Source organism: Durio zibethinus, chromosome 13 (genome assembly GCF_047325235.1).
Source record: "Durio zibethinus cultivar Kanyao isolate XHJ-2024 chromosome 13, ASM4732523v1, whole genome shotgun sequence".
NCBI classification, from domain to species: domain Eukaryota; kingdom Viridiplantae; phylum Streptophyta; class Magnoliopsida; order Malvales; family Malvaceae; genus Durio; species Durio zibethinus.
Window position 1 is genome coordinate 12,341,434 of NC_143174.1, and position 72,089 is coordinate 12,413,522.

At 31.9% G+C, this 72,089-nt stretch overlaps 2 protein-coding genes and 2 pseudogenes across 4 annotated transcripts; 3 read left to right on the plus strand and 1 right to left on the minus strand.

Annotated features, from left to right (window-relative positions):
• The first annotated feature begins 31,392 nt into the window (after positions 1-31,392).
• Positions 31,393-33,642, plus strand: LOC111302837 (serine/arginine-rich splicing factor RSZ22A-like). 2 transcript variants are annotated; one of them, XM_022898695.2, is made up of 6 exons: positions 31,393-31,549; positions 31,804-31,921; positions 32,067-32,155; positions 32,812-33,022; positions 33,110-33,223; positions 33,435-33,642. In XM_022898695.2, the coding sequence occupies exons 2-6, from the start codon at positions 31,833-31,835 to the stop codon at positions 33,469-33,471; spliced, it is 540 nt and encodes a 179-aa protein (XP_022754430.1). In that variant the 5' UTR covers positions 31,393-31,549; positions 31,804-31,832; the 3' UTR covers positions 33,472-33,642. The 2 variants fall into 2 exon arrangements, with proteins under 2 accessions (XP_022754430.1, XP_022754429.1); XM_022898694.2 differs by having other exon boundaries at positions 31,393-31,543.
• A 199-nt stretch (positions 33,643-33,841) lies between these two features.
• On the plus strand, positions 33,842-56,098 carry LOC111302838 (putative cyclic nucleotide-gated ion channel 14; annotated as a pseudogene). The gene is made up of 9 exons (XR_016326471.1): positions 33,842-33,976; positions 36,001-36,121; positions 37,184-37,268; positions 38,324-38,407; positions 38,532-38,814; positions 39,038-39,159; positions 39,707-39,893; positions 48,767-48,822; positions 54,574-56,098. The product of XR_016326471.1 is annotated as a putative cyclic nucleotide-gated ion channel 14 (transcript).
• On the plus strand, positions 41,593-44,021 carry LOC149515351 (uncharacterized). Its single transcript, XM_089741872.1, has one exon. It carries the CDS (start codon positions 42,520-42,522, stop codon positions 43,159-43,161), a length of 642 nt encoding a protein of 213 aa, XP_089597998.1. The 5' UTR covers positions 41,593-42,519; the 3' UTR covers positions 43,162-44,021.
• LOC149515352 (uncharacterized) lies at positions 52,436-54,067 on the minus strand (annotated as a pseudogene).
• Positions 56,099-72,089: the final 15,991 nt, after the last annotated feature.

Below are 72,089 nucleotides of genomic sequence, written 5' to 3' on the forward strand. Positions count from 1 at the left end.
TTCTCTTCAAAATGGGATAGAATTTAAATCCAAAATCATTACTTTCCAGCTCCTAAAAACCATCCAAAGCTAGGTGTTCCTTACTCTTTTGTGCAACAACCTGTAGCTTGTTAACTATTACTTAAATCTAGCTTATGGCTTTGGCAGCTTCTCGAGGTTCCTTAATAGCTTATTGAAGACTTGCAAGGTAGCTAATGAACTTGGACAACTTGGTAAGCAATTGGATTTTCATAACTTGGTAAGTAGCTAAATTTTTCCTTTCTTCATATAGCTTTCGGTCACTACTTGGTTTATTCATGAAGGTCACTTTTCATGCTAAGAGATAGCTTAATTACTTCTTAATAAACTTATGTCTAAGGTTGCAGGTGTAAATAATCAACTCTCAATGCAAATAGTAGCAACATGTCATAACAAAGACAACTTGTTGAAGTATCTAAGTGTTCCAATTTTGGTCCAAATGCTACCCTTGAGAACATTATATAATATAGCAATGTTTTTAAATGAAATTACTAAGAACAAACAAAATTAGACCATAAAACATTATGATAATTCTATAAAATTAAAGAATTATCACACCCCGCAAACTTGAGCTTTTCTTGTCTACAAACAAAATAAAATCATGTTAGAGTCAACACATACTTTCAATGGTAAATTCATCATAGCTTCCTCATAGATTGTCTAATGAATATAACTTAAGGACATGCATTGTATAAATTGCATTTCATGAGAACATATCCCACCACCTTTACAACAGGACATTACATTTCTTACATGCACATTCATGGGCGATTAAATTTTTATCATTTAGGGTCTTATACATATGAAAATCCATTCTCATAAACATCTTTACATTTCATGACATTCTCTTACATCATTATCATATTCATGCATTCACAAATATGTTCTATGTGTCATGCAAATTAGCATTTATTTTGTGGCATTCGTTCAAAAAAGTAATAACATAGACTTTTTGGTCTAATCTTTTCAAATAAAATATCTGTCTTAATGGGTATCAGAAGGGTGAAATAAGAGATCAATTAGAGGTAAAGATCAATGTATTAGAATTGAATCAAGAAGAATTTAGGCATGAGCTTTGAGAGAGGAAGCAACAGATCACTCAGCTGGTAGAAATGGTTAAAAGTTATGGAGGGGATAAGTTTGTTTCTCAAGGGTCTTCGTCACTTCCAAGTCAATCAAATTAAGATCAATCGATTCTTGCTAGGCTCAACATCTTTTAAAAAGATCCCAAAGCATATGGTGTTTCGAATGAAGATCAAAGTTTGGACAAAGTCATGAAAGGAATTAATAACTTGACTACACAAATGATTAAACTCAAAAATTTGATTTCCAAGACAAAGTCACTAGGTTTCATATAACCCCCACCAACTATCTTAAATCTAAACCTATACTCAAATTCTTCTTATGTCTGATTTCCACCACCTTTTTTAAGCACCTAGGATCAAATCCCCAAACTTCATGTAGTCTTAAAGAATTCCACACCTGAACTTATATCCTTTACCTCACATTCCACAATCACCTATCAGCTTATTACCTCCCAACCACCTATCAAGTGATGTCTCAAGTTTTTACTCTTGCACCTCTTGGTCAATCCCTCAAACGAAAAACAAAAAAAGATAAGACTGAATTGAACCCTATCCTTATGATATATACTAACCTATATCCTTGTTTGGCAAAAGCTCACCTTATCACCCTAATTCTTATTGAACCTTTCAAACTGCCATATCCTAAATGGTACAATCCTAATATTTGATGTGAATACTACTTCAGCAATATAGGCCATTCTTTGTAAGATTGGACAACCTTAAGTACAAGGTGCAAAGTTTGATCAATGTCGACTTGTTGAATTTTGACATTGGAATAAAACCAAATGTTTATGAAAATCCTTTATTAATCCATGCCAGGATAATGATCAGTGTTGTAAATGACAGTAAAGTTGGTCAGGGTAATGATTAAAAGGATAGAAGCCCTAAGAAAAAGGGTCATTCCTATCAGTAGCCTTAATCAGCTTCTATTAGACTTTATGGGTGAAGTGAAGAGGTAGTATGAGTAAGTTCAACACTTCTATGACCTTAGTTCTAGGATGTTAACATGATGTATAGACTTAGAATTCTTAGAATTAATGAAAATTTTTGTTGATTAATGTTATTTAGAAATGAATGCCCTCATTTATATTTTTAATAATTTGCCTAAAGGAGCTTGTGAAAAAAGAATGATGGTTATAAGTATACTTTAATCAAACTTTCAAGGTGAAAAGAATACCTTTAAAAAATTTGGCCTAAATATAGGAAGAGATTTAAGGTGTTTCTTTGTTGACAAAACAAAACTTGACATGTATAACATGCATCTTTTGTTTAAACATATTTTTTATGCCAGCTTACGACAAGGAACGGTGGTTATAAATATACTTTCATCAAACTTTTGAAGCACAAAAATATCTTTTAAAAATTTTGCCTAAATATTGAAAATTTTTTAAAGAATTATCTTTTAAGGTAAATAGTAAATTTCACATTATGTACTTCTAATTTAAGGTAAATAATAAAAGGTTCAAGGAGAGTGTGTTCAAAAAACAAAAAGACTAGTTTGTTTCTCGCACCTCAATACTCAAGCTCATTTAACAATCATGGAGAAAAAAATGCTAACTGAATTGAAAGGGTGGAAATGGCACAAAAAGAGATAAAGGGAACAGTTATAGGTATGCAGCAAAACATGGATAGGTTATTCATAGAATTGAAACGCATGTTGATAGGATTTTCAAAAAAAACAAAAAAGATTGTCAAAATACATAGGGCAAAAAAATAGCTATTGAAAAACCATTGTAACCATTAAGGTTTTCATATCCCTATGTTTAGAATCCCTACATTACACAAGCACCCTCGAAAAGTCATCAACCTTATGCTTGTACTTCTACTAAGCCATCATCGACCTAAATAAACGTCAACCTTGAATCTACTCATTTGGACCCTATCATTATGCCTAATCTAGATTATCTTAAAGAATAAAAGAAATTAAAAAAAGTGTTTGAATTAGTAAAAAATATGGAGATGAGAAATAATTATGACCTGCTAGAAGAAAGATCGAAGGCAATTAAAGGACATGATGTATATGGAAGCATTGATGCCGATGAAACAAGTCTAGTGCTTTATCTTTTCATACTGCCCACATTTAAGGTCTTAGACATCGAGCATTATGATAGAACAAAATGTCCTTTGGCACACATCACCATGTACTGTCAAAAGGTGCCAAGTCGCACTCATAATTACAAGCTTCAATTCATTATTTTTAAGATAGTTTTACAGGGTCCACAACAATGTGGTATGTTTAGTTAGATTAGAACAAAATTCATTATTGGAAAGATCTAGCTAGGGCTTCTATTACACAATATAAGCATATGATTGACTTGGTTCTTGATAAATTATCTTTACAAAACATGTAAAAGAAGGTCGATGAAAGCTTTAAAGAATATGCTCAAAGATGAAGAGATGTAACTATCCAAGTACAACCATCTAATAGAAAAAAAAGTCACCGTTCTATAGAGTAACATTGAAATTTTAAAAGCAACTCATGCAATTTCATTAGAGGAAGGAATATTTAAAAAACCATTGAACATTGAAGAACCTTGAGATATCCAAAAAGATTAACCATAGTTTGAATATTTTGTTTTGAAATTTGAACCTTTATTTTTTTTTCAAAAATTTTAAGCCTATCACAGTTAGTCTCAATATTTGTTAAAATGCCATATCAAGAAATTAAAAGAGTGCAAAAGTGGATTATGCTTTAAAAGATAACTTTTCATTTGTGAGCCTAGATAAAGAAATACTAATTTACTTTATTCTATCTAATGGTAAAATTTTTTTTGATAATTAAGACTAAGATATGTCAAACCATTTCGTTCTCTTGAATAGACCAAGTTACAATTTACTTTCATCATTTTATGCAGTAATCACCAATTTTCAAGAGATTCAATCAAATGTTTTCAAAAGAATATATATTTTTTGGATTATGGAATAGTTATGTAAGGTAATTTCTTTTGTTGTCATGATGATAAAATGACCATATTGGGACATTTGTTATGAAAACATTCATATTTGAATTAACATGAATTGTTGTGGATGAGAAATAGGTGATTTTCAGATTATTATGGTAAGGGTCACATTTTGGGACAAGAATAATGACTTTGGTAAAAGATTGAAAAAGATCAATGCATAACAAGGAATGATATTCAAAAATGGAATGCTTAAAGTCAAAAGAAGGTGGTGAATTATTATTATAGTTCATGAAAACTAGTTGATAGGGTTTCTAAGCTAGTTCTAAAGCTTTATGATAGAAAATGAAAAAGGCTTGAGGACTTGTTTTACCATAATTAAATGTGCATCACAATAGCTTTTTTATTTGCATTATGTAAATTTCACTTATTACATATCTAGCTTTGACTTTGGATTTTGATTTTGAAAGGTTGAGAATTTGTAAATATAAGATTTTGATCCTCAATTGAAGAGAATTTTTTGATTTGGAGATTTCAATTTTTGATTAAGATTTCGATTAAGAAAAAATTTTCATTACAAAATGTTAAGCTCTAGCTTAGAAAAAATTTTAAAATAAGGTTTGTAAAAGAGTTGAGCCTTAATTATGGGGTGAAATCCTTTTCAAGATGAGATGTTTTTATTTCAATTGAGATTTTTTTTTTTAAGTTCCAAAACCTTTGTTAAGGAGGAGCTTTTTCAAAGGTGAGAATAATCGATATGACCTTAGGGCATGATCCTTAAAACTTCAAAGTACCTTTTTACATTTGATTTTTTTCCTTAAGTTTCAAAGCCTTTATTAAGATAAAGCTTTTTCAAAGATGAGAATGATTTATAAGATCTCAGGCATGATCCTTAAAACTTTCAGGTACCATTTTAAATTTGATATTTTTTTCTTAAGTTCCAAATCCTCTATTAAGGATGAGCTTTTTCAAATATGAGAATGATCAATAAGAACTCAGAGTATGATCTAAAAGACCTTTGAGCATGATCTATAAAACTTCATGGCATGATCTCTAAAACTTCAAGGTACCCTTTTAGATATAATTTTTTTAAGTTCCAAAGCCTTTGTTAAGGAACAGTTTTTTCAAAAATAAAAATGATCGATAAGACATCAGGGTATGATCTAAAAGATCTTCGAACATGATTTTTAAGATCTTAAGGCATGATCTAAAATCTCTGGGTTATCAAAGTTTCAAAGCCGTTGATAAGGAAGAGATTTTTAAAAAATTATAATAATTATTAAGACCTCTAGGCATGATTTACAAGATCTCTAGACGTAATTTCTTAAAACTTTCAAGTATCTTTAAAAAAAATTCTTTGGGTATCATCTTTAAAACTTATGAGTATCCTTTTGAAAACCTCTAGGTATCATCTTTAGAAATCTCCGGGTATATTTTTAAAACTTTCGAGTATCATTTTTCAAAAACCTCTAAGTATCATCTTAAAAACCTCTATGTATTATCTTTCAAAACCTCAAAATATTTCTTTTCAAAAATCTCTAGGTATCTTTTCAAAACCTTTGGGTATTTCTTTTTTAAAACTTTTAGATATTTCTTTCAAAACTTTTGAATACATTTTCAAAGACTTTGGGTATCTCTTTTCAAAACCTTAAAGTATTCTTTCTAAAACCTCATGGTACATTTTCAAGACCTCTAGATATTTCTTATGAAATCATTTTCAAATCGATTTTCAAAACCTTTAGGTAATAATTTTTTTATTAAGATTTTTGAAGTCTCAAAGTGTCTATTAAGGAAGAGCTTTTTAGATTCTTTTGAACCCAAACAAAATGGATGTCTTTTATCTTTGTAAATTCTTAATTTATAGAAAATGTACAAAGAGAGGTAGCTGTAGACACCCTATTTTGTCTAGAGTATTTTTAATATAATTGGATCTCGAATTGCATTTTGATATTGAGTTTTTAAAGTGATTTTTAAGCCCAAATTTAAAGGCCCAAAAGTGTTTTTTAGTTTTATTTATGGTAAAAATAATATAAATTTTGATTTTAATATTGATTTTATTTAGATTTGAAATTTAAAGATTGAGTTTGATTTTAGTAATTCTTGAGAATCAAGTTTCTACAAGAAGAAAAAGAAATATTGGTAGGATCTTGATAGATTTAACTGGTATTCAAAATTTTCAAATTAAAAAGAGATACAATCACTATATAAGGAACCCAATTCTTAACAATCAGAGAATTAAGAAGCATTACAATCAATAATCATCAGGCAACATAAAGCTTTGAGTTTTAAAAGATAAGTTAGAATGTTTGAAGCTAGAGAGAAAAGGGAGAAAAAAAATATGAAAAAAAGCTAACTTTTGGCTTTGGCTTGTATACGAAGATCAAAATGACGTCGTTTGGAAGACGCTCAACCCATGCCTAAACCAGCTTGACCCGTATGTTGACCCGCGTGTTGACTCACTTCTTTACCTAACTTGATTGTAGGTTTTAATTGTTTTTTTTTATTTTTTTATTTTTTATTTTGATTTTTTATTTTTTATTTTTTGTTTGATTTTGATTTTTTCCTTTTTTTATTTTAGTATTTTCAATTGTGATTGAATTAAAAGTGATGAGAAAAAGAAAAAAGAATAAAATAAGAAACTTTGGTAGGATTTTTATTCTTATATTATATGCTTAATTTTTATTATAATTATTTGCATGATTATTTCCTTGATTTTTATTATATTTATTTGCATGATTTATTATGATATTTTTGCACAATATTTTGCATGAAGTTTATTTATTTGCATTGTTTATTATGATTTATTTTTGTATGATCTTTGCATATTTTAATTATGATATTTTTCTATGACATTTTTATAGTATTTTTTTTGTATGACAACCTTTTGTAAATAAATTAAAGGAATTGAGATTTGATTTTTCTTAAGATATTTAAGGAATTCAACAACGAAGCCTCTTCAAGTGAATAACAAGTTTATTTTAAATAATCTTGAGGTGAAGGAAATTTTTTTTTGGTGCAAACCTAAAGACTTTTTTTTTCAATATTTAAATATTGAAATTAAGAAAAAACCATCTTTGATTAAAGCTTAAATAAGATAATAGGTGACAAATTTGGTACCAATTTTGGGTGTTGTGAAGGTGCTAAAACTTTCTCTACTCATAATCGACTCTCAAACATAACTCTGTTTATGTAGACCAAAACTTATTCTTTTTAAAATCCCTTAGTTTATACTTAGGAAAACCTTAAAAAGGATAGATTCACATAGGTGGCCTATCATACCTATATAAAAAAAGATTGGTGATGACTCCATATTTTTGTATCTAAAAGACAAGTTTTTGGATTTGAACGTTATAACATAAATAATATATTTATTAATATAATACATATATATAGATATAAAATTAAAAAAATAATTTAATTTATATAGTTAAGGCAAAATTGAACACTATAAACCGATTTTCAACTCAACCTTGATTTTTTATAAAACCTCAATTCAATCTCAAACAAAAAATGCATCTAGCAAATCTGAACGAATCAAAACTTATCGAATAAGGGTTGTTTTATTATCCAGTCTCGATTGACATTTTTCTTTAAAAATTTATTCACTGACTTTTTTTGTTGTAAATTATCCTATTAAAAAATTTTTTAAAAAAAGCAAAACGTAGAAAAAAGGTAAAAAAATTATATAGAGTGTCATTTGCACACATCCATTGGTTTTTCTCTCAATAAAATTATTTAATTAAAAAAATAAAAAAATTATAAAATTATATAAAAAAAGACAAAACAAGCAAAAAAGAAAAAAGAAAAACCAAGTTGCCATGCAATATTAGTAATGAAGCTTTTTCTAATATTCTTTTTTTAAAAAAAACTATCATATTAAAAAAATAAAATGAAGAAAATAAATTTTTAATCAATAATATTAAATCAGCCTAACATTAAAAATGTTAAAATATTTAAAAAGGAAAAAAGAAGAAAAATTAAATAGAAAAAATGATAAAAAAATGAAGAAAATACTTTGACACGTGGCATACCTTTGGTATCAAATTAGCTAGACAAAATAGAATTTAAAGCCTAAAAATTATTTATCAAATACATGAAAATGAAAAACAATAAAAAGAACAAGTAGTATACTTTTAATGTCAAATAAGTCTCATAAAAAATATAAAATTTTGAAAAAAAAAAAGTAAAAAGAAAGACATAAAAAAACTGGTATAAAATGGAGCCATCTTTAAAAAATAAAATATATAAAAAAATATTTAATTTATATAAAAGATAACAAGAAATAAAACTAAAAAATTAGAAAAAAAGTGGCTCTCCATTGATAAATATTGTTCATCCATATAGTAATAAATTTTAATGTATGAATTTTAAAAAAAAAATTTCTTTCTTTTGGTAGGATTTGAATAAGGACGGCTAGAGCGTACATTAATCTTTTTCAATAAAGTTTACCTAGAGTAGGTGTCAGTTCGATTTATTTATACTTAATGCAATATATACTAATAACAAATATTGCTAGCTCATTGCATGAGCATTGAACAACAACAATAATTCAGAATAAAATAATAGTATGGTAGTAACACATTTCAGCTTTGGTTTTGGATCCACTATTGCAAGTGGGTAAATAATATCGATAATGAATTAGTAGCACATAGAATTATTTTATTTTCCCATTCATTCCTCTATTTGTTGAAGAAGCATGATTTTCATGGGTATACAAAAATCAAAATGGTTGGCACCCATTAAACCATGTTAAAAGTTGAATTTGCCAGAGCCTAAATTTACTAGTAACACTTAGGAAATAATATGTTATTAACCTAAGTAAAAATATAATAAGAAGAATAAGACAGATTACGAGACATAAGCTAGATTAGGAGGGACCTTTTTTGTAATGTATTTGTAATAGTAATAAAAAAAATTAATATCATAAATGATTTTTAAATTATAATGAAATATTTAATGTAATACTTATATTTTACAAATTTTTAATATAATATTTGAATTAATTTAGTATTTAAAAAGTTGTTTGTTTATCACAAATTATCATTTGATATTAATCACATAAAAAATGAAAATTATTTGTGCTGAGTTCTAAGCTGAAGGGTAAAACCCTAAAATTATAAGGGATAGAAAAAAATGGTTAAGGGCAAAAGCAAAGAGAGTTCTCTATGCTTGCACTTCGACGCTCAAGTTAGAAGTTGGTTATAGGAGGTTAGAAAAAGAGTAAAATATAGAGAAAGTAAAAAAAAGAAAGATCCTTAGATAATACTTGGATGGCCCTATTTATAGATACAAAATGAAGGATTTACGAGGTAAATTGGTGATGTGGTCGAGTTGATGTGGCATTATACAAGTTAGGTCAACCTAAAAGTTAAAAATACCTTTAGCTATCTGTTGATAGTCTTTAATAAAGAAAAAGATCATTTTGCCCTTTGGACCTAAAAATACCCCTAACATTTTACCCTTTCATCAAGCAGTTTGAATATCAAACTATTAAGTGTAAATTTAGCTGATCTGATATGTGTTGATTTGATATATGCTTGATGGTGCTGAGTTTAACCTTAGGCATGGGCTTTAAATTATACACTTAATTGGTCCATCTTGGAGTTACTGATGTGAATGACCCAGTGTCAAAGTGGGCAAAGGTTGGGCTAAATAAGCTTGTGAGTAATTGTCAACATGATTTATTTGTCTGATGTGGTGTGGACCGATGTGAGACGTGTTTTTTCTTGGTGTTGGAATTTAATTTTCTAGTTTAGCACTGGGTTGACCTAGTGTTTGACAAGTTTGGTCGATCTAACATGAGTTTTTAACTAGTTTGAGTAAGTGAAATGATCGATTTGCCCCTCTATTGTATAAAAGTTGCATTTAATGAGGAAAAAAATTAGGCAATAAAAAATCTAGAGCTAAGAATGTGAAAAGTCATCTTCAGTAACCATTTGAAACACATGGCATGATATAGAGTGTTCATCTAGTCTCTGTGTTGGCTATATAAAGGGCCATCTTGGGCCTTCATTTTTTGTTCTATAGCCTTCATACTCTCAAACCAATCTGATTTAGCTGACTTAAACTTTTTCAGCTTTTTTCAACCAATTTTTCATTTTTTTTTGTATGCTTTTTATTTTTTTATCAAGTTTTTTTTTGGTTTTGGGGGTTATAGTTTAGGAAGTTATAAGATGAAGCTAAGAGAAGGTCATCTTGAAGGTCAAATGATAGATAACTTAGTCCCTTCTTTTATTGCAAGAAGAGAATATGCTAAAGCTGCCTTTTAGTTGAACCTAATGTCAAAGAAAGACTAGAAACGAGTTAAAGATAGTGCTTGTGCTAGGAAAAAGTGAGTCCATGATGGGGTGGAAGAGCTTCTAGCTTCAATTGACTATAAGCTTGAAAACCTTCAGCTCTAATGTTTGAGGTCAGTCTAGCTTCTCTGGATGACCCTCTTTCTTCCCTTTTTGTTCTCTCTTTTTGTTCTAAACATTCTTATGTTCCTTTTACTTCTTTCCACTAGCCTTTTAAACCAATCTCAATTTATATCCTTAATTCTTCCCTATTATTTGAGGAATTTCCTTGTCTTTCTTCTTTTTTTGATCTAATGATGGTTTTAACTACTGCTCGAGCATCAAATCTTGCTTATCCAGAATTTGAGTCTTTTGAAGATGAAGATTTTAAGTGCGAGGAAAATTCTGATTATAAGTAGGAAAAAGGGTTTAATCGAGCTAAAGAGGGAAGTGAAGGGAAGGAAGATATCTTTTTAGATTTAAAGGCCTTAGCTTAGATTTTTTTCTTATACTTTTTATAGCTTAGGTTTAGTTTTTAAGGATGTGATAAAGAGCTTGAAGGGAAGGGTCAATCCTAAAAACTACACTAACATGTGCTCTGTATATCATGCTCAATCTTTTAGGGTCATCTTTAACCTTCTAAAGAAGGGATACAGTGTTTTGACATCGACCATCGAGGATCGGGTCATTTTTATTTTACAAGATTATAAAATTTGAGTGTATTAGGACTCCGTAGGGGCTGGTATAAGGCTCTCTCTACATATTTTTATTGTTAAAATTTTTAATTCCTATAATTTGAGTATCACTCAGCTCGCTCAAAATTTTTTTGGTACATAATAGCTTTCATTATCCTTTGTATAAATTTAGATATTCTTTCAACCATCCCTTTGTTTAAGGAATTTTTTGTAATAAAAAAGTACCCTACAATAAGATCTAGTTTTACATTACAACTCAATAAGCTAAGAAAATCTTCTTAGATTGCCTGAGCTTAATAAAAAGTTGAAAGCTGCTATTTCTCTATATCAAGAAGAAAGATGATCAGGGAAAGCATGAGATGTAAGAAATAATAAATTAGTCGGGTTCCTTTGATAGTTGCTGACTTCAATACTTGGGATAAAATTTTGGAGTTCACCCATAAGATAGAGTTGGTTATTGATGCGTATGAGTTGACCTCACCAAATGTAGCTAAAGAGACCAAGTATTAGGGTAGGTTTAAGGTAACCTCACAAAGTATTTACTTTCATAAATTTTTTTTAATACTTAGCTCATCTTGTAGATATGTTTGACATTGCCAACCCTTCTAAAAAAATAAACTTTGCTTGGTTCACACATGTATCAAGGCCAAAAAAAGAAAGAAGAAATCGACTCAGCTTGGAGCTTTTTTTAGGTAGGCATTAAAATAATAGATTCACATATTCTTAAATAACTGAGCTCCTAAGTTTAGGTATTTCCTGTTACCAAGAACAAGAAAAAGTAGAAGGTGACAGTAGGTCAAGATACCCCTTCTCTTAAAAGGTAAAAGACTGAAGCCTTTTTTTCCAAGATGGCAACACGTAAGCTTCAACCAACCTTTATAGCATTTCTTGTTTAGCTTAAAGTATGACTCCAATGAAACCCTTTTGAGGACCTCGAGGTGGTCAAAAAATTCATAAGGGTTGCAATCCCTCATAAAGGTACATCTTTTGGCTCAATTTTTTCCTTGCCTTATGTATTTAGTTATTTGCTTAAATCTAAGCTTGATTTTTCTTTTTATAGTATTCGAAAGTTTCTTAGCTTTTCTCTTTCAATCGACCAACCAAGGTATGCTTAGTGCTTATCGAACTTTGGCTTACTACCATAAGACTAAGCAAAACTTGAGAAAGTATCCTCAGGATCTCTACAAAAGCAATGATGTCGTTGCCAAGCTAAGGGCAAAAATTTTTTAGCTTAAAATGAAAAGGAAGAGGTTGAAAAAATTATGATTATTTTATTGCTCAGCTCAAAAAAATGCAAGTTCAAAAGGCCTAAGCTAAATCTCTTCAATAGTAATCTAAGCAAAAGCTTGATGAGGCCCAAGCTAAAATTGCAAGATTGAAATCGAAGCTCAAAGTTGAGACAAACAATAAGGAAAAGGCTAAGAAGGAAGTGGTGCAAGAGTTTATTACGTTCAAGAGGTGTTATGACTTATAGACCGAGTTTGCTAAGAAAAATGTACTTGATGCTTTTGATCTTGCACTGGATGAGGTAAAATTTCTCCATCCTAACATTGATGTCTTTAACATTAGCATGAATAATATCAGGTCTAGATCACCACCAAGGCAAGTTGATAAGGATAACGAAGAGGGTAGTGAGAATGAGGATTAGGACACCAAGCTTACTGTTACTCTGGAGCCTATGACTACTAAGCTAGAAAAGTAAATGAGAAAGAAAGAGGCTATTGTTGAGGAGGGAAAAGAAGAAAAATGAAGGAAATGAAAAGAATGAAGAAGAATTTATTTTTTCTATTTTTGTTTCTTTTTTTTAATTTTTTGTTCAAGTCTGAGGTCGAATTTTTTGTAAGGACCTCTAGTCAGATCACTTTACTAAACTTTTGTTATATCATACATTGCAATGAACACTTAATAAAATTTTTTCGTCAGCTCAGTTTTTGTAATCACTTAATCAAAATTCTATCAGTGTATCACTTAACTAAAATTCTATCATAAGGTGAATAGAAATATTTTTTCTCAAAGTTTTAGCTTTATATTTACTTTTTTGCTTTATAGTTTACTTCAAAGATATGACCAAAATAATTATTCAAGTCTCAGCTTAGACAAAGTGATGAGATCAACCTACTAAATTTAATAAATTAATTTGAGGATCTACTAAATTAACTTAAGAATTTAATTTAATGATTCAAAGTGTCAACTTGGTTTAGGAATGTGACCAAGGTTCTAACTTAAACTGTAAATAGGTTCTTTGAGATTTGTTTTAGGAAAATTGTATAAGAAATTTAGCCATGTACCAAGTCGAACAACCCTTTAACTTAGTCTTTAGTGTGGTACATTGCCTGAATTCTAGGCTTTCATAATATACTAAACGTAGTTAATAGTTGAAACTTTTATTCAATAAGTATCTTTCAAAATTACAAGTGTGAGCTCCACTTTACATCTTTTACTAGTAATAAATTTTAAGATTGTCTACATTCCATGTGCTGGGAATAGGATTGCCATTCATGTCTTGTAATATGTAGGCCATATCATGAATGACTTCTTTAAAAATGTAAAGTCCCTTTTAGTTTGGAACTAACTTTCCATATCAGTCATCAACTCCTGAAGCTTCTACCTTTTTTTAGTACTAAGTTGTCTTTCTTTATATTTTTACATCAAATTTTTTTATTGTAAAAATTAACTACTTTCTATTTATAGGCTACTATTTTGGTCAAAGCTATATCTCTTTATTTTTAAACCAAAACCAAATCCAAATTGGCCCTAAGGGCCTTTTTATTCCCCTTTTTAAATCTGAGCTCAACTCATAAGCTTAAGAGACTGATCTTCACAAGCACCATAGTTTCTGTCTTAAATGCTAGATGAGATGGCTTCTTTCCTATAAGGACTTTAGTGGTAGTTTTAAAAGCTTATAATACACTAGGTAGCTTATCAACTCATTTAGCTTTGTCTTCATCTAGCCTCATCTTAAGGGCTTTTATTATAGTTTTAGTAACTGTTTCGACCTGCTAATTAGATTGGGGATGGGCGACTGAGGTGAACCTCAAGTTAATGTGGAGATTGGCACATCATTCCTTAAACTTTAGGTTGTCAAATTGTTTTCTATTATCTATTATTATGGACTTAAGTAAACCAAATCTGTATACTATATTTTTATAGACAAACTTTTCAACCTAAGCTTCTGTAATGGTGGCTAGGGCCTCAACTTCAAGCGATTTTATAAAGTAGTCAACTATTACTATTACAAACCTTTTTTGCTTGTGATCGGGGTGAACAAGCCAAGGACATTTATTCCCTATTACATAAAACACCAAGGCCTAATGATGGGAACTAGTTTAATGGATAAAAAGGTGTTGTATGTGTGTAAACCTCTAATTTTTCATCTTTTATAGTTGGTCAGTAGTAGCCCTACCTGAGTATCTTATAAGCGAGTAACCAAAGTCTGAGGTGGTTACCATAGATTTTTTCATGTATTTTCCTAAATAAGTATTTTACCTCTTTTTCATCTACACATCTTAGGTAAGATAAACTAAAATATCTCATATACAAATTTTCATTGATCATGGTGTATCAAAGAGCTTTTTTCATTAGAGGTTTAGTTCAAATCTTATCTTTGAATAGTTCTTTCGTTGTCAGGAATGATTTGATTAGAGTCATCCATGATTCATTCTCTTAAATGCGACCTACCAATTTTTCCTCGATGCTCTTCTTTGCTAGCTTTTCCATGAGAACATGAGTCGAGCTTTGCATTGTCATCCTTAAAGCTAGTTTAGACAATGAGTTAGCTAGTGTGTTTTTTAACTTCGATATTTTTTTAACATCGACCTTAGAAAATACAACTAAGTGGGTTAGTGCTTTATCTAGGTACTTTTTTATTCCTTTGTCTTTTCTAGTTTCAAACTCTCCATTTATTTGGTTGACCATTAGTTATGAGTTACTGTTTATAATAATATTTTTTACGTTCAACTTGGTCGCCAATCTCAGTCGATGATTAGAGCCTCATATTCGACTTTAATATTTGAAGCTCTAAACTTGAACTTTAGGGCATATTGGAACTATAGGTTTTCTAAACTAATCAAAATTAAACTGACTTTACTTCTTTGGCTTTTATAGGTGACCCATCAGCAAAAGTTTTCACATTTTTTCTTTTTTGATTTCTTCAGCCTCTTTAGGTCGTTCATTGGTTTGAGCCGAGGAGCATTTGGTGACAAAATCTACTAGCACTTATGATTTTAGGGCCGACTTAAATAGTACATATAGGTTGTATTCAGTGAGTTCAATCATCCATTTGATTAGTCTACCAGATAATTTTGGTTTTTGCAAAATTTGCCTAAGTGGTTGGTTAGTTAAGACATTAATTGTATTGGCCTAAAAGTATGACTTGAGTTTTTTGGCTAACATGACAAATGCATAGGCTAGTTTTTCTATTTTGGCATAATTCATTTTAGATCCTATCAAACTTTACTTACAAAACACACTAATCTCTGTTTTCTTTATTCTTTTTTGACCAAAATTAAGTTAATGGCTTAGTCAATTGTAGCGAGGCATAAGTAGAGCATTTCGTTAGACCTCAGCTTTGATAAGATTGGTAGAGAGGAAAGAAATTGTTTAAGCTTTTCAAAAGATTTCTGACATTGTGGTGTCCATTTGAAGTTTGAGATATTTTTGAAGATTTTTAAGAATGATAAGACTGTTCCATTGACATAAACATAAATCTACTCAATTTATTCTTCTTATTAGCCTTTGTACCTCATTGACTGAGGTTGGTGCTTTCATGTCAAGAATAGCTTGGAATGTTTCAAGGTTTGCTTTTATTCCCCTATTGTTAATCATGTAGCTGAGAAAACTTTCTTAATGTGACACCAAAAGCACATTTGCTTAGGTTAAGTCTTATATTGTATTTTTTCAAGTTATTAAAAGTCTTTTCTAGATCTTTCAAGTATTCAATCAAGCTCTTACTCTTCACAATCATGTTATCCACATATACCACTATATTTTAATCAATTTGGTCCTTAAAGATCTTACTAACTAGCCTTTGGTAGGTTGCTCATACGTTTTTCAGGCCAAAAGGCATGACTTTGTAACAATACAAATTTTTTTTTTTATTATGAAGGCTATTTTTTTTTATCTTTTTTGAGTATTTTGATCTGATTGTAGTTTGAATAAATGTGCATAAAACTGAGTAGATCATGCTAGGCACTATTATCTACCAGTCGATCTATGCTGAAAAGAAAAAAAATTATCTTTTGGATAGGCTCTGTTGAGATTGATAAAGTTTACACATTCTTTATTTTTTACTGTTCTTTTTTACCATGACCACGTTGGCAATCCAAATAGGGTAGTATGCCTCTCTGATGAAGCCTACTTCTAACAATTTGCCAATCTCATCCTCTATTGCCAAAGTTTTTTTACGACAAAGTTTTTTTTTTGTTGAACTGGTTTTGCATTCGGATTAGTGTGCAATTGATGAACCATCACTTTAGGATCTATAGCTAATGTGTCAGATGGAGTCAAAGCAAACAAGTTGGCATTATTTCTTAATAGTCAAATTAGTTGTTTTTTATGGTGAAGCTATGCCTCAATTTGCATACACTTTTCAAAATTATTCTTCTAGAATAAGATAGAGACATTTTTTCTATTGGTTCTGGTTTTAATCATTGATTAATGATTTATTTTTGCTTGGTTAGGTCAGGATTATTTCCTATGAAAAGGATAAATCCTGACATGATAGTTGATTATCAATGAAACAATTAGCAAAAAAGTAAAACTCAATCAAAATGTAGAATTTCATTTCAAATTTTTTCTAACCAGCTTAAAAGCCTGATTCTATTTCACAGAAATGTATGTTTACCTACTTAATAGCTCAGCTACTATAGATTTCTAGCTTAAAAGCTTAGTCTTGCTTGTCATGGATGCATATATGCCAACTTAGAAGCTCAGCTTTTGTAGGTTTGCTCTAAAATTGTAAAAGTCTGTAGTATATACAATTGTGGAGCTAAAAGCTTATAACAACTTAAGAGCGTACTTTTTTTTCTTTTCTTTATTTAGTGTTACTTCTTACTAATATTGTTTTACTTTGCTTCTTTCATTTCTTTAACCTTCATATCAACCACATATGCCTTCTTTAGTTTCTTAGTTTTGGCCAAACTGTTAGTCTGCTTCCTGATCCTACCCTTCATCATCATCATATGACATTGTTGTACTGTGTACTGGTCTTCTTTAACCTTTTCAACTCCTATTTAATGTTAAAAACTTGATCTTTAGGTAAGGAATTAAGTCTATTAATCATATAATAGACTGGCTATGTTGGCATAAAATCATGTTGAAAGTTGAGGGTACATGCACCATTATAAACTTGATAAAAGAGGTGATGCATTTCAACTCAGTGCCTAATGTGATCAGTAACCTGATTGTTCTTTTTACTAGCACTTGCTCATTCCCAAAATCGATCAAAGTGGTAGTGAATGGCTTTAACGTTTCTTCCCTTATACCCATTCTCAACATGGTAGCATAAAACAGTACATTGGTTGAACTTTCACTATCAAACTGAATATTTCTCACTACATGGTTGTACACCACGATAGTGACCACTATTGCATTATCATAGGAGAATTGAATCCTTTTCAAATCTTCTGAATTGAAAAAAATTGGCTCATTTTTCTAATTTTTTTCTTACTTGGCCTAGGACCTAATGGCCATGATCATCCATTGATCAAACTTTCTTTTGGCCTAGGTAGAGCTCCCACTAGTTATCACATTAATTATGCCTATAATAGGCTAGTTGTCTATCGTTCAGCCATTTTTCTCCTATTCATTCTTTTTAATTTCTACCATATCAGCTACTTTATAATCTTTCTCATTGATTCTTTTTTTAGCTTTTTTCTTTGATTCTCCATTTTAAAGTCTGGCCAACCTTGACCCTATCTTGGTTGGTCCATAAATTTGCTTAATTAAGCTTTTTTTATTAGACTTTTTATCTCATTTTTGAGGTTGACATAGTTTTTATTATTGTGGATGAAATCTTTATGAAATGCTCATATATTGTTATGGTCTCATAAGGTATTTTACCTTAGTCACTTTGGCCATTTGAGCTCAGTTACATCAAAATCCTCTCTCTAAAGGTATTTAGTGCTATGTAGTTCTGTTGTTTGCTCAAGCTCTTAGCCCTATAATACCCTTGTCATCTCCCTCTTAGGGAAAGATTATAGACTTTCTTGCTTTTAGTATTTATATATTTTTTCATGACAAGTAGCATGTCAGCTAAGGTTTTTTATGGTTTAAGAGAGAGTATAAGCTTCAAATGGTACTTTCTATCACTGAGTCCACTGGTTATGGTGGTAACTATAGTGGTCTATTTTAAGTTTTTGAGTTAGAGACTTTTTTCATTAAAATGCATTACATAGTCTTTTAGAGACTTATTTCTACCCTAGTATATGGACATTAGACTGAGTGTTGTTTTCTTAGTTCTCTTACTGTTAGGCTGAGCTACTTCTTTTAGTGTCATTGCTAAACATTTACACATGAAAGCCTTATATATTCTCTGTATTATCATGTTAGTTCTATAAAGTTTTAAATGATCAAATGGGTCAGTTGTACTATCATAAGTTTTCAAGGTTGGCATCTTAAACCTTTTGAGAGGCATGGTACGATCTATTTCTTTAGTGAAGGGCAAGGTCCCTAGAGCCTTAGCTCATTCTCAAATGCAATGACCTTTCTTTTTTATTCTTTTTGCATGTCCTATATCTTAGCTTCTAAGTTTCTATTTAGTTGGGTTTTAGGTTAGTTTATTTGGATTTTTGGGCAATGGCATGTGTGAAGTTATGGCTAGGGTAATGGTGATAGGTAGCTAAATCTTTTGAGGCTAAAAAGGCTTTAACATCCTCGTAGCTCGATTTTTTCTCTGTTGGTTGTCTACTAGAGGTGACTACATCGGGTATTTGGGGTGGGGTTATATTTCAAAACAACTGTTTAAGGGACTGGATTTTATTATTTAAGGCTTGGAATTGTTCCATCGTTGATCTCATTTGCACAAGTGCAGGTTAGTCTATAGGTTGGTCGGCATTGGTTTTAGTTCGAACAGGAATAATTGGCTTTTTTTCCCCAGGAACTCTCTTTCTGGGAGGCATAATCTTTAGCTCAACTAAAAAATGTTTATACCCATACCTGGCACACCAAATGTTTATGTTGAGTTTCGAGTTGAGGAGTAAAATTTTAAATTCATAAAACAAATAAAGAAAGCAATTAAGACAAAGGCAGTGAGTGTTCCCTGCACTTGCACTCTAACGCTTAAGTTAAAGATTGGCTATGAAAGATCAGAAGAAGAGTAAAATAGAAAATAAAAAAAATAAAAAAAAGTAAGATCTTTATAAAGTATCTGAATGGCCCTATTTATAGATTGAAACTAAAGGGTTTGCGAGTAAATTGGTAACGTGGCTAAATTGACATAGCATTGTAGATGTCAGGTCAGTCCAAAAGTAAAAAATATCATTGGCTATCTGATGACAATCTCTAATGAGAAAAAAGACCATTTTGTTCTTTGGACCCAAAAATACCCTTAATAAATACCACATTAATTAACAAATTAATAATTACATATACCACATTAAAAATTTTTAAAATTTAATATCATATTAAATATTTTACTATAATTAAAAATTATTCATAATTTTTAACCTTATAAAAAATACTTAGGCAAATAGGGGTTATGGTTTCCTTTCTATCTTATGGTTGCACTTTGGGTGGTCCATTTTTTAAGAATTGACAATTCTTGACTTTGATAACAACTTTAATCCATTGAAATGATGAATACTTGACATTATTAGTATTACTTTATTATTATACATTTATTGTTATTAAAAATTAAAAAAAAAATGAAGGCTACTCGCACTATAGTAATCTCAAACATAAGCAGTTCATAGTTTAGACATATAATCAAGATATTCTAGCCTGTATTCAAAACTTGATGCCCTCTTGGTATAACATTGAACTAGTGGCCTGACTTTTATAGAGACATGCCTTTGACTATGGTAGCTTACTTTGGTATTCTTTGGTACAGTAACTTTTCTTTGCTTAAGTAGATCAATGGTCTGTTTGACAATTCTACAAGGCTTTTTAATGTAGAAGATCCATAATGCCATGACAATTGCATAGCATACTTACTTGTATCACTGCAAACCATAATATAGAAAACTCTTTTTGATTCTAAACCTAATAACTGAATAAGGATGAAAAAATTACCAAAGGAGAAAAGAGGGTTTAGAAAAACATATTTATATTAGAGGAGGTTTTCTTATAAACAACTTCTTAACGAAGTTAGGTTATATCCTTTTCAAGGAAGTTTACAACTTATGTAGAAGGAAAAAGTAAATGAATAAAACCTATAATAATTACATTGGGTCCAATACTTAACATAAAATAATCAACTAAACTTAAAATGACTAACTTGACTAAAGGTGACTTTAATAAAGTAGCTTTAATAAAGCAGACTTGACTTGAATATGACACAAACATAAAACTGATGTAACTAAAGCAAAGCTTGAGTTGATATTGATGTCAACACTGGTGTTGACACATCATTATCACTTTTGTCTTGAAGTTTTTAGAGTAATTTGAAAAGCATCATACATAATTATACATAACTAGACTGGAACAGGGGATTTCTTATAACTTTAGCACTATGACTAAATTTTTGACTAATGTAGCATCATTCTTCAAAATCTTCAAGGTACTGTATGGATAAACAATTGTCTATACATGCAAATAACTTTTTTTCAAATTTTGTAGGGTCTTAGTCATAGTTTTTAAACAGTTGACTATACATCCAATGTTTAAATCTTTCTTTTATTCTTGAAACATCTTTTGGGTCTACCAATAGGGATTTATTGAGAGTTGAGCTAATTTTGCAGGGTCATAAAGGTCAAAGTTTACTAATCTTAAAGACAGGTCACTCCACCAGTTGTTAAAGAGGGGTTCAGAAGTCTATTTATCAAAGTGACTATGTAACTCTTAGATGTATTTTAGAGGGTATCACCACTATGGTTCTTTCTTGAAATGATGAAATTCTTTAAGAATCTGAAAGATATGATTGATCTTGCAAAGCTTTTTGAGAAAAAGTTTGTACTTATCAAAATATAAAAATTTTGATTTATACAAGGAGTACGAATTGCATATATAGATATTTGTGTGTGGTTGAAAATGACATAGCCATCTTCATATAGCTGGCAAGCTTCGTGAGATATGAAAATGACATGGTAGTGCAACGGAACATTTTTGGTGAATTGGAACCATTTTCTGATTGGATGAAACCATTTAAAGAACTTAGTAAGCTCAATGTCTTCTAGGTTAAAGACTTCTGTATTGAGCATGTTGAAAGTTACCCACTAGAGTTTTGACACTCTGAACTTAACAGAAATAATGTATAGCTAGCAAAGGTACCATAAAAGAATTAAGGTTTCTTAAAACATCCTAGCTGTATGGGGTATATGAAAGAGGTGGAGAAATGTGTATTTTAGATGTAATCCAATAGGCCTAATGCCATGGCCAGCTCTATTTTTTATAAGTATGCCTTGCATTTTGTAAATGAGGTCTTTGCACAACTAGCAAGGATTTTTTGGACAATTATTTGTTGGACATTGAAGAGAAGATTATTTACTAAAAACACAAGTTGGAAAGGTGCAGGTCGAAAAAAAGATAAAGTATGTGAGGAAAAAGATAATGGTGAGAGATTTATCATTGATATTATAGAAATAATCTTTAAAGAACTCAAAGGAGGTCTAGGAGGAGGTGTGGATAATATATCTGAGAAACCATCATCCTTTCTTTTTATATGTGTTGTAGTGAAGGAGTACTTTGAAAACTATTAGGAGAGTCTGAGAAACTGTGTATTTAGCATCTACTTCTTCTTAAAATTGAGCATCTAGTCAAAAGCTGACATATCTAGTTTCATAAGAAAGTGGTGTCCAATGAGTTAGAATTCAAATATTTGGATTCCATATTTCACTGCTAAAATCTCTTTTAGCATAGAGTAGTAATGAATTTTCAAATCTTTGAATCTACCGCTTTTGTATCCACATATTTGTTTAGTTTCATTTTTATTTTCAATCAAGATTGCCAATCAATATTTATCACTACATCTGTCTACAATATCCTTTTTCCATCTGAAGGAATCTTTAAAATTGAAAGTGATTGTGATCTTATCTTCAACATCTATATTGATTGTGTTTACTTGTGGGACCACTCGGAGGTTCTTTCTTCAACATCTGTCTAAGAGGACAAGTTAATTGAGCAAGGTCTGAAAGAAATTCACTCATATAATTGACTATGCTGAAGAATTGTTACATTTGTTTTTTGGGGAAATTTTCATCAGGGAAATCTTCAAATGTCTTAGCAATGTGAGGTTCAGTAATGTACTGACAATTTTTCAAAAACATTCCTAGAAAATCAATTTTCGATGCACTAATGATCATATTTTTCTTTGAGAGCATTATCTCATACTGTTAAACAATTATTTGGAACTTGTCTAATATCTATGCATAAAATGTGATATTTGGAGAGAAAAGTAAGATATCATCAATGTAGATGAGTACATGCTTAAGAATCAAGCTAAAAATCTTTGTAATGACTTTCTAAAATAGTGAAAGAGCAATTTTTAAACTAAAGGGCATGACTGTCCACTGAAAATGGTGTTGAGAGATGCAAAATGCTATTTTGTATTTGTCTTATAGATGTATACTTAATTGCCAAAATCCTATCTTAAGATTAAACTTTGAGAAAACTTTTACTTATGACAGGTTTACGAACAAAAACTTTCTACTAAGGAGAGGAAACTTATCATCTACAAGGAAAACATTAAGAGGCTTATCATTAATCACCAATGTTAATTTTTCACAAACATGTTCTAATCTTTTATTGACATAGAATGCTTCACATGCCCAAGAAAAAGAGGTTAGTTCAATTGATCTTTAAGCCTGGAGTTATGAACATTCTTTAATTGTTAGCTTCAAGTGATTTGGGTTCATTCCTGAATGACTAGCTTTTGTGAGATTGGCATTATCTTTTTTCTTGAAGAGAAGGGAAATGAAAAAATTAGGGTTTTGCCAAAATGGGATTTTACATTTTTGGAGGAATTTTGAATGACTATTTACAAATGAATGAAATTTAAATGAACTTTTGCTGGAATTATTGGAACATATCTATTTAGATTGTGAAGAGGTTTGAAAGGTTTTTCCAAGACTAAAAATAACTTTTCAATTTGATACATTTTCCACTGAGTCTTAAACCTGGTATAATGGAACATCAAAACCAATAACTAGGTTTTTTTATGGAAATGGTGATCCTAAAATTCTTTAAGTTATTTAACAACCTGGGAATATTTGAAGGGTAACATGGTTGTTGATAAAGTCTATAAAGAATACATTCTCATCAACAATTTTAAAGAAGGTTTTTTATTTTTTCCAAAGGGTTTTTGCTAAGACAATTGGATTGGCTATGGCTTGGGCAACACCTGTGTCAAAGAAGGCTGTGATTGCTATAGGAAGAGAGTGTTTATAGGTAAAGATTTGTATTGGGGTTAAGAGTACTTTTGGAGGTTGAAGGGTTCGAATCGTTTGGAGTTCTTAAACTGATATATACTCAAAACAATGATCATCTTTCGAATAATCATTTGTGTCTGAGTTTAGGCCGTTATTGTCATACTACTTAATCATGGATAATGATCTCTCAATCTGTTCATCATTAAGGAAGAAGACTAATTCTAGGTCATAATCTAAAATATTAATACCAGAGATATTAACAGTATCTTATATCATCTTTACTTATTTTTTATTTAACTTTGGGCAGTTCTTTGTAAAATGTCATGGTTTATCACAAAAAAAAAACATCTGTTTCCTTTTTTTTAGGTCTCTTTTCTTTCTACCAAATTTGAATTTTTGAAATCTTCTTGGCTTTTTTGTAGCTCTAAACAGTTTTTTATATATAGGATAAGAGTTTCTAAGAGGTTTGATTTTTCTGAAGTGTTTTTTTTTTTTTTTTACTATAAAGACATAAGGAATCTTTGAAAGAACATTTGATCTATAGACTTGTTGAGGATTAAGAACATGGTCTATCCATCTTTCTAGAGTTATTCACCAAATATGCAATGTATTTGTAATCCTTTTGTAAATCTTGTCAAGAGTTCTCATTATCATATTGTAGATATGACCAAGATTCATGGTTTTTAGATCAAGAGATCTTAGGCTGAGCTGAGTTCTTGTCTGCTGAGCAAGTTCTTCTGAAACAGAATTGAAAAATGCTTACTTTAGATTGATATTATCAAATCCACCAAGTATGTAAAAATACTGAAAAAATTATTGATAGTGTCGGTCAAGATCTTTTGGATAAAGCGAATAACTTTTTAGCTTGAAAATTTATTCTTTAAGCTTTTTCAATTTGTGAGTTTCTTGGCCACTAAATATTACTGAAAATTAAGATATAGCTTTTATAATTGTTGGACATTGGAGAAACCATAGTTGTCTGTATTCACTAATATTATCTAAAAAATTCTTGAGGGTTCCGACTAGTTTTTTGACAAATCTAATTAAAATTGTATTCATCATAACATCGGGATTGGAGTTTAATTCAATAAGTCCTCATACTAGGAACTCTTGGAATCTTGAAGGCCATTTGGAAGGACGAATATCATAAATTATGAAAATTGAGAATTTTGATGTGGAAGGAGGTTGTTGTTCAGCATCCATTGCTTCAAGGTTGTGCACCTCTAGGTTATCTTTTGGAGCTTCAATTGTTGGTTCTATCATAAAGATTAGTGAAAACATTTCATTTGAATCATCAAACTTCTCTGACTGAATACTTTCCATTTGAAATTCTATTTCATATCTAGTGGGAAAGATATCTTCAATGAAAAATTAAGGGATGTTTTATTATGCCATTTGTTACAGCATGTTTGGGAAGATAATTAGTATGGGAGAAATCGTGAGCTATGTTAGAGGTTTTAGGGTCTGAGTGGTTGTTTCAAGGGTAAGGTTTGAAGAAGTAGCATTAATATTTATGCTTGGTTTTGGTTTTGAAGGTTGAGGAAGTGGTTGTTTTGCAATTCTCTTAGGTTTTTGGTCAACTGATTGTTTTTCTCATAATCTGTGAATCCATTTTTCAGTTGTGCCAAAGAGAGGTTGTTCTAGTTATTTTGATATTGGTGTGAAGTACTGTCTTGGTTGTGAGGGTAATGGTGTAAGAGGAGGGTTGTACTGAAAAGGTATGAAAAAAGGTTTAGGGGGTGAATGTGGGGTGTAAGGTTGGCAAGAAGAGGAAGCATAAGCTTGGTAAACAGTATCATGCATTCTAGTGTTGATAGGACTAAAAATACTAGAGGTTGACTATTGTTGTTGTTGTTTCTAACAGAGTTGATTCTAAAGATCTACAAATTGAATCTTAAGATTTTTCATCTCTTTTTCTCTTTCTGTACAAGCATAAGTGTAACTAGTGTTAGCTTCTAGTATGTATTTGAGTTATCTATCTAGAGTTATTATCCTTGTTTGAATGTCAAGAATAATATTTTGAACATTGATGATACTCTGATCAAAATGTTGGCTCACTTGATTTATCTTGTTATTTATCCTATATAGATATGCATTCTATTTAATAGAGTTCTCTATTTGCCAATTCAAAACTGATTATGCTCGGGATATAGTTTTCAAGTATCCATGTTAATCTCTTTCAATGGGGTTTGAGATTTTTGGAATATGTTTGTACTGGTCTCTATTGAATTCTTAGAAATGAGGAAATTCTGAATCATAAGAGGATTGGCTTGGTTGCATCAAACACATTTGAGGTGAGGGTTGGTTTGGTTGTGTGTTTTTAGGTGTATGAGGATTACAGGTTTTCTGAGGGAAGTTTGGTTTTTTATGTTTAGGATAGATGGCATAATAGTTAAACTTTCTTGAAGGTTCACCAAGGAGATCAACTTTAAGGTCTCTTTTTTCCTATATTTCTTTTAATTTTTGTTGTGAAGACCTTTTTTTTTGTTTCTTTAGAGAATCATCATCATCATCAAAGAAGCTTCTATAGCTATTTTGCTAACATCCTTTGCATCTACAATCAATGATTCAATAGCAATGTCTTTCTGGAGATTTGTATGTATATACAGGTTTTCTATCAAGGTTAAAGTGTGTAATTAGTACATTTGGTTTAGCTTGATGTTTTTGCATCATAAACTGTGTAGGAAAAATAGTTAGGATAGGAATTTCTTTTCCTTTGTTGTGATCACACTCAATTATCACAGTGCCATCTGGATTTGTCTTGTAGGAAAGATCAAAGCGTTGAATTAGTTTATCTTGCTTCCAAATCTTTTGGCAACTTTTTGTCCACGACTTATGGAGTAAAGCAACAAATTCTTTATTTGAGATTTATTTTGGAATATGAACACATCTAAGATTTTTGTTTGTAGCTTTTAGCTTTACAAATACAGCATCATTAGAGTTAGGTAGAGGCAAGTTTATGGCATAATCTTAAATTCTATATGCCATCTGATAGTGAAATATTGCTTGGAATCCTTTCATCTTAGTTCCTACAATTTGTACTTGAACTTTTAAAGCATATAATAGTGTTAGATCATGGAAAGACATGTTGTAGTTTAGAAAAACTATGAAGAAAATAGTTCCAGCATTGAGCGTTATCTCAACTATTCCAAGTATTGTATGTTAATAATAATCCTTGAATCTTGTATCCAGCAAAGCCATTTTGGTACAAGTAGGAATACCATTTCTTCCATGAAAGTTTAACACAATTTTGATAGCACCAAAGTGGATAAGAGTACATCTTTGGTCCAGCCATTATTGTGAAAATTCTGAATGAATCTGAAGAGTTACAAAGTGTTATTAAGATCTAGCTGGGAGAATGCATTGATTAAACTTTGTAGATTGAACATATTATTTTGGAGTTTGATATTTTGGTTTTAAAAAGGTTTTTATAGATCTAGAAAAGGAAGTAGAGGATTTTGAGAATGCAATATAAGGATTAACAATGGGAAGATTTATTTCTTGGACTTTTTTATTTTTTAAAAAATAATTAACTTCATAAAAAAAATCTAATTTAGAAAAATAAGATTTTCTAATTATAGAAGAAAGAGAATAAGGTAAACTAAACGAAGATTTAGAAGTAGAAGGTTATGAACTATTGACTTTTGGTAAATCCATGAGAAAGAAGACTCTTTTGGCTTTTCCTATCTAACTCAATGTTAGAAATAAAATAGAATGAGAATTCTATATAGAGTTGTGCTCTGATACTAAGTGATGATGCTACTTTAGAACATACCCATCGTTCCCTTAAGTGATGATGCTATTCCAATCAAAAATTTAGTCATGGTGTTGAAGCTAAAAAAAATCCCTTATTCTAGTCCAATTATGTATAATTATGTGTGATGTTTTCTAGATTACTCCAAAGACTCTAGGATAAATGTGATAATGATATGTCAACACTAGTGTCGACATCAACATCAACTCAAGCTTTGCTTTAGTTTACATCAGCTTTATGCTTTGTATCGCATGCAAGTCAAGTCTGCTTTATTAAAGCTACTTTGATAAAAGAAATTGAATCTTACTTTTACTTCATTAAAGCCACTTTATTAAAGTCACCTTTAGTCATGTCAGTCACTTTGAGTCTAGTTGATTGCGTTATGTTAACTTATGGACCCAATATAATTATTATAAGTCCTATTCATTTACTTTTTGCTCCTATATAAGTTGTAAACTTCTTTGAGAAAGATATAGCCTAACTTCCTCAAGAAGTTATTTGTAAGAAAACCTCATCTAATATAAATATGTTTTTCTAAACCTTCTTCTTTTCTTTTGGTAATTTTTCATCTTTTATTAGCTATTAGGTTTAGAATTAAAAAGAGTTTTCTATATCATGTTTGTAGTGATACAAGTATGCTCTACAATTACCACAATATTATGGATTATCTGCATCAAAAAGCCTTGTAAAATTATCAAACAGGCCATTAAAGAATGTTCACAACTCTAGGCTCAAAGATTAATTGAACCAGCCTCTTCTTTATGGGTGTATGAAGCGTTCTATGTCAATAAAAAATCAGACGAAGTTAATGGAAAATTAAGATTAGTGATTAATTACAAGCCTTTTAATGTTTTTCTTACAAATGATAAGTTTTCTCTCCCCAACAAAATATCTTTATTCGCAAACCTGTCACAAGTAAAAGTTTTCTCAAAGTTTGATCTCAATGCGAGATTTTGGCAATTAGGTATATATCCACAAGATATATACAAAATGGCATTTTGTATCCCTCAACATTTCTAATGGATTGTCACACCCTTTGGTTTAAAAGTGGCTCATTCACTGTTTTAAAAAGCAATAAAAAAGATTTTTTACTCCGATTCTCGAGCATGCACTAATCTACGTTTATGATATCTTACTCTTCTCTTCAGATGTCACATCTCATACACAGTTATTTTATAAGTTTCAAATAATTATTCAACAGTATAAGTTAATACTCTCAGAGAAAAAGATGATCATTGGTGCCTCGAAAATTGATTTTCTAGGTATGCATTTGAAAAATGGTCAATACCTTGCTTAACCTCACAATGCTAAGACACTTGAAGCTTTCCCTGATGAAAATCTCTCAAAAAAACAAGTGCAACAATTCCTTGGCATAGTCAATTATATAGTGAATTTTTTTTCAAACCTTACTTAGATGACTCATCCTTTCAGACAGATGCTAAAAAAAGAACCACTCAAATGGTCCCAAAGGTAGACACAATCAATACAGATGCTGAAGATAAGATCTTAGTCACTTTCAACTTTAAAGATTCCTTTAAATGGAAAATGGATATTGCAAACAGATGCTAGTGACAACTATTGGTTGGCAATCTTAATTGAAGACAAATATGGAATCAAACAAATATGTGGATACAAAAGTGGCAGATTCAAAGATTTGGAAATCCTTACCACTCTACATTGAAAGAGATTTTAGTAGTGAAATATGGAATCCAAAGATTTGAATTTCACCTTATTGGATACTACTTTTTCATGGAACTAGATATGTCAGCTTTTGACCAAATTCTCAATTTCAAGAAAAAGCAAATGTCAAATGCACAATTGCTCAGACTCTCCTAATGATTTTCAAAGTATTCATTCACCACAACACATATAAAAAGAAAGGATAATGTTTTTCCAGATATATTATCCGAACTTTCTTTCAGACCTACTTCAAATTCTTTGAAAATTATTCTGTAATATCAATGATGAATCCCTCACCCTAACCTTATTTCTCACAAGCCTCATCCTCAAAAAAACTCTTTGTTCCTCCTTCAACAAAACCTCAACTTAGTGATGAATTTAACCTTCATAATGAATTCTTCAACATCCTAATTAAAAAACTCCCTTTATAATTGCCAAGATTGACTGCAACTAAATCCTAAATCCTTTGACCAAAAGCCCCACACCTTCTGTTCAAATACCAATCTAAAATACTTAAAAGATTTGGAGACACTTTCATCCAATCCTTTAGAATGCACCCAGACTACCAATTTATTCACCCCTTCAAATTCCCTAACCCATTTTGGTTCTCAAGAAACTATTTGTTTCATATAGTACCTTTGTCACCTTTATTACATTGTTGAAGAATTCCTACTCCAAAAGCTTAAAAGATGGCTTTATATTTTTCACCAGTCAACCATCAACCCAAAACAAAACTAGATGGATCTCAATCACCAACACCTCAAGTTTTTATTCCAATGGTTCAACCTATTCCCATATGGATCCAATGGATAGAAACCTATGAAAGATACACAAAAGTTTTCCCTTATCCTTATAGCATTTTGATTTTTCATAGATTTTGTAGTTATTTGGTAAATGAACCACAGTATTTTCCTTACACAGCAATTTATAGCTTACAAAGTTATTCACCGTCAGATTCTCTATTTGACCACTTTGTTGAATACACAAAGTATCAGAGACAGATATGTGAGATGAACTATAAAATTTCCAGTTAAAATTGGTTAGAGCTCCAAAATGATGTTTCATGGGAAAATTATCTTTCAAAATACAATTATCAACTCAAGATTGATAAAAAGATTTATGAAACAAGATTTAATGGTGCACTGAAAGAACCCCTTCTTAAAACAACAAAATATGAACTTAACCATGTTGGACCAATAGAACGGAACCCTTATTGGACTCCCCCTGATGTCATCAAAGAAATGGAATGGCAAGATTTGCAAGATCCGTATGAAGATTTTGACCTAGACCAATGGTTAGAAAATATAAGTTATGATTTCACTCTAGGTGCAGATACTTCACATTCAAACCTCTCTTCAGAACATATCCACCATTCCTTCAAGTGAGGATGCTACTCCAGTAAGAAATTCAGTCATGGTGCTAAAGCCAAAAGAAATTCCCTATTCCAATCCAATTATGTATAATTATATATGATACTTTCCAAGTTACTCCAAAGACTTTGAGACAAGCGTGATAATGATTTGTCAACACCAGTGTCGACATTAATATCAATTCAAGCTTTGCTTTGGTCTATTTCAACTTTATGCTTTATGTCGTATTCAAATCAAGTTTACTTTATTAAAATTACTTTGATAAAAAAAAAGTAATTTTACCTTTACTTTATTAAAATCATCTTTAGCCAAGTCAATTACTTTAAGTCTAGTTGATTGTTTTATGTTAAGTCATGGATCCAATATAATTATTATAAGTCCTATTTATTTGCTTTTTCCTCCTTTATAAGTTGTAAACTTCTTTGAGAATGATATAACCTAATTTCCTTAAGAACTTGTTTGTAAGTAAACCTCCTTTGATATAAATATGTTCTTTTAAACCCTTTCATCTCTTTTGATAATTTCTTCCTCTCTTTTTAGCTGTTAGGTTTAGAATCAAAAAGAGTTTTTTATATCATAGTTTGTAATAATACAAGTTATGTATGCTCTGCAATTGTCACAATATTATAGATCTTTTGCATCAAAAAATCCTATAAAATTATTAAATTGATCATTAATCCACTTAAGCAAAGAAAAGTTAATGTACCAAAGAATATTGAAATAGGCTATCATAGTGAAAAGTATGTCTCCATAAAAGTCAAGCTATTAGTTTGACATTATGCCATAAGAGCATTAAATCTTGAACATTGATTAAAATACTTTAATTATATGTTTGAATTATTAACTGTTTATATTTTAATATTACCTTCATGCGAGTGACCAATCCAGTGAGCATTCTGATTTCGGTCAAGTGGTTAAGCAATTTGGGCATGAGGCCTGTACTTTAATCTACTAACCTACCGCAAATTGAACCAAATGCTATTCTATGATGGGCTCAATACTACTATTCCAAAAACACAGCCTAAATGGTTTCCTTGTTTAGGACTGAATCTGGAAGATATACTGTCAACAAGGATGCTATAGCCGATTAATTAACTCTCTCTCTCTCTCTCCCTCTCTCTATTTCTAAAATCCAAAGCCCTAAATCAACTCCCGCCCCCCCCGCCCCCCCAAAAAAAGAAAAAAAAAAAACAAAAGCAAAAAGCAGAAGCAGCTGCTATTTCCTCCTTGGGCGCAACTCATCAGGTTGAGGTTCAGATCTTTCTCACTCGCTTTGATCCCTTACTTTTCTAAAGACAATTACGATTGCAGATTACTTTTGCTTTCAATTTTGGCAGTTAATTCTTAATAGATTATATCTATATATCCCTATAGTTTCTTTTCTATTTTCTCAATTTTGATTTAATTCCTATGTTTCTTTGCTTTCGTAATTCTTACAACCACCTTTTTGTCTGGTTAGTTTGGTGTTGAACTGAAATTTGAATAACGTAAAAATTATTTGATAGGTTTCGTCTGATCCACCCAAGGAAAAAAGATGTCTCGCGTGTACGTGGGTAACCTTGACCCACGAGTTTCGGAGCGGGATCTTGAAGACGAGTTTCGTGTCTTTGGAGTTATTCGGAGGTGGAATATTGTTGTACCTTTCTTTTTTTTTTTTCGTCTTCTTTTGAACTGCTATATGATAGACGATAATTGTCTGTAATATGCACCCTTTCAAGCATGATTTTGTTTTCATAATTCCTTTGAATGTTGTCATTCGTTTTTGCAGTGTATGGGTTGCTCGAAGACCACCAGGTTATGCTTTCATTGACTTTGATGACCACAGAGACGCTGAGGATGCAATTCGTGAATTAGATGGTATTCCAACCAAATCCTCTTAATTTCTTATAATTTATAATGGCACTCGTTGCATCCTTGATGTTCTGTCTAGTTAGTTGTGATTCCTTTCTCATTGAAAATGAAAGCTGCCAAACTAGCCTTATTTCTTTAAAAAAACTGGATAATGCCTTATTTAGGAGCTATCACATAGTTATTGGGCTGCCCTTTCCTTATTGATAGGAAAGATTTATATTGAAAATCATGATCTTGGTATGCCTTTAGTAGTCTTCTATTTCTGCAGAATCAGATGAGCATTATGAAGAATATGCTTTTTATGTGTCCCCAGCTACATATCTATTTGTGGAAGAAGTTTGTGTACGCTGTTAGATCACAATGAAGCAGCCCATTGCTGCCATTATTTGCTAATAAGATGGGTCATATTTACAAGTGACCTCTCTCTATTTGTAATTTACTCTTTAGTTGATTTTATTATCCTGTACAATCTGTTTTCTGTTGTTTTGACAGTTTAGTTTTATATTAGTTTGAAAGTCTATAAAACTTGTTGGCAAGATTATAGTCTTCACCTCTTTCATCCATCTAACAGCAAGTTTCTGTTTTCTTTTTCTTAATGGCATCTTTAATGAGCATGAGCTTGTCATTTGAGATTCACATTCTATACCATGTACTTGGATCAGGCAAGAATGGCTGGAGAGTTGAGCTTTCTCATAATTCTAGAGGCAGAGGTGGACGCGGAGGTGGAGGTGGACGCGCTGGCGGTTCTGATTTGAAGTGCTATGAGTGTGGTGAGCCTGGTCATTTTGCTCGAGAATGCCGCATGCGTGGTGGTTCAGGAAGACGTCGCAGCCGCAGCCCTAGATATCGTAGTAGCCCAAGCTATGGACGCAGGTAAGGCCTCCTAAGCAAACATTGTCTTATCTTTATGATTGATTGAAGTCGTTATATGATTGGATGATACTTACCACTTTGAAACAGAAGTTACAGTCCTCGTGGACGATCCCCAAGACGTCACAGTCTCTCTCCTCATGGGCGTAGCTACAGCAGGTCTCCCCCATACAGTGGTCGGGTTGAATTGCCATATGCTAATGGGTGAAGTTCCATGAACTCTATACTAGTAACTGGAAAGGCTTTCTTCTTGTAATCTTTTTCACCTATAAACAAGCAAGTGCATTGAACTGAATAGGATTTTGTCTCCTGTTCTACACATCATGCTCACATCTATGCTCCTCTTAATTTACTTTTTGTTTGTGGTTTTGCATTATGATATATGGGTGAAATATTGCTACTGAATTTGGTGCAGAAATGGTGTAAGGGAACGTCGTAGGAGCAGGAGCTAAGTACCACAAGGATTTTAACTTTTTTGTGAGAAGAATTAAGTGTGTTGAGTTTGTTTGGACTTCAGTGCTACTATTTTTAATTGGGCAACGCCCTCAGCCTCTTGGATTTGGATAAGCTCCTTTTTTTTTTATTTTTTTATTATTCTATGATGGCGTTGTTTGATTTATCTATGTTAAATAGTTCTTTCTGCTTAGGAAAAAAAAAAAAAAAGCTTAAGATGACCTCTATAAATTTATTGAGAGATCATTACAGGAACTCTGCTAAAAATTCATGCTTTTTCTTTTTGTGTTGAGGTGTCGTCTGGGTCTGCCTCATTGCTTTTCTGCTTCTACACCCCTGGGATTTACTTCTTTGCTGCCCGGCTATGGGATCTTCAATACTTGATGACTGTGGGTCCCATTTGGCATCATCTCTATTTGCTACTGTTTGAATGAATCTCTCCAGCTGTGATGCACCTTCCTCAAACAGTAAGGATTGAGGAGCTGCGTCAAATGCTTCTGGCAGGTACTTAGATCTGTTCTACAGAAGTTGATGTTTTAGGGTCCTTACAAGAGTGGGATTAGTAATTAACAGATTTAATTTCTTTGCAAACTTTTAAAAGTGACAAGAAAAAGATTAAGAAGGATTAAGAAGGCTGTGTAAAGTTACTTACTGTTTGTTCAACGTATTTTTGGTTATTTAGCTGGCAAGCAAGAATAAATTTGGAGTCATCTACTTGTGTTGGAAAGTTGGGATGCTGAACTCGCTTTTCTTCCAAGTGTCTGCATCTATATCCTGATGATTATATGTGATAAAAAAGAGTTTTTTTTTTTTACTATTTAATTAATTTCTTTCCTTTTTTTTGGGGGGGGGGGGGGGTGGTGGGAGGGGGAAGGGTGGTTGGGGTGGGAAGGTGTCTTTGTAGGGTGTCTAAAATGGCGGGTTTTCTGGGATTATTGGCTTTTAGCTGCGGAACTTGATACAAGTTAATCATTGATTTGTCCACCCCGCTATATATTGGCTGCAAAACAAGTATAGCTGAAGTGAAATGCCAGTTCTCTTTGGGCTCTACTGGAGGATGGTTAACCTACCAAAATTTGGTGGTTGTGTTTGTTTTAACTGCACGAATTTGTCTACCTGTTTATGGTCATTGCATAGGAAGATTAATCTTCATTGGGCGTCTTTGAGTGGTAACGTTTGCTGGAACGTTCCATCATGTTTTGGCCCCGTGGAATGTGTCAGCAAGAGTATGATAAAGTTTTTCATTTTAGTTTTTCATGGATTGATCATATTAGATTGGGAGTTTATAACTTTTAAAAAATTTTTAATGATAAAAGTCCAACAAATTAAATCTTGATATATTGGATTTGTTTGTGATTTTTTTTTTTTTTTGGTATTGCATGCAATATTGCAATGCCATATGCTGGTAGCCAAATGAGGAATACACATTAATATCGTTCCCGCTGAAGTTTTTGTGAAGTATGATTGCAATGCTCATAGTCAGCTTGGGTCACCATTAATTTTAATCTCCCCTTGAATTATTCACCAAGATTTCCGTGTGTTGATGAATGGCTGAACGTATGGTTCGTTAGAAACAATTGTTGATAGGCGTGTAAGCCTCCACTTGGTTAATGCTATATGCGTTATTGATACTGAAATTTTAAAATTCCACCGGAGACTCTTCGAAGAGGGTAGGTGGCGGTGAACGTCCACGTCCTAGGAATGGAACAGATTATTGACTCATCTCGTGGTTAACGTGCTAATTGTGTAGAAAACTCATATCTTATAGTTGCTATTCTTAAATTTAATTACTGTATTTTGTGAAGTATAAGAAATATGAAAATTAATTTTCAAAGTGTTACATTAAAAAAAAAGGAGCACATTTTGGACGAACGGAATTCTATAAATTTATTATGAGTGTGTTGGAAGGGATCTTATTTAGCATTATTAGGTCGGCAGAGAGAAATGAAAGTGAAAGTTGTAAAAATTTACTCCCTAAGGAAAGGAACTAAGAAAGTAATTGATAAGCGTTTTCTTTTGTAACGCCAATGCCATTGCACGTGTCCGAACCACATTATGCAAGGTAAAGAGTAGTAAAAGCAATTGACTGGAAAAAAAATCACCGCCTCCATGGATTATTATTTAGGTTAAAATATATCATTAATCATATAATTATGAAAGTGTTTTTAAAATGATCATCTACTTATTAAAATTTTTAATTTAAGCATTAAAATTTAAATAAATTATTTTTTATTATTTAATCGTTAATTTTTGATAACATATTTAATGATATCATATCAATTATCATTGTCACGTCATTTAATATGTCATGTAATAATATTGATATGATATTATAAATTTTTAAAAAAATAAATTTTAGTTATATATTAATGTTATGTGATAGTTAATAGTTGATGTGTTAATTATATTTTTATATAATTATTGAATAAAAAGAACTCAAATTTTTATAATTAAATTAAAAAATTTAATAGTTTAGTGATTATTAGTACATAATTAAAAAGCTAATTGTTTAATTTCCCTATTTTTAGGGAAACGGTTTCCGCCATTGTGGCTGCAGATGTGGCAAGAATTGGTTGGACAACGACCTCAGCTGTGGAACCTAAAAATACTGCTATAAACTTCCAGTAACGAATCATGCCGGCCTGCCTGGTGCGTCATCACTATTTCATTAAACCTCCGGAAATCAAATTCATGGAAGCACAACACAACACAACATAACAGCAACAAACTCTTCTCTTATTAATGCCAAAGTCTTTTAAATTAGTATTTTATTTAGTAGTACTACTACTACTTGCAAACAGCAAAAAAGGAATAACGAACTCACACCAAATCTGCTAAAATATCTTCCTTTCTTGGTTGCTGTCTCTAAACTCTGTCATGGTTTGAGCATGGATTCCTCTTTCTCTCTTCTCCTTCTGTTCCCAAAAGCATGCATCGAATTAAGCCAAGATACTTTTTCTTTTCAGTTAAAAAAAAACCTTTTGCTGATATTTACAATGTTGGTTGATATGAGGAGCGAATGAAGATCTATCTTTTTCTTTTTTCCTTTTTCTTTTCTAGAAGTAAGATAGACTCTCTTAAAGATGGGAGTTTCAGATGATTTTTGTCGCAGTTGAGATGCACCAATTTCTCTTGTCTATGCTTGTTTTCACTTAACTTGTGTTGTGTGACTAAGATTACAAGGATGGAGTCCAAAAAAGATAAACTAGTGAGGTAATCCCTGCAACATTCCCTGTTTTTCATTTCCCAATTTCATTTTTCTTGATGCTGCATTTTGAATTTTCGGGTTAAATAATAATGGCAGTACATATCTAGAGAAGCCACTGCCAGTATACAAACCAACAGTCACTTTGTTGAAAACTGAAGGAGGTCATAGTGATAGAAATAGTAGCAGCAGAATTACCAAATTTGGAAGGTTTGAGGTTTTTCCAGAGGATCAAGAGCCATGGAGGGAGAGAATTCTAGATCCTGGTAGTGAAATTTTCTTGCAATGGAACAGGATTTTTCTCTTTTGGTGCTTAGTAGCTCTATTTGTTGATCCATTGTTTTTCTACCTGCCTTTAGTAATCAACAAAAAGACACTACATCTTGTAAGGACACTGATTTGAATTTAGGAATTGTTATGACATGTTTTCGGACACTTGCTCATGCATTTTACATATTGCATATAATCATCAAGTTCCTGACAGCTTATGTGTCGCCTACTTCCAGAATTTTTGATATGATTGCCATGCGGTATTTGAAATCAGATTTCTTCATAGATCTAGTGGCTGCCCTCCCTCTTCCTCGACCTGAGGTAAGCAAAAATCAATTTGAATCGACTAGACCGACCGAAATCAAACGAATTCGGTTGAATCGGTTCGGTTTATTCGATTTTAGTTATAATCGATTTTTTAAATCAGTTAAATTGATTAATTCAGTCGGTTTTCAGTTTTTAAAATTGATAACTGTATTAACCAAATTAACTAACTTTCTAATAATTAAAATTAAAAAAAATTGAGATAAATATTTTTATTTATTTTTTTTTGTAAAATATTGTTGAAATTATTAAATTCTTTAGTAATTTAGTTTGAATGATACTAAAGTTTGAATTTTATTAAATTGAATTTGTGGTTAAATAATTATTAATAATAGGAAGAAAAATGATAAAAAAAAATCGGTTATTTAACCGAACTGACCAAACCGAACTGATTTTAGTCAGTTCAGTTATGGTCGATTATTTAATAATAATATTCGGTCGATTCGATTGTTTGTTAAATGAAAGTCGGTTAAATCGATTATTAATTTTTTCAAACCGAACCGATCGAACCAATCATTTACTCACCCCTACCTCAGGTACTTTTTCAGTATTTTTCCTTTAATGGTTTGTAACGTTGGATTCATGTTCACTTAAATCAAATGGTTTTAATTGGGTTCTTCTAGAATTACATGAAGGCCTTTGATGTCAAAGATTGCAAGTGATGGTCTGTTTGTTTCAAAGAGGCTGTTATAAATAGAACTCCAATATTAAAAGTACAGTTTGAAATCATCTAAAGTAGCTAAGATTGGTGTAAATGTAGAAAGCAACAGCTGAAATTTGATGAGGTTATAATGCTTCTTTCATAAGGTTCAATGTTTAGAGTTGAATTTTGATTAATGAAGAAAAACTCATACAAGACTTTTTTTTTGGTTTTAAGAAAAGATGTTTACTAGTCTGTCAATTGTGAAGTTAGACAGATTAACATCAGTTTATTCCTTTTCCTTTCTTTTGGCAGATTGTGATATGGTTCATATACTAGCAATTAGAAGCTCCAATGCTGATTATTCTAATAACGCGCTCCTTTGTATTTAATCTTCCCTTTAAGCTCTCAGATTGTCAAAGCCACTGGAGTTGTCACAAAGTCTGGCTGGGCTGGGGCTGCATATGATCTCTTACTTTACATGTTAGCTAACCATGTATGTAATATTTTCTTACTCGAATTTCATTTTTTATCAGTCAGTGTCTTTGCTCCCATTTTTAACCGTATCTTGCCAACTTTAAAGTGTAGACATACAAATAATTTGGCTTCTCTTCGTGTAGGAATTAGAGGCATCATGGTATTTACTTTACATTGAACGACACGCAACATGCTGGAAATCTGAATGCAGAAAAGAGACTAGCCCTCTGCAATGCAATCTTCATTACCTGGATTGTGGCACATTGAATGACGGTGATCGCCAGAAATGGGAAAACAGTACTGTTGTGTTTAGTAAATGTGATACCAATAATGATATCAGTTTTGACTATGGGGTTTTTGAAATTGCTTTGACAAAGCAAATATTCTCCTCAGACTTTCTTCACAAGTGTCTATGGTGGGCTTGCAGAATTTGAGGAATGCCTAGTGAACATGCTGTACAAAAGATTACCTGTTTTTCCGTTCTAAAGGTTTGTATGATATTAATTGTATTTATCTCTGATAACTCTAGGTTCCACTTTTTTCTATGGAGTAACGTCATATTTCCTGCTTGACTCGGATGGCAAATAAAAATGGTTACATTATCAAATAACTTATTTATGGAAAAGTTTGGTGTATAACTCTGCTTTCTGAATTTTCAGTTCCTATGGACAGTCATTAAATATAAGCACATTTATGGGGCAAACCTTGTTTGCCATACTGATTGCCATCTTGGGTCTAGTTCTGTTTGCCCATTTAATTGGAAATATGCAGGTATCGTGGAAGCCCTGTATAAAATTCTAACTGCGTTTGAAATTGGATCAATATATTCAGTGTTAGTTATTCTTCTATTGATGTTTGTTTTCTTAGTGGGTTGAACCTATGGTTTCCCTCCCTTTAGATCTATAAAGCTTTGTTTAAATGTTTTCTTTCATACATTAGAATGAGTTACCTCTGGTTAGCTCATCTCTTGTTTCCTGCTGTTCTCACCTGTTTCAACCTATAGCAGAAACAGAGTGCTCACCATGGCAATAAGGATTTACAACTTCTTTTAACATGCTTAGGTGCTGATCATACATTCATTACATAATATCATCAGATAAGGAGTAGCAGTAAGGATTTCAACGTTTTATGACTAGCTTAGGCCTTGATTATATACTCATTTACATCTGTATGACAGTGCATTCAAATTTCTTAACCAAAATCTATACAATGTAATGATTTGTATAAGATAAGGAATAGCAATATAGATTTTCTGACTTCTTATAACTTGCATTGGCCTTGGTCATATATTCAATAACTATTTTTTTATGGCATTCAGACCTACCTACAATCCATCACTGTGAGACTGGAGGAGTGGAGGCTCAAGCGACGAGACACTGAGGAGTGGATGAGACGTCGCCAACTCCCTTGAGATCTGCGAGAACGTGTTCAGCGTTTTGTTCAGTGTAAGAGGCTTGCAACTCGACATGTGGATGAAGAATCAATCTTACGAGCCTTACCTCCTAATGTAATACCCGAAAAAAAAAAAAAAAAAAAAAAGGGATTATTTTAAGTATTTTTATAAGTGAGGGACTCTTTAATAAAGAATGAGAAGTGCAGAGGACTTATTGATAAATAACCCAATTTTTTTTATTAATAGAGTTAACTTTTCAGTTTCAGTCGAGGATTAATCGTAATAAAAACAGAAACTTATTTCTTATATGTTTCTTATACAGAAAAGATCAAGTGAAAGATTCCAAGTGAAAGAAAGAACAAATCTACAAGGAGAAATTATCTGTTAGAGGTGCGTAAATAATCTTTTTCAATTTTTGGAGTATTGATGGTTAAGTCTTAAGGTGTAAATTATAATCGAGAAACCCTAAAATTTTAGGGTTTCCATTATCCCTCTTTGGTCAGATGATTTAGACTTTAATTAGAGTCAAGTTAAGTGTTGAGAAAGTTGGTAATGTGAATTTATTGCTGAAACAGAAATTTGATGGGAATAGAAAGGAAAATCTTTGTTTCGTATAAATCATGATATGAATCATATGTTTGTAGTGATGAATTAAGGTTATATTCTGTATTAAAAGGTTAAATATTACTATGATTACTATATATGGTTGGAAAGCATGTTGAATCTAATTTTTAATGAAATAAACGGGAGTCGAATTCGAGTTCTCTATGAAGAGTTATCCAATTTTTACCTAAGGAGGTGCAGGCTGCCTAGTAACAGCAGTAAGGGGGAATTACGAAATTTCCCTAAATTTTTATACAAGGATTTATAGTTTAAAGCCATATATGTTTGGAAAGCTTATCGAGTCTACTTTCCAATGAAATAAGCGGAATTGAATTTGGAGTTACCTATGAATAAATACGTAATTTTTATGAAAATGTATATAGGCTGTTTGGCAGCAGCATATGACGTGGATTACAAAAATTGTTATAATTAATCCACAAAGAATCACGAGATGAGCCATATATGGTTAGAAAGCTTGTCAAGTCTAGTTTCTAACGCATTAATAAGATTTTAATTCCGAATTGGATATCTTGAGTTATGATCATTTTAGTGAAAGTAGCGCAGACTGCCAGAATTAATTACTCGAGTTATTACTTGTTTGACTTAATTGTTTTGGTATAAGTGGCCTCAAATGGGTTGATTAATTATTGTTATGTTGGAATTATCTTGAATAGGCCACTAAATTTTGAGGGAGAAAAATTAGGTGGTGGAATCAGAAGAAGGTAAGTAAATCTCACACACTTTGCTTGTTTTCGAATCTATGAATATATATATATGTGTTTTTAAATGAAAGAATGTTTTATTTCATTATTTTCAGTGTATGAAAATAGGATCAAGCATATGATTATTTTTTATTTCTCTATATAAATGATGGATCATGCTTATGAATGGAATGAAAAAAATGATTTATATTTGAAGAATGATTTTATGATAGCTACGTTTTTATATCCCTGGGAAGTGGGATCATCGACACCAAAACTTAGTTCTACAACCCTGGCTAACGGGTAATAGTAGTTAGCGTAAGCCTTGGCTAACGGGTTATAATAGTTAGCAATGATCATGAGAATGAAATTATCGATACGGCCAATGTTACGGGTTATAGCAGTGACCGTAGCTAACGATTTGAATGATGATGATGAAATGATTTTTAATGATTGATCCATGATTTGGTTTGACTACGATATTTGAATGATAGCATATTTTGTAATGATTTACGAAGTGACATATTTTGACATTATGATTTGACAAATATTTTGAATGATCTATATGACATGTATGAAAATGATGTTTGATCCGGTAAAGTGTGTGAGCCTTTACTTACTGAGCTGTGGTTTGCTCATTCCCTATTTTTTTTTTCTTTTACAGATGTTATGAATGATAAGTATGATTAGCTTGAGAAAAGCTAGAAGAACCAAGCATTGGAGAACTACTTAGAAATATAGGATTTTATGAAGTATTGTTTATTTTAGTTGTAATACTCTACTTTGAACCTTTGGAGACTTGTTATCTAGCTATGTTACTTAATGAGAACATTTTATATTTGAGAGTTGTTCAATGGTTATGGATTAGGCTTCGTATTGCTTTGGGGTTTTACTTCAAGGTAATATGGTCGTGTTATGCCTCGATTCAGGGCGTGACAAAATTGGTATCAGAGCGAAGGTTTAAGATCCAGGAAAGGAAAGAATTGAGTTATAAATAGTGTAGAACTTAAGTATTCTTAGCATTTACACTGATAAGATTCGATTATTTTATTTTGATCGCTTACGAATTTTTTTTTCTTTGTTGGTATTAAATTAGGTAAGAATGAGTGGTAGAAATGAGACATTGGCAGACCTTGTGGGTCGAAGGAAAAGAACTGACAGGAGAATGGATGAATCTGAAACCACCAATGTTCGAGATGAGTAAATTGATATTGAAAATGTTCTTAATGCTCCGGTGACGCGGATGATTTAGTTGGAGTGTGTCAGGTGGTGTCTAATTTGATATAACAACAGCAGCAAACACAAGAGAATCTGCAACAACTCGAGACAACTTATGAATGATTTTGAAAGGTCAACCCACCTCAGTTTGATGGCGGCCCTGATCCTTTGGTTGCGGAAGCTTAGGTTAAAGAGTTAGAAAAACTCTTTAAGGCAATGCGTATCTCTGAAGATTTGAAATTAAGCTTGGCTGTCATTCAACTAAGAAGAAATGCTGAGTACTGGTGGGATACCATAAATCCCACATTTGAAGATTCAGATGAGCCTCTGACTTGGAAAAAGTTTAAAGAGATTTTCTTTGATCAATATTTTCCAGAATCAGTGAAAGTAGAGAAGGAGAATGAGTTTCTGCAATTACAGCAAAAGCATGATATATCTGTGCTGGAGTATGCTAACAAGTTTAATGAGCTGGGACGTTTCTCTACTCGCATCATTGACTTAGATAAGAATAAGGCAATACGATTCGAGCATGGGTTGAAGCCAAATATTCAATCTCGTTTGTCTTCTCACATAATTGATAGTTATAAAGATGTGTTACAGCGAGCACTGAAGATTAAGTCAGACATGAAAAGATATGAGCAAGAGAGGGGTGATAAGAAACGCTTGAGGTTTGAGGGAGATCAGAGTAATCATCAAAAGAATGTCAGAGGAAACATAAGTAGAAGTGGGAGACGAAATCTGGTATTAAGCTTGAGAAATGTGATTTTTGTGAGCGATTTCATTCTGGACCATGTTTTAAGAAAGCAGGAATTTGCTTTGAATGTGGAAAATATGAGCATATTGCTCGAAATTGCCTAAACAAGAAGAATGATGCTGTTAAAGCTAAACCAATGGAACAACCACAAAAGGGAAATGCTCGAGTTTTCACTTTAACCCGCCAAGATGCTAATGCAAATGATAATGTGGTGATAGGTACTGTTCCTATTAATCGTGTCCATGCTAATGTTCTATTTGATTCTGGTGCCTCTCATAGTTTTGTTTCTGTCAAATTTTTTGCATTTTTGAGTATTGAACCTGAGAAGTTGAATGACTCTTTATATGTTGCTACTCCTGTGGAAAAAATTATGTGTGCTGATACTGTTTATAAGAATTATGTTGTACACATAAGGGGTTGTGAACTACTAGCAGATTTGGTACAGTTAAAGATGCTAAAATTTGATGTGATCTTAGGGATGAATTGGTTATCTATACATCATGTAGTTATTGATTGTTACAGGAAGAAAGTAGTGTTTCAGTGTCCAGGACAATCAAAACTTGTATATGAAGGTCATCATTTAAGCCTTCCGTGTCAGATTGTGTTGATTTCAAGTGCCATGCAATCTCTAAAGAAAGGGTGTCTAGGCTACTTTGCCTATGTGAAAGACACTCAAATGAATGTAGGTTCACGATTAGAAGATATTTCGATTGTTAGAGATTTTTCTGATGTTTTTCCTGAGGACTTACTTGGCTTACCTCCTAATCAGAAAATTGAATTTGAAATCAATCTTATCTCTGGAACTGGACCAATATCTAAGCCTCCTTATCGCATGGCTCCATCTGAGTTACGTGAATTAAATGTGCAACTCTAAGAATTGTTAGAGAAAAAGTTTATTCGTCCTAGTATGTCACCTTGGGGAGCTCCTGTATTATTTGTTAAAAAGAAAGATGGGAGTCTGCGCTTATGCATTGATTATAGGGAGTTAAATAAAGTGACTGTGAAGAACAAATATCCTCTTCCTCGAATTGATGACTTGTTTGATCAGTTACAAGGAGCAAAGGTCTTTTCAAAGATTGATTTACAGTCTGGATATCATCAGTTAAAGATTAAGGCAGGTGATGTATCCAAGACTGCTTTTCGAACTAGGTATGGGCATTATGAATTTTTGGTTATGCCTTTTGGATTAACAAATGCACCTGCTACATTCATGGACTTGATGAATAGAATTTTTAAACAGTATCTGGATCAATTTGTTGTTGTTTTTATTGATGACATTTTGATTTATTCTAAGAGTGATGAGGAATATGAGAAACATTTGAGGATTGTATTACAGATCTTACGGGATAAACAACTCTTCGTAAAGTTTAGCAAATGTGAATTTTGGTTGACAAGTATTAGTTTTCTTGGTCATGTTATTTCTGAAGATGAGATTTCAGTTGATCCGAAAAAGATTGATGCAGTAGTGAATTGGCCTCGCCCAACAAAAGTGACAAAAGTAAGAAGTTTTATAGGCTTGGCAGGTTATTATAGAAGATTTGTTGAGGGATTTTCTCAAATTGCTGTGCCATTGACTCGTTTAACTCAAAAGCGAGTAAAATTTGAATGGACTAAAGAATGTGAACAGAGTTTTCAAGAGCTAAAGCAACGATTGGTGTCAGCACCTATCCTTACTTTACCTTCTGATATTGGTAGTTTTACCATTTATAGTGATGCTTCTAAGAAGGGGTTGGGTTGTGTGTTAATGCAGAATGATAGGGTAATTGCTTATGCTTCTAGGTAATTAAAAACCTATGAGCAGAATTATCCGACTCATGACTTAGAGTTTGCTGCCATTGTGTTTGCTTTGAAAATATGGAGACATTATTTGTATTGGGAGCCTTGTGCAATTTATACGGATCATAAAAGTTTAAAGTATCTGTTTACACAGAAAGAGTTGAACATGAGACAGAGAAGATGGTTGGAATTAATCAAAGATTATGATTTGACCATCAATTATCATCCGGGCAAAGCTAATGTAGTTGCTGATGCTCTTAGTAGAAAGTTCATTGGAAGTATGGCTGCTTTACTTACTTTGCAACCAAAATTGTTGGAGGAACTTGATATGCAGCAAATCGAGGTGATTATACAGGGAAAAGATGTTGTTATGGCTAGTTTGGTGGTTCAACCAACTTTAATCGAAAAGATAAAATTTGCACAAAAAGAAGATAATGAGTTAGATAGAATTAAGACAGAAGTGCAGAATGGTTTGCGGCCAGAGTTTAATCTTCACGAGGATGGCACATTACGTTTTAGAAATAAATTGTGTGTACTAAATGATCTTGATCTAAAATGAGAGATCTTGGAGGAAGCACATGGGTCTCGATTCACTATACATCCTGGAGGCACTAAGATGTATAAAGATTTGAAAAGAAGTTTTTGGTAGAATAATATGAAATGTGACATAGCTCAGTTTGTGTCCCAATGTCTAGTGTGTCAGCAAGTTAAGGCTAAACACCAAAGACCATCAAAGTTGTTACAACCTTTGGAGATACCGGAATGGAAGTGAGAGCACATCTCTGTAGATTTCGTGATGGGGTTGCCTAGGTCATCTAAAGGAAATAATGCAGTGTGGGTAATTGTTGATAGACTCACTAAATTAGCTCATTTTCTACCTATCAAGTCGACTACTCCACTTGATAAACTAGCACAATTGTACACAGGTGAAATTATCCGATTGCATGGAGTTCCAGTGAGTATTGTGTCAGATAGAGATTCTAGATTTATTTCTAAGTTTTGGGTAAGCTTACAACGAGCTATGGGGACAAATTTGAAATTGAGTACAGCCTTTCACCCTCAGACAGATGGGCAAACAGAGAGAACAAATCAGATTTTAGAAGATATGCTTCGAGCATGTGTGATTGATCTAAAAGGTAGTTGGGATGATTACTTACCTTTAGCGGAGTTCGCTTATAATAATAGTTACCAATCTAGTATTGGGATGGCTCCTTTTGAGGCCTTGTATGGTAGAAAGTATAGATCCCCTTTATGTTGGGATGATGTTGGGGAAAGAAAACTCCTAGGGCCAGAAATGGTGCAACTGACTGTAAAAAAGATCAAGGTGATTAAGGAGAGACTTAAAGCAGCACAAGATCGTTAGAAGAGTTGGGCAGATAAAAAGAGAAGGGAGTTAGAATTTCAACAAGGGGATTTTATTTTTTTAAAGGTGTCACCCACAAAAGGTGTTATGCGGTTTGGGAAGCGAGGAAAGCTAAGCCCACGTTATATAGGTCCATTTGAAATTCTTGATAAGGTGGGAAAAGTTGCATATAGGATAGCCTTACCACCTCAGCTATCTGGTGTGCACAATGTTTTTCATGTATCCATGTTGAGAAAGTATGTCTCTAACCCAAGCCATGTGATAGAGTATGAACCTTTAGAAGTTCAAGAAGATTTAACATACTCGGAATATCCTATTCGAATAATTGATCGAAAAGAGCAAGTCTTAAGGCATAGAACTATTCCCTTTATAAAAGTCCAATGGAGCAATCATACACCAAGAGAAGCAACTTGGGAAATGGAAGATGATATGAAGAAACGACATCCTCAGTTATTCGAAAATGAAGGTAAATCAAGTTTCGAGGATGAAACTTTTTATAAGTTGGGGAGATTGTAATACCCGAAAAGAAAAGGACTATTTTAAGTATTTTTATAAGTGGGGGGACTCTTTAATAAAGAATGAGAAGTGCAGAGGACTTATTGATAAATAATCTAATTTTTTTTATTAATAGTGTTAACTTTTCAGTTTTAGTCGGCAATTAGTCGTAATAAAAACAGAAACTTATTTCTCATATGTTTTTTATACAGAAAAGATCAATTAAAGGATTCCAAGTGAAGGGAAGAACAAATCTACAAGGAGAAATTATCTGTTAGAGGTGAGTAAATAATCTTTTTCAATTTTTGGAGTATTGATGGTTAAGTCTTAAGGTGTAAATTATAATCGAGAAACCTTAAAATTTTAAGGTTTCCATTATCCCTCTTTGGGCAGATGATTTAGACTTTAATTAGAGTCAAGTTAAGTGTTGAGAAAGTTGGTAATGTGAATTTATTGCTGAAACAGAAATTTGATCGTATAAATCCGGATATGAATCATATGTTTGTAGTGATGAATTAAGGTTATATTCTATATTAAAGGGTTAAATACAACTATGATTACTATATATGGTTGGAAAGCATGTTGAATCTAATTTTTAATAAAACAAACGGGAGTCGAATTCGAGTTCTCTATGAAGAGTTATCCAATTTTTACCTAAGGAGGTGCAGGCTGCCTAGTAACAGCAATAAGGGGGAATTACGAAATTTCCCTAAATTTTTATACAAGGATTTACAGTTTAAGTCATATATGTTTGGAAAGCTTATCGAGTCTACTTTCCAATGAAATAAGCGAAATTGAATTTGGAGTTACCTATGAATAAATACGTAATTTTTATGAAAAGGTATACAGGCTGTCTGGCAGCAGCATATGACGTGGATTACAAAAATTGTTATAATTAATCCACAAAGAATCACGAGATGACCCATATATGGTTAGAAAGCTTGTCAAGTCTAGTTTCTAACGCATTAATAAGATTTTAATTCCGAATTGGATATCTTGAGTTATGATCGTTTTAGTGAAAGTAGCGCAGACTGCCAGAATTAATTACTCGAATTATTACTTGTTTAACTTAATTGTTTTGGTATAAGTGACCTCAAATGGGTTGATTAATTATTGTTATGTTGGAATTATCTTGAATAGGCCACTAAATTTTGAGGGAGAAAAATTAGGTGGTGGAATCAGAAGAAGGTAAGTAAATCTCACACACTTTGCTTGTTTTCGAATCTATGAATATATATATGTGTTTCTAAATGAAAGAATGTTTTATTTCATTATTTTCAGTGTATGAAAATAGGATCAAGCATATGATTATTTTGTGTTTCTCTATATAAATGATGGATCATGCTTATAAATGGAATGAAAAAAATGATTTATATTTGAAGAATGATTTTATGATAGCTACGTTTTTATATCCCTGGAAAGTGGGATCATCGACACCAGAACTTAGTTCTACGACCCTGGCTAACGGGTTATAATAGTTAACAATGATCATGAGAATGAAATTGTCGATACGGCCAATGTCACGGGTTATAGTAGTGACCATAGCTAACGATTTGAATGATGATGATGATTTACGATGATTTTTAATGATTGATCCATGATTTGGTTTGACTACGATATTTGAATGATAGCATATTTTGTAATGATTTATGAAGTGACATATTTTGACATTATGATTTGACAAATATTTTGAATGATCTATATGACATGTATGAAAATAATGTTTGATCCGGTAAGGTTTGTGAGCCTTTACTTACTGAGCTGTGGTTTGCTTATTCCCTATTTTCTTTTCTTTTACAGATGTTATGAATGATAAGTATGATTAGCTTGAGAAAAGCTAGAAGAACCGAGCATTGGAGAACTACTTAGAAATATAGGATTTTATGAAGTATTGTTTATTTTAGTTGTAATACTCTACTTTGAACCTTTGGAGACTTGTTATCTAGCTATGTTACTTAATGAGAACATTTTATATTTGAGAGTTGTTCAATGGTTATGGATTAGGCTTCGTATTGCTTTGGGGTTTTACTTCAAGGTAATATGGCCGTGTTATGCCTCGATTCGGGGCGTGACACCTAATCTCCGTGGAGATATACAATGCCATCAATGCTTGGACCTTGTCCGGCGTAAAGTTCTTCGTGCTACTTTGATTTAGATTTAGTCCTATAGTTCTGACTGCCAGCATGTTCATATATATATATATATGCCTTTTTTAGTAGTAAAATGTAAAATCTTAAGGTTTAGCCTCCCATCAATTCCATAAAAAATACACTGCTAATTTTGTGCACACATGTTAGTATCCAGAGCTGTAAATTTTGCATCTACATGCTAGATCCATTTGTTGCCACCGGGTCAAAATGTCATCTTCTTACCGGTAAATTAAATACCTTGAGAACTAATTTCTCAATGTTTCGTAGATTCGTCACAAGAGAATGCTAGAAATATCTGTGGAAAAATGATAGTATATTGAAAACTTGTGTTTTTAATCATACAAACACAATAGATTTAAATACAACTAGCTAGAGATTAAACTAGGAAACTAAATATTCCTAAATCTAATCCTTATAATCAAGGAATTGTCTATCCTGATATTCTGTCCTTAATTCTAGAGATACAAATTCTCAATTTTAGGGAGATACAGATATATACAGATTACAATCAGCAGATTACAAAATACAATCACTTGTAACTAAATGTTTTCCCACACTCTCCCTCAAGCTGTTGAATAGGTGTTTTCCATTCCCAGCTTGGAAATAATTTCCTGAAAGGTCGCACTGTTGAGGCCTTTAGTCAACACATCTGCAAGTTGACCCTTGGTTGATACATATGGGGTGCAAATCAATCCACTATATAGCTTTTCCTTTATGAAGTGCCGGTCTACTTCAATGTGTTTTGTTCTATCATATTGCACAGGATTGTGTGCAATGCTTATTACAGATTTATTATCACAGTAAAGTCTCATTGGTCCATCCCATTTGATCTTCAAGTCTTCTAGAATAATCTTTAACCATAGTAATTCACAAATTCCTTGAGCCATTGCCCTAAACTCTGCTTCAGCACTTGATCTTGCCACCACATTCTGTTTTTTACTCCTCCAAGTTACAAGATTACCACCTAGAAAAATGTAGTAGCCTGAGGTAGATCTTCTGTCAGTTACTGAACCTACATAATCAGCATCTGTATATGCCTCTAGTACCAACCCTGAATTTCTTTTAAATAAGATACCTCTCTCAGGATTAGCCTTCAAATAGTGTAGTACACGGTAGACAGCCTGTAGGTGTACTTCTTTAGGGCTATGCATAAATTGACTTATCACACTCACAGCATATGCTATGTCAGGTCTAGTATGTGAGAGATAAATAAGTTTTCCAACTAATCTCTAGTACATCTCCCTATCTACAGCAGTATCTTCATTAGCTTCTCCAAGCTTATGATTAGGATCTATAGGGGTACTTACAGGTTTACATGCGAGCTTCCCAATTTCCTTCAAAAGATCCATCACATATTTCTGTTGTGAGATAAAAATACCATGACGTGAGTGGGCTACTTCAATTCCTAGGAAGTACTTCAATCTCCCTAGCTCTTTTATCTCGAATTCTCTGGCCAAACACTGTTTTAGAGACTCTCTTTCTTTTTCATCATCTCCAGTTACAATTATATCATCAACATATACTAATAGAATTGTGACCTTACCCGAATCTGAGTGCTTGATAAACAGTGTGTGATTCCCTTGACTCTGTTTATATTTCATTCCTAGCATCACTTTGGCAAATCTTCCGAACCAGGCCCTAGGAGATTGTTTAAGGCCATATAAAGCCTTTTTCAGCTTGCATACTTTTTATGCTTCTAGATGACCCTCAAATCCTGGTGGAACTTTCATATATATTTCTTCTTCCAAATCACCATGTAAAAAGGCATTCTTTACATCAAATTGTTGAAGCTGCCAATTGTAATTTGCCGCTAAGGATAATAAAATCCTAACTGTATTCATCTTGGCAACTGGAGCAAAAGTTTCCTGATAATCCACTCCATAAGTTTGAGTGTAGCCCTTAACCACCAGCCTGGCCTTGTATCTTTCAATAGTACCATTTGCCTTATACTTTACATTGAAAACCCATTTACACCCAACTGGATGTTTTCCTGCAGGCAACTTTACCAGTTCCCATGTGTTATTTTTCTCTAAGGCCTCCATTTCTATTTTCATTGCCTGCCTTCATTTCTCATTGGATAATGCCTCAGATAATGTAGTTGGAATAGAAATAGTGTCTAGGCTCACAAGAAAATTTTTATGGGAAGGTGAAAACTTTTCAAATGACACAAAATTAGAGATTGGATATAATAGATGTTTAGTACATTCTCTAGTTCCTTTTCTAATGGCAATAGGTAGATCATAATCACTAATTTTAGGAGAGTCATGCTCATTTTGAGAAATAGAATCAGAGACCGTAATTACCTCATTTCCAGAGTTAGGATCAGGTTCTTAGATTTGCACCGGTTCAGGAGCTAAAACTTTCTTTCTTGAGTACACCTATAATTCTTTCACAAAATAAAAAATAGTATTATCTTTAGTCACAACTTCTGTGTTTGGAATGGGTTCAAATTTAGAATCAGTGTTTGACTTGGACTCTGAAGAAATGGGTTTAGGCTCAAAAGAATTAATGGGTGAAACTGTTTTGGAGGAGGATGACAAGTCAAGCAAAAAGAAGTCTTTATCCTTATCTTCTATAAATGATGTCTCCCCCTGAAGATAAGGTTGAGTAAAAAATGGTTTACTTTCTTCAAAAGTGACATCTGCAGACACATAGAACTTTTTGGTAGGAGGATGATAGCACTTATACCCTTTTTGAGTTGATGAATACCCCATAAAGATACACCTAATTGCTCTCGGTTCCAACTTTCCCCTATTATGACTGTGAACATGAACAAATGATGTACAACCGAATATCCTAGGTGTGAGGTTGTTTGTGGTATTAAAGTTGGGATAGAATTGTGAGAGTAGTTCCATAGGAGTTTTAAATCCCAAAACCCTTGAAGGTAACTTATTTATAATGTGTGTAGCAGTGAGAACAACTTTCCCCCAATAAGATTTGGGCACATTTGCTTGAAAAAGGAAGGCTCGGGTTGTGGCTAGTAAGTGGCTGTTTTTTCTCTCTGCCACTCCATTTTACTGTGGAGTATTAACACAAGATGACTCATGGATAATCTTCTTATTTTGGAAATAGATGGATAGACTCTGGTTAAAATAGTCTCTTGCATTATCAGACCTAAATCTCTTGATTCTCACTCCAAATTGATTTTGGATCATGTTTTGAAAGCTAAAAAATATACTATTCACATTTGATTTGGATTTAAGTAAAAAAACCCAAGAAATTATGGTACAATCATCTATGAATGACACAAACCATCTTGCCCCAGAAATATTAGAAACTGTAGAGGGACCCCAGATGTCACTATGAATCAAGTAAAAGGGAGTAGAACTTCTTTTGTTGCTAATTGGAAAAGATACACGTTTGTGTTTTGCAAGTTCACAAACATCACAATGAAACTCTTCAACGTTTAATCCTTTGAACAAGGAAGGAAACATGTTTTTCAAAGTTCCAAAAAAAGGGTGTCCAAAACGAAAATGATAAAGCCAGATTTTGTCTTTATTGGAAGATTGTTCAGAAAGAAATGACAAAGGTAAACTATTCTTGATATTACTTATGTTGTTGGATGTCTCAAGATAGTATAGTCCATCATTCTCCTTAGTAAGTCCAATCCTCTTCCCCGAACCCTGGTCCTGAAATTCACAGTAAGAGGGATAAAAAGTCACATTGCAGTTCATGTCTCTAGTAAGTCTTTGTATAGATATCAGATTAGTAGACAATCTAGGAACATGAAGAACATTTTTAAGAATGAATGAAGGATTAATTTGAACATCTCCTAATCCTGCCACTGTAGTAAGTGAACCATCTGCAACAGTAATTTTCTTAGTACCAGGACATAGGGTATATGTACTAAACTTTTATGAAGAATGTGTCATGTGGTCTGTGGCTCCTGAGTCAATAACCCAAGAACTCTTAATAGACTTATCTGAGACATTTAATCCATAAGAATTAGAGACTTTACCTGCACCAGAGTCCTTACCTGAGTGTGCCAAGGAGCATACACCAGTAGCCTTTTCAAGAGTTCCCAATAGGCTTCTCAGTTTCTCAATCTCTTTTTTATCCAACTCTCTTTGTTCCTGAGACTTCTCCTAGTTTAACTCCATTGCAGTCATGTGAGCTTGTCCTTGATTTCTTGGCTGTCCTCCTTTATAACCCCATTCTTTGCTTGAAGTTGAAGGTTTTCCATGTAGTTTTCAGCAACGATCTCTGGTGTGTCTTGGCTTCTTGCAATAGGTGCACCAAAGATTGTCACGATTTGAAGTTTTAGCCGAATCACCTTTCCCATTCTCACTGACTAGTAATTGTTCTAAGCTTTGGTTCTTCCCACCATTAGAGACCATAGCAGATCCTTCTACATGCACACTGTCAAGCATCACTCCTCTTCTGCTCTCTTCTGCTCTAACCATGGATATCACTTCATTTAAAGAAGGTAGATCCTGTTTTCCTAGAATTTGGACTCTGACTTGATCAAACTCAACATTCACTCCAGCAAAAAAATCAGAGACTCGATCTTTTTTAATAAATTTCTTCAAAGTTGTTGCATCTTCACTGCATTTCATTTTATGCACCGATAGTGATCCATCTCTTGCCAAAGATTTTTAAGAAGAATAGCATACTCTGTGACTGACTTATTCCCTTGTTTGAGAGCTGCAGTCTTGATCTTGACCTCATAGACTTGAGCAGCATCTTTAACTTTGGAATAGGTTTGACGAATTGATTCCCAAATGTCTTTGGCCGTGGACAAAAACATACAAGTGTCACTAATATCTGGCGTCATAGAATTCCACAGCCATGACATAACCATAGAATCCTCTTCATCCCAAGCCTCAAATTTTGGATCTCCTTTCTCAGGACCAGTGCCAAGAAGATGGCTCAATTTTCCTTTCCCTTTTAGAAAGGTTTGAACCAACTGAGACCACTTCAAGTAGTTCTTTCCATTCAACCTGTATGCAGCTTGGATATTCTGTAATTTCGCTGTGGTTTGACCAGTTGTTAATTCTCCAAATCGAGTAGTAGCTGCAGATTCTGCTATTTCTGACATGATTACCTTTCTTAGGACTGAAACAAGTATAGGCAATGAAGGCCAAAAAAGAACAAAATAAAAGTATGACAGACTTAACAAAATTTGGCTATGAAGGCCTAGAAAAAAAAATTCAGCAATGAAGGCTGAGAAATTTTCTTCCCAAGAAGAGTCTAAAGCTCTGATACCATGTGAAAAAATGAGAGTATATTGAAAACTTGTGTTTTTAATCATACAAACACCATAGATTTAAATACAACTAGCTAGAGATTAAACTAGGAAACTAAATATTCCTAAATCTAATCCCTATAATCAAGGAATTGTCTATCTTGATATTCTGTCCTTAATTCTAGTGATACAAATTCTCAATTTTAGGGAGATACAGATATATACATATTACAATTAGCAGATTACAAAATACAATCACTTGTAACTAAATGTTTTCCCACAATATCTACTGGTCAAATCCCCGGTGCGGCCCGGTGCAGGCTACACTGTTTCCTTGGGAGGTCATCCTCGGTTGTTGTGGTTCCATATTTTCATGTTGATTCCTGCTTACTCTGGCGTGCATCTTAATGACATGCAATGAGATAGCTGAAAGATATTCTTTTCAGTTAAATGCATTATAATACTGCAAAGATTATTTCCCATTAATCAGATTGAGACAGTGATTTCCAATTAAAATTCTTGACCTTTGACTTCTTCGCAATTTCAGTTCCCCTTTTTCTCACTGATGGATGGTCAGCTACTAGATGCCATATGCGAGCGCTTAGTATCCTTCTTAAGCACCCAAGGAACCTACATAGTTCGGGAAGGTGGCCCTGTCACAGAGATGCTTTTTATTATCAGAGGGAGGCTACAGAGTTCAACTACAAATGGAGGCCGGACAATTTTCTTCAATTCAATTAATCTGACACTAGGTGACTATTTGTGGTGAAGAGCTGCTTTCTTGGGCATCTTCTTTCAACTTACCTTCCTCCACAAGAACAGTAAGAGCATTAGTTGAAGTAGAGGCCTTTGCATTAAGTGCAGAAGATCTCAAATTTGTGGCCAATCAGTTTTGGCGTCTTCATAGCAAGAAGCTGCAGCACACCTTTCGTTATCATTCTTAGCATTGGAGGACATGGATGCCTGCTTTATTCAAGCGGCTTGGCGTCGACACAAGAACAGAATGATGGCCTGGAACCTTAGCATGATGGAGTGCTTCTCATGTCCTCCTGACGAGCAAGTTGCTAACTAATGAAACAGAACAAGAGGAAGAACACACTCTTGCATCTTCAAACTCTTCCCAAGTAAAACGGAATTTGGGTGTCACAATACTAGCTTCAAGGTTTGCAGCAAATACACGGCGAGGAGCTCAGAAGATGAAGGATGTTGAAATGCCCAAGTTGCAAAAGCCCGAAGAGCCAGACGACGGGTAGCTTTCCAACCCTAGTCTGTAAGGCTAGTCGAAGGAAAATCCCCATTGCACATCGTTCAACATTTTACATGGCTCATAGTGGTTGAAAAGCCTGTTGCTAGTTGGTGTGAAGGACGATAAATTGTCTATAGTTTAAAGGTTTTTTAGCCTGCACTCTTTATGTAGCATAACTATTCTTACTTGTAAGTAATATTATTCAAAGTTATGCATATATAGTTAATTTAAATGTCATAATACTACCATCAGCAATTTTAAACAGGGAAAGTCTATATATTATATACTTGATTCAAAAATCGTTAAGGTTTTCGGCCATGACCCCTTTGGACCCTTTTTTTTTTTTTTTTTTTTTTCATGTTGCATGTGCTGATTGCCTAAATATTACTCAAGTGCTCTTGCCCTCAAACCCAAACCCTTGGCGTGGCCTGCTTACCTTGTCCAAAAGTAAAATCAGATGAAGGATCGGGCTACAACAAAGTTGATCCGTCTCTACATGGGGCTTTTTATATCAGAAAATCTTAGTGGACTGGACTATGAAAGAGAAGTCAAGGAAAGGATCAAGTTTGTCTCAAACTCCTGGGAACACAACTCCTTACCACAGCATTTGCAAAGAAATCTTCATATGCCCACTAAAGACGTCTTGGCGCTAGCCATGTCAAACCTGTTAATGGGAATGTGATGTACACTTGAACTAAACGCCGCAGCTATCCCATCCAGGTCACCACCATTCATTTCCTTTGCTTGCCGACATTTAACATTATTGAATCACACGTGCATCTTGTGCACACGCCAAATGTGTACAACTTTCAAACTAAAGGCAACAAAGATGAGAAGAAAAAGGGGATTATCCGTTATATTGGACAAAACACAATGTACAAGATAGATTTTTTTGTTGGTAGTTTAGGGTGTAATGTATTTCGTATTAAATAAAAAGATTATTTGTATGTAGTTTAAGAGTGATTATTTGTATTTTTTAAGTAACTAAGTTAAGTGTTGGAGTGGATTAAATCATTTAGACTTTTTAAAAATTTTTTTAATAGGTCAGATAATTTTAAAAGTCAAACTTATTTAGTCAATATATTTATTTTTTATTTAAATCTTTTACTTTTGAAAATTTCAAAATATAAATAAAATATTATTTTTATTTTGAATAAACATGTTTGAATAGAAAAATGTGACTGTCTAATTAAATTTGTTTAAACAAAAAAAAAAAAAACTATACAGGTTGTTATAACTTTTTAAATAAAAGTTTTTTGGCTATTTATTTATTATAAATAGATTTTTCTATCTTACTGATTTCATTACTTATTATTTGAGAGTTTTAAAGTTTTGTATCCTATAGGCATAATTACCTTTAAAATAGTGTTTTTCACACCTCAAAACTATATTTCTTCTTTCTTATTATTTCTATTGTTTCAAAATTTTCTAACTTGTTTTACATATCTCATCATAAATTTGTAATTTGAGAGATAGAAAGGCATCAAGCAAGCTCATTCTTATGTTTTACGTAGTCCCTATTTGGATTTCACCACACTTAGGGTGTGGTACAATTAAGCTCACCACACTACCAATTGAATTCAATTGCCAACTCCAGTTAGGTCAAATCAGCATAAATTTCTCATTAATTTTTTTTTCAATCTTAGCTACAATAATTTTTATTAGTATTTTAAATCTCACTGTAACTAATCTTACCATCAATCCAAATTGAGCTTTAAGCTTTGAACTTTACAAATACAATATAGCTTGAATCTTTAGTGCCAAACCACACTCAAGCAAGAATCATGGTGAAATATGAAAAGTGAAATACAAATCCTACCTATAACAACAACAATGGTTCAACGCCTCGAGAAGAATCAAATGACTACTATCCAATGTGATAAAATAAAGATATAAAATGTAAATAAAGTTGTGATTATATGTTATAACATATAGGTCTATGAACCTATCGCTAGACATAACTTAAGAAGTGATCACCAATATTTTTTATTAAGGTGCGATTGACCACCAAGGTGAATCTATCCCTTTAAGGAAATTCTAAACTTGACTAAGGCTTTCTAAAAGAATAAGTTGTGATCTGTGTTTTAAAACTAAGTTTGAGAGTTTGAATACGTATAGGGAAGGTTATAACACCCCCACATAAATATCCAAAAAAAGTTACTATTTAGTTTCAAATTATCCAAATGATCTTTGGTTCTAATGGTCTTCAACTAATTTTAATATTTAAATATTAAAAATAATTTTTAAGATTTCTCCACCAATTTTACAGAATTTTTAAAAATATTTTCTCACATTAAACGTATTCAAAAATCTCATTCATTTTTTTAAAAAAGCTTCATTGTCAAAAGAACTTATTCATTTATTTTTTATTAAATTTTTTTATTAAAAATATATCTAATCTTTCACTATTTGGGTCAAAATTAAAAATATTTTCTCACCTAAAAAATTTTTAAATAATTGTTCATATTCGATTGTTAATAATTTCATCCTCAAAAAATTTTCTTTATTTTGGTAAGATTTATTTCTAGTTTTTATTGTATTAAGATATGTCTAAATTTTTTGCAATTTAGACCAAATTTATCAATATCTTTCTTATAAATTAAACTCTTATTATTATTTATTTTCTAATTTTTAGAATGAAAATAAAATGCCAATTATTATTTGAAATCTCATCCAAAATTTTGCATCATTTGGGTTGAATTTAGAAAAGATATTTTACCTAAAAATCTCTTAAAAATTCAACCATTTGTCATTTTCAAGGGATTTCATCATTGGATAATGGTAATATATTTTCAATCAAATTTATAAGTTATATTTTTTAATTTTTGGTTTGGAAACGAATTCAATTACCTTTATTAAAATTTCATCTAAATCATTCCACCATTCGAGCTAAATTTAAAAAAATTCATCACTTAGAGATTTATTATAAAATTTACTATTTGAAAATTTTAAGAATCTTATAATTGGATAACTACCAATTTAATCCCAAAATTTTATTAAATTTATTTGGATTTTTTTCTAAAAATAAATATTAATTCTTGTTATTGAAATTTTATCTAAAATTTTTCTCTATTTGGGTCAAATTTAGAAAAATCTCTCACCTAAAAATTTCATAGAAATTATCCATTAGTAACTTCTAGAAATTTCATCTTCAGATAATTTTTAGTTATTCTCATAATTTTATCAAAGTTTTATTTTTACATTTATTAAATTATTACAACTTAGTCTAACTTTCCCTAAATATTTTCCTAAAAAACAAAATATATCACAAATAAATAAATAAAATGAAACAAAATGAAGAGAAAATAACAAAAACAAAAAAAAATAAAATAAAACTCATAATAAAGAAACAAAATGAAAAAGAAAAAAAATAAAATTAAGCATGCTGAATGGGTTGGGTCGCAACAGGTCAGTGTGTGGATGCCAGTGGGTTAATGCATTGATCTTGTAAAACTTTAAAGCCTAAAATGACATTGTTTGGTTGTTGTATAAATAGCCTAATTTCTTCATTTCTTCCTCAAACCACTTATTCTTTCTCTCTCTCTCTCTCTTTCCTTTTTTTGCTTCTCTTTGTAGGAAATTTCTCATTTTTGGTTTCTATCAAAGTTTGTCAAAAAACTCAACAGTTTCTGAAAATATGGTGAAAAAAAATTCAAACTTCATTGAAAAAGTTGTCGAAATTGCAAAACTCGTCAAAAAATTCAAAGTTTGGTTGAAATATTCAAGTTTTTTCTAGGATTTTCCAAAAATTTTTTTAAAAAAATCCAAAACTTCAATATGAAACTTTTGATCTCCTTAATCTTTCAATCGCATTAATCCTTTCAATTAAAACCAAATCAATTCCCAAAAACTAAATTTCACCAAAAATAAATTTCTCTCAATTCAAAACCCCACTGCTAGACCAATGTTTTTCTCTCGATTATTTTAATAATTGCTACTTAATAGTTTCTATGTGTTTTTTGTGTAAAATGCTAGCTTATTTTATAAGGAAAGATCATGAAAGTTTCAACTCACTTAGGATTAGATTGTTTAAACCTAAAGATTATCATTAAAGTAATTCTAATCCTGAACTGCTTCTAATGAAGCCAAAATCTTCACCGAAATAACATTAGCTAAATTTCAAACTTCAAGAGTTTTATTTTGTTTTCTTCTATTATTTTGAAATCATCAAATAATTTAAAGATAAAACAAAATTAACAATAAATAAAATTAAAAATAATAAAAAATAAAACGGATAAAGAAAATAATAAATGAATAAAATAAAATGAATAAGATAAATATATATATACAAATAAATGCAATAAAAGTAAAAATAATAAATAAAAATAAATAAATAAAATATAATGAAAAAAAAACTGACATTTGGGTTTGGAACGAGCTTGACCCAATCAATTTAGGCCCTGAACTAAATATGATATTTATAATTGTCCCTTTTTGCACAGTTTTTGTAAAACAAAATTTGCATAAAAACATAGATACCTATTATGTCAAGGCCCAACATATTCAACATTTTTTCTTTTGTTTTGTTTTTGTTGTTTTTTTTTCTTAAAAGATACCTAAAAATATATAGGCATACTACTATCAAAATCAAGGGCTTCTTCAATATAAAGACAGAAAATTTAAAAATTAAAGATAACACCCAAAGATTTTTAATGATCATACCCGAAAGTCTTATAGATTGTGTTCAAAGAATTAAGAGATTAAGCTTGAAAATCTTACAAATCATTCCTAACATTGAAAAATGCTTTTTTAAAACAAAAGCTCCATAACTTTAGGAAAGGTACCCGAAGATTTTAAAAGATCATACCCAAAGGACTTAAAAGATCATGTTTGAAGGTCTTACAGATAATGCCCAGATGTCTTTAAGATTACGCTTGAAGGATTTAAAAGATAATGCTCGGAGGTCTTATAGATTGTGCACAGAGGACTTGGTGATCTTACTCAAAGCACTTAAAAGATCATGCTTCGAAAACTTAGAGATTACGCTTAGAGATATTATAAATCTCAACTCTAAAATAGATTCAGCTCAAAATACTTACTAATATTGCTTAAAGGACTTGGATTATGCTTGAAGGTCTTACAAATCTCAACTCTAAAATAAATTTAGCTCAAAAGAGTTACAAATCTTGCATGAAAGACTTGGTGATGATTAGGGCATATTTTACAAAAGCACAGGCTGTACAAGTAATAATAGTGACCAAAAGATCAAGATATTGATCCCAAGAGGATTAGCTAAAGAAATTCTTAGACTAAGTATCTTTAATCACCCTACCCATCTAAAGTTGGTTTAATCAAAAAATTCTAATAAAAAATTAACTAAAACAAAATTAACAAATAAGAAAAACTAATATGCAAACTAACAAATATAGACACCCTATTTTGTCCGAGGTTTTTCATCAATTAGAGCTCGATCAAAGCTCGATTGTAGGGTTTTATTTATTTTTATTTTAGACTTTATTTTGTATTTATCATATTTATTTTTGTATTTTATGGTTTATCTTTAATTTAATTTCATTTGTTTCATTATTTAATTAATAAATAAATTAAAAAATAAAAATAAAAGAGAAAAAATTGGTTATAATTGTTACTAGGAGATTAGGGGTTAATCTTGAGCTTTATGAATTGAGTTGAAACTCTATCAGTTTTTACCTTATAAATCATGGTAATTCATCAGCAAAGGGGACACGACAAGTGATCAAAGGAAAAGATACAAAAAAAATAAAGCAACACAGTGGTATTGAGAGCAAAAAATAGAGAATTATATAGAAAATAGTAGCATACATACAAAGCCATCACTAAGCTCCTACCACCATGAACACCGTCTCCACCCATTGAGGGCCCTTCAACACTAACACATACAAAGATCACCATAGTCCAAAATTCACCCTTTTAGCCAAACCAAACCCAAACGCGATCACAGTTTGTGAATAAGAAACATAAGGGAAACTAAGTAGAGATTAGTAGGAGTCCAGCAAATTTTTTCTACTTAATTTCACCACCGTATGAGCCCATGCCTCTGTTTAAACCATCCATAGCCCAAAACCAACACAACTATGTCCTTATCATAAACAATCAAAAATTAGGCAGCAAAATGACAATAGACCAAATCGAAACGTCCACAATAGTAGCCTGTTATAGGGACCGAGACCTACCACCCCTATTAGTTTCTCAATCGTGCCAACATAGGTTCATGAAGGGCAAAGTAAAGTCAAAAACCAAAGAGGAATCAAATAAAACAAAAAAGAAAAGATGAGTAAAAAAAAGGAAACCAGAAACTCCCCTAGTAGTGGTAGTGACAAGCGATGGTCGGCATGACTTTAAGAGATTTGAACGATGAGGACGAAGAGTTTAATGAAAGAGACAACATATTGTCATAACGTCTAGATTTAGGAATCTATCACTAGACAATGACTTAAGGAGTCACCACCAATATTCTTTATTTAGGTGCGATTGGTCACCTAAGGAATCTTTTCTTTCAGAGAACACCGAAATTTAAGGGTCCCTAAAAGAATAGGTTCAGGTTTACTAACCAGAATAGGGTTCAAGAGTTCAGTTACATGTGAGGAAGGTTATAGCACTCTCACAACGTCCATCAAAAGATGGTACCAGCTTAATTTTGTGTTAGCCAATAAGCCTTAAAAATTTATCAAGTAATTAATTATTAAAAATTATTCTCAATTGACTCTAATACTTTTAGCAAAAAATTGAGAAAATTTCCTCACCTCAAGAGTATGCAAAAAAACTATTGTTTCACTTGCAGAGGCTTCATCGTCGAATTATTTAACATTAAAAAAAATTCAAAAAAATAAAAAAAAATGATTGCTTTTGTACAGGGAAAATTGATACTGTCAACTTTTTCCCAAAATATTTTTTAGAAACTTTAATTTCGAAGAAAATTGATACTTTCAACTTTTCCTTAAAAATCCACTTTTGAAAACTTATTTTTAAGAAAAATTGATACTTTTAACTTTTTTTCAAAAATATTTTTTAGAAAACTTATTTTCAAGGAAAAGTGTTACTTTCAACTTTACCTCAAAAATATTTTTTTTAGAAAGTTTTATTTTCAAAGAAAATTGATACTTTCAACTTTTCCTCAAAAATACATTTTTTAAAATTTTTATTTCAAGAAAAATTAATAATTTTAACTTTTCCATAAAATAATTTTTTTTGAACTTTACCTCAAAAATATTTTTTTTAGAAAGTTTTATTTTCAAAGAAAATTGATACTTTCAACTTTTCCTCAAAAATACTTTTTTTAAAATTTTTATTTCAAGAAAAATTAATAATTTTAACTTTTCCATAAAATAATTTTTTTTGAAATTTTATCATTTTATTTTTTATTTTTTGAATTCACTCAAAAAGTAATATATAAATAATAGGCAAAATAACAAAAATAAATCAAAATAAATCACAGCTCGACTCAGGATTGTAACTCGACTTCACACACAAGAGACTGTTCGACTTGTGGTTCAAGCTTCATTTGATGATGTGGGCTAGCGGCTCAGGTGGTAATGGAACACAGGTCGGGTGAGCAAAAACATATAGGTCAATTGAATTTTTAGCAAACGAAATGGCATCGTTTCATGCAAAATATAAAAGCATAAAGATTTGCTGCTACCATCCAATTTTCAGTTTTTGCCCCTTTTCTAAAGTTTTTAGAAATACATAGTTGCAAAGTCCCACAGGTTTCCAGATTCTGGTGCCAGTGTCACCCCATGCCGTCATCACTGGTCGTCGTCACTGACATCCGTTGACTGCCACTCCCCAGCCATAATCCAATTACCAGTTTGCTTTGAACTTTTCATTGAACTAGCCTTGGCCTTCTTTTTCATGTATTCTAGCTGGAATTTCCAAAAAATCTCAGAATTGGTGTAAATCTGAAAAAAAAATCGTAGTCTCCCTTCTTCTTTACTGGTCTAATGCCGTTGCCTCTGGGTATGTTGCTCATATTTTCCTTGGTTGTTTCTTCACCAATTTTGAGGCTCCAAAACAAGCTAGATCAACCTTGATTGAGAATATTAGGGAGAAAGTCTCTCCTCTGTTTCCCTTTTTTTGGATTACTTGTGTAACTCTGAGTTTGGGTATCCAGTGGTGACCAAAAATGGAGATGGCTTAGGTGGTTAAACTTTAATAGTGGGTGGCTATACTGGATGTCGGTGAATTCATTAGATTTGTGGGTTAGGAAAAGGTGAATTTGGTGGAAGCTATGGATAATTTTTAGTTTAGCAATAAGGTAGTGATTAGGTGGTGGACTGCAGTTTGAGAATGCAGCCTTCTTTGTCAGAATTGCCTACCAATTTGCTTGTGTTTGTAGGATAAGGCTATGACTGTAGCAATTAAATATGGGTGGTTATGCAAGTAGAGTGTGGGCAGTATTCTTGGAACCCAAGCTTCTGTAGTAAGAATAGGATGATGATGGATGAATGAGGTAACTGTGTATATCGATAGTGTCCTGGCTTCTCGATTGCTATTGGGTTTAAGAATGGTAATGTGTTTGTGTGTTTGTGCTTCTTAAATTCTAGAATTGTTGCTAGTTTGGTAGTACACTCGTTGGGTTTTTATGGCAAAAGTGATGGTGAAGGTAAAGATAGTTCATGGCTCTAGCAAGTTGGCTGATGGACTTTGGGGTGTGCTCAAGCAAAGTTGGTAGCGGGATTAGGGGAATTTTTTTTTTGTGACCCCTGTAATCTGTTTTTTGCCCTTATTTATAGGACCAGATCAGAAGAATTTTTGATCAAATCAAAGTCCTCATCCGATTGGGTTATTAAAAACATAAGACTCATCCTACATCATATTAAAACCTATAGTAACTCTACAACCTCCAATTTTGGACCAAAGATATATTTTTTATTTTTTTTATCACTAAACCTTGTTAAACTAATGATAAATATAATAAAACAGATAAATCAACTAAAAAATAAAAAAAAATAAAAATAAAAATAAAAGCTAATTGGGCATACTAGTTGGATCCTAAATCGGGTCCAATGGGCTTAGACCCAAACTCTATTAGACCAAGCCCAATAGGTTTGGGTTCGGATTAAATAGGGTGTCTACACATATTGAAAGTGGGAAAAGATCAGACGGTGGAAGAGGTTGAAACAAGGTAGGGAAAATCATGACTTTTAGCTTCACATTTGGGGCATTGGAGGTGGATTTTCAAAAAACAAGCCCATATTTGGGACAAGGAAAGTGAGAGGCTTCGACGGTGAAAATTTTGGTTTAACCAACCATCGGACGATGGTGGAATATGACAGCATTGGTGGTGGAGCATAGTAGCAACGTTGCTGGGATTTGGAAACCTTTGAAGTTTTTGACAAGGTTCTTTTGTTCCTAGAGAGAGAGAGAGAGAAAACTAAGATAGAGGAAGAGGGTAAAGATGAGGTCTAAAGAAAAAGGGGTAACCTCTAGCTTATATAGCCACATAAAACGATGTCATTTTCGATATTAGATAAGAGCAAGATCGGTGTGTTTTTAAGTGAGTAACATGACCCGTAGCACAACCCGCACCGATAACCCATCTATTGAACCTTGGCGTTGAGCCGAGTTGAGCTGTTCCATAATTCATTGAGCTAAGTCCTGGAGTTTCTTGGTGCCTATAATTGAGCCGAGCCACGCGCCAATCAAGTCGAGTTGATTTTTTTCTTTTTTTGGTATTTTCTTTTCATTTTTATTTTTTTAGTTTATTTATTTATTTATTTATTTATAGCTTGCATGTTTAGATATTAGGAAAAAATTAGAAGAAGGAAAAAGTATAAAACAAAAGTAAAAATATTTTTTTGAAAATAAATATTAATTGTCTAATGATGGAATTTTTAAAAATTTTAAATGAAAAATTTTTATAAAATTCCTAGGTGAGAAATTTTTATAAAATTCCTTTTTCTAAATTTGTCCTAAATGGTGGAATAATTTAGATAAAATTTCAATAACAATAATTAATATTTATTTTCAATCAAAAAAAATAAAAAATAAAAAATTTTGGTTGAAAATATTTGACAATTATTCAAAGATAAGAATATTAAAAATTTCAAATGATAAATTTATAAAAAATCTCTAGGTGAAAAATATCTTTAAATTTATCCCAAATGGTGGAATAATTTAAATAAAATTTCAAGAAAATAATTGTCATATTATTTTCTTTTCAAAGATAAAAAAAAAATTTCTAAATTGACCCAAATGGTGAAAAATTTAGAAATTTAAAAAGAGAAGATATTTATAATTTGACCTAAATGGTGGAATAATTAGATATATTTTTAATAATAAAAAAATACAAAAAAATATAACCTTTTTTCGACGGAGCCTCTTCAAGAAAACAAATGTGATTTTTGAATACTCTTGATATGAAAAAATATTTTTAAGAGTTCTACCAAATTGATAGAGAATCTTAAGAATTATTTTCAATATTTCAACATAAAACTTAAGACCATTAGAATCAAGACCTTATGATAAATTTAAAATAAAATGGTACCATCCATGTGGGGGTGCTATAACCTTCCCCATATGTAACCGAACTCTCAAAACTTATTCTAGTTAATAGACCCGAATCTATTCTTTTAGGGACCTTTAGTCAAGCTTAGGAGCTCCTTAAAGGGGTAGATTCTTTAGGTGATCAATCACACCCAGTTAAAAAAGATTGGTGGCAACTCTATTTGTTAAGTCTAGCTATAGATTTATGGATCTATATGTTATGATAATTGGGCAACTCCGTTATGGATCTGGAGAGTCAAGCCATAATTTTTAAATTTATCCTATGCTTTGGTTTAATGATTTTAAATTGTAATGATTCGTGTTATCTGTTTACTAACATTTTTATGTTTTTCTTTATTTATGAGGTTGAAAATGTTATGTTCCTTCACACACACTATCACTTGTATTTGCATTACATGAGCTCTATACTTAGGCTTCGTCTCTCTTAAGAGGGAGTAAAGTACCGAATAATCTCTATAATGGCTAGCGAAATACTCTTACTCAAATTAAATCCTTTTTGTTGGTAGCCTATGATAGGTGAGGATTGGAATGCCTTACTAGTCTATGATGGACAATGATGTAAGGAATAATTTGGGAACCTTTAGTGGTCAAAGTCACCTAACCCTGCACATAATCTACATTTAAGAGGTCAGCCTTAAGATAGAACCATTTATACCTAGTGATAAATATACCTCAAAATTAGGACACAAGAAGAAAAATTTTATGTGATATATTGCTTATCTAACCATTTTGTTTATTTGAATTTGTGTATTTGCATTACTATATCATGCATCATTTTTATTGTCATATTTAACATTGTGTATTTGCATCATTTTCATATAGGTAATATTTGCCATATATTAGATTTCATCCATGAAAATGTACATTCCATTCATAAAGCATGGCATTTCTGATAATGCAATTGTGGTATTCAAGGTTCAAGGATAGCTCCACCAAGTAAGAACCTTACTTACTAAAATAATACAAGGGTTGAGCTAGACAGATGGAACAAGAAAATTCCAACCATTTCAAAAGGATAGAGAAAGCCCAATAGATGCTTGAAAGGGAATTGAACAAGATTTTAAAGGCTTTGAATAAGTTGAACAAGAGGAAGAATGTCGAAAAAAATACTAGCCAATAAAACCATTGTTATAAAAGGTGACTAACCCTATATATCTTTCTAGTTTTGGGCCTCATCAAGCCCAGTCCACTCAGGATGCACCATCCCAGTAGTTTACATACCCTGTAGGGTATACATACCTTAGAATACCATCAGTTTCAAATCCACCATAGTACTAGAGCTACATGAATCCTATCTTTACTGAGAAGGTAATGGAACCAATCTAGGTCCTTAATTTGGATGATCCAAAAGAGAAAGAAAAATTAAAACCAAAAGAGGACAAGTCATTGGGGAACTCAATAGCTGATAGAAAGATGAGTATGCTAGAAGAAAGGTTGCAAGTAAAAGAGGGAATTAGTTTCTATGGTTTTGTAGATGTTGTTAAGCTCTGTTTTATCCTAGATATTATTATTCCTTCAAAATTTAAAGTGTCAAAATTTTAAAAATATGATGGTACAAAGTACCCAAAAACTCATATCACCATGTATTACTAGAAGATGGTTGCCCATGCTAATAATGAAAAGTTGTTAATGCATGTATTCCAAGACAATCTTACTAGTTCTACTACTAGGTGGTATGTCTAGTTAGACAAGACTCGTATTTAGTCTTGGAGTGATATGGCTTATGACTTCATCAATTAGTACTGATATATCATAGATTTAGCTCCAAATCATCTATCTTTGCATAATATAGAGAAGAAGGCAACTAAATCATTTAAAGAGTATGCCCAAAGATGGAGAGACATAGCTACTCAAGTTCAACCACCTTTGACTAAGAAAAAGACCATAATATTGTTTGTAAGCACTTTGAAATCTCCCTATTATGAAAAAATGATAAAGAATGCAACAAAAAACTTCGCTGATATGGTAATTTCAGGGGAAATTATTGAAAATGCCATTAAAAGTGGCAAGCTTCAGAAAGGAGAAACCACTAAGAAAAAAGGGTTGCTTAAAAAGAAAGAAACCAAAGCCCAAGCTATGAAGTTTACTCCATATACATTGCCAGTTTATCCTGTTTACTATCCCATAATTAATGGTATTATACAGGCCCCTTACCAATCATATCCACAACTAGCTTACCCACCAACCTACTAATCAACCTTTCAAGTACCTATATCAGCTTCAAAGCCTAACAACCAAGCAAGTGGTTTAAGGAGATCTCGAGATGATAAAAAAAAGACACACATTAATCCTATCCCTATGACTTATACTGAGTTATTCCTAAAATTGGTCAAGAACAACTTGGTATCTCCAATTATTCTAGAACCATTGAAGCCACCCTATCTACAATGGTATAATGCTAATGCGATGTGCGATTATCATAATGTGAATATGGTTCATTCTATTGAAACCTATCCTACTTTCAAACACAAAGTGTAAAATTTAATCTAGAAAAGCTTAGTGAGCTTCGATGAATAGGGGAAAGATGTTAATAAAAATCCTTCACCTGATTACACAGGGGCATAATTTTGAGAAGGATGTTGCTTTTTCATTTTAAGATTTTTTTTAGAGTAATGTTAGAAATCCTTTCATGTAATAAGATTTCATTTGTTATCATTTTAATAAAAGACAAGTTGAGGCATTTCATTACATTGTTCCATACTTTGTTATTTTTTATATCTTTTCATTCCCATTCTCAAATTCCAAATGATGAGTGTTTAGACAATGATAATAATAATTTTAGAATTTAATTTGGGAAACTCATTCACATTGATCTATGGAGACCATTTGAGTAAAAGAAGCAAGTTATTAATAGAGGTGAAATAGATATATCTTGAAGATGTGCAGTCTTTTATAAAGATCCATGAGCTTATTTTGGTTTAATAGATGATCTTCATAGAAAGCATTCATGTTTGAGATGAAAAATGACCATATTTCATTTACCATTCAAAAAACCATTCATTGCTACCCTTTTGGGCCTATTATGATTTTTTTTTCTAAAGAACCCTGACCAAGGATCACTTTCCACACTTGAGGGAAATTTTTTAGCAAGAAAAAGAGGTAAAAAATCATAAAAGGTCTCAAAAACAAAAATTAAAAAAAAAAGAAAAAAAAGTAAAATAAAAGAAAAAGAGAGAAAAGAAAAATGAATGACATAAATGAGTTTGGGCAAAGTAATGAGAGTCCTTTTATGAGGAATAAGGTTAATGAAAAAGAAAAAATAGTGAAATGATGTGGAATGGGGCAAAATGCCAAGTTGTAACAAATGATGAGAAATGATCCTTTGGTTTTAAACCCTTTAAACACATATTTTGAGCTTATTTTATTCATTTCTTTCATGACCCCTCACCATTACTTATATTGCAACCTTTAAAAGTTCATTTTGATCAAGTGTGAATGCTCAAATTGAATGATCATATATTGGGCTAAGGCATGCTTATGATGGTGCAATGGAATTATGCTATGCTATTGATGTGTGGGAGATATCAAAGTGGAAAAAAAAAGAGAAAAAATGAAAAAAAAATGAAAAAAAGAGGAAAAAAGAACAAAGAAAAAAGAAAATGAAAGAATGGAAAAATGTAAAAAGAGATAAAAGGAAGACTCAAATTGAAAACTCAAAAAGGCAATTTGGGTAAAAAATCTCTAAGCTGAAAGTTGGATGAATGGTTCAAATATATGGAAGATCAAATATCCGGTAAAGCTAGGGCAAAGTTCAATAAGCTCAAAATGATATTGAAAGTCAAAAGAATGAGCTTTTGAAAAAGAATTCTAGATTAATGTTAAGAATTATATAAGTATTCATTGTTTGCACATTATTGTACCATTCAATACCATCCTTAATGACATGCTTTGATTTTGTTCCTTTGCCCATTTATTTTTATACCAAACTCGTTTCTCATTGATTATCTTTTTCCCAATTCACTTTATGCTCTCTTATTTTTTGTATCCCTAGAATAAATTGAGGTATTTGTCATTATTTGAAATGATAATGAATAAATGATAATGTGCATAAAAGATTCTTGCATTCTTTTGAAAAGAAATCCAAGATGATAGGGGGCAAAAAAGGAAAGGACATGTGGTGTGACCAAGTGATGAATTTAGGGATGAATTGATAGAGATAACTTGGGAGTTGAGATCAAGTGATGTGAATCAGTGGACCAAATTTACACTAAAATTTCTAATGCTGAAAAGCCTGTGAAACGCAATCAATTGATAGAATTTATTCTCAGATAACTGGTGTTAAGTAGCTGAAATGGGAAAATATGGGATTGAGGAATCCTGAGAACCATATTACACAATTAATTGGAATTTCATAACATTTATCTACATTACATGCATTATGTTTGCATGCATCAGCCATCAAACATTTAAATTATGTCTTAGAGTATGGCATCTACATTATTGCGAGAATCCAAATTGTTGCATTTGCATCATTGATCATGATATTCATTACATCCAAAATTTTGACTTTGATAAAAGTTTGAAAGTCATCTGAAAAATTTTGAACCTTGAGATAAAGTCTCTTAAGATAAAATTATGAGTTTTCAAATGAGAATTTTTTAGGTTTCAAATAAGAATCTTTAAATTTCAAATGAGAATATTTGAGTTTTCAAATGAGAATCTTTGAGTTTTCAAATGAAAATCTTTGAGTTTTCAAATGAGAATCTTTGAGTTTTCAAGTGAGAGTCTTTGAATTTCAAATGAGAATTTTTTAGTTTTCAAATTAGACTTTTTGAGTTTTTAAATGAAAATCTTTTAGAATCTTTAAGTTTTCAAATATGAATTTTTGAATGAGAATATTTGAGATGTGAAACTTTAAAATTCATTGGATGTGAATCTTCAAACTAGAATGAGAAACTTTGAACTTTTGGATGCAAATCTTTAAATTTGTGAATGAGAATCTTTGAGATGTGAAATCCTAAAATTTTTTAAATGTGAATCTTCGAAAAGCTTTGAACTTTTTGGGTGTGAACCCCAAATTTGTTGAATGAGAACCTTCAAACTTAGATGTGAAACTCTAAGATTTATTGAATGTGAATATTTTAACTCAAATGAGGAATTTTGGAAATTTGGGATGAAATCCTAAAGTTTTTAAGTGAGAAATTTTTGAATCAAAATCTTTAGCAACTAAGAAGTGAATCCCTCAAATTTTTTTTTTTAAAAAAAAATCTATTGGGTGTGAATCTCCAAAATTTAAATGTTTAAATGTTGGATGTAGGCCTTCCAATTTGCATGCAAATCCATCAATTAAAATTTGGATGCGAATCTCACAAATGGGAATCTTGAAATCTTATGAATCTAAAATTTTGTGAATCAAATTCTTGTGAAACTAAAATTTTGAGAATCAAAATTTGGTAAATTCTTGTGAAGCTAAAAAGTTTTTGAGAATCTAAAAATTCTTGTGAATCTTTGAATTGAGAACCTTTGAATTTTGAACTTAAATTGTGAATCTTTGAGTTTCCATCAAACATGATCTATGACTCCTCTGGACATTATTAGAGGACCTTTATTTATTTTTTCAAAGTTGTTGAGCCTTTGTTTAGATGAGCATTTATTTTTCCAAAGTTGTTGAACCTTTATTTAGAGAAGCTTATTTATTTTCCAAAGTCGTTGATCCTCTAATTAGAGGAGTTTTATTTATTTTTTGAAAGTCGTTGAGCCTCTACTTAGAGGAGCCTTATTTATTTTTCAAAGTTGTTGAGCCTCTACTTAGACGAGCCTTATTTAGTTTTCCAAAGTGGTTGAGCCTCTAATTAGATGAGATTTATTTTTTCTTCAAAGTCATTGAGCCTTTGTTTAGAGGAGCCTTGTATATTTTCCAAATGTTGTGAGCCTCTACTTAGAGGAGTTCATATTCTTGAACAAGTTTAAATGTCTGACTTAAAAAAAAAAAACAAAAAAAAAAAAAGAGTATGTTGGGATGATTATTTGGATATGAAGGGTGTTTATGTTTTTGCACAATTCCTGTTGCGCATGAACAGTGCAAATAAGCACAACTATAGACATCCCATTTTGTTTGAGGTTTTTCGTCGATTAAAGCTCGATCCAAACTTGATTGTAGGGTTTTATTTATTTTTATTTTAGACTTTATTTTGTTTTTATCGTATTTATTTTTTATTTTATGATTTATCTCTAATTTAATTTCATTTGTTTCATTATCTAATTAACAAATAATTTAAAAAAAAGAAAAAATTGGTGATAATTGTTATTAGGAGATTAGGGGTTAATCTTGAGCTTTATGAATTGAGCTGAAACTTTATATGTTTTTGCCTTATAAATCTTAGTAATTCATT

What these genes read in the sequence shown, in the direction of transcription:
- LOC111302837 (XM_022898695.2), top strand. Translation starts at nt 31,833, where the DNA reads ATGTCTCGCGTGTACGTGGGTAACCTTGACCCACGAGTTTCGGAGCGG. An exon ending in TGCAATTCGTGAATTAGATG is followed by an intron (nt 32,156 to 32,811) that starts GTATTCCAACCA and finishes TACTTGGATCAG; the next exon opens with GCAAGAATGGCTGGAGAGTT. An exon ending in GAATTGCCATATGCTAATGG is followed by an intron (nt 33,224 to 33,434) that starts GTGAAGTTCCAT and finishes AATTTGGTGCAG; the next exon opens with AAATGGTGTAAGGGAACGTC.
- LOC149515351 (XM_089741872.1), top strand. Translation starts at nt 42,520, where the DNA reads ATGCGTATCTCTGAAGATTTGAAATTAAGCTTGGCTGTCATTCAACTA.